At 50.4% G+C, this 64,189-nt stretch overlaps 1 protein-coding gene and 1 long non-coding RNA gene across 6 annotated transcripts; both read left to right on the forward strand.

The window, feature by feature from the left end:
• The first annotated feature begins 328 nt into the window (after positions 1 to 328).
• On the forward strand, positions 329 to 14,482 carry LOC118971560 (uncharacterized). 5 transcript variants are annotated; one of them, XR_012127236.1, is made up of 5 exons: positions 329 to 976; positions 1,474 to 1,564; positions 3,768 to 8,835; positions 9,187 to 9,252; positions 11,292 to 14,482. It is a non-coding gene; the product is annotated as an uncharacterized lncRNA (long non-coding RNA). The 5 variants fall into 5 exon arrangements; XR_012127238.1 differs by having other exon boundaries at positions 3,768 to 7,937; XR_012127237.1 differs by having other exon boundaries at positions 3,768 to 11,423; positions 11,812 to 14,482.
• Positions 14,483 to 15,209: 727 nt separating this feature from the next.
• On the forward strand, positions 15,210 to 54,719 carry ABHD17C (abhydrolase domain containing 17C, depalmitoylase). Its single transcript, XM_037013561.2, has 3 exons — positions 15,210 to 15,959; positions 49,878 to 50,057; positions 53,237 to 54,719. Exons 1-3 carry the CDS (start codon positions 15,355 to 15,357, stop codon positions 53,454 to 53,456), a joined length of 1,005 nt encoding a protein of 334 aa, XP_036869456.2. The 5' UTR covers positions 15,210 to 15,354; the 3' UTR covers positions 53,457 to 54,719.
• The last annotated feature ends 9,470 nt before the right edge of the window (positions 54,720 to 64,189 follow it).

Below are 64,189 nucleotides of genomic sequence, written 5' to 3' on the forward strand. Positions count from 1 at the left end.
CAGGTGAAATGGGAAGGGGATAAAGAGGTCCTGGCTTCAAACCATAGAACAGGTCACAGGGCTGGAAGGCCGGCATAGGGAACACTGCTCATAATAGTGTAATATCTTGGCAAGGGGATAGGCGGTAACTACACCCTCCGTGGCGAGCGTTTAATAATGTGCATCATTGATGAATCTCTCTCCCGAAACCTGTACTAACATAACATTGGGTATCAACTATATTCCAATAATTTTTTTTAAATCCTATCTTTTGCTTGCATTTTATACCTTCTAATACCAGCCTTTCTCTTGTACTTCTAATGCCACCCACCAATGACCTTTTCACGTGTGTGTCCCTCTACCCCATAGAGGCCCTATTCAGTACTGATGAGTGCGTCTCCTGTACATAAGGTAAGTGTCTTAATACATCTGAAAGTTGAAACACAGAAAGTTTCGCCCGATGACCGGGGATCCCCCAACCCTAGTCAAGCCACCTTCCGAAGATCAAACTTCGATCCGATCAGCCTCCAGGACCGGAGCTCCCTCCTGACGCCCGTTCTGCCCAGGGAGAGCTCTCACAGGCCGCTCCTGAGGCTGACTCTTGAATGCTTTTCTGTGCAGCCCTTCCCAGCTGCTCCTCCGAACCTCCTGAGGGGCTGTCAGACTTCAGAATCAGCATTCATGTTCTTCAGGCTAAGTAGCAAACATTCTTTCAGAAATTCCTGGGAGGGCAGGGTTTGAGTCACTAAGCCTCTGGACCTGCCTGCTTCAGCCTGTCTCAGCCTCCCTGGACACGTGGTTCCAGAACTGTGTGCAATACCCAGGTGTGGCTGGATTGAAGACGGGACGTCAACCCAATAAGAAGAGTCACGAGGGGCATGAAGGGCACACCTGTGTTGCGTAATGTGGCACCGTTTCCCCGGCAGGGCTCGGCAGTCTGGGATGAAGAACCAAGGAGGCAGCTGTTCATGTTTGCCTGGGGCTGCGGGCTGGCAAGGTAGGGGTCACAGAGGATGGGAGAGAGGAGAACCTCCTTTGAAACCCGTCCCATCCAATATGCCATCCACTTTGTCCCCTTTTCCTTGAAGACATTGGCATCTGAAGTGAATTTGTTCAGACTTTTCTCTCTGCAGTCTTGGAATTTATTGGTTTATTTATTTTTTTGGTATCATTAACCTACAATCACATGAGCAACATTATGGTTACTAGACTCCCCCTATCGTAAAGTCACCCCCACCCCCCACAGCCACCGTCCACCAGCACAGCAAGATGCCACGGAATCACCACTTGTCTTCTTGTGTTGCACAGCCCTCCCCGTGCTCCCCCACATTATGTCTGCTAATTGCAATGCCCCTGTTTCCCACCCTTGTCCCTCCCTTCCCACCCATCCTCCCCAGTCCCTTTCCCTTTGGTAACTGTTAGTCCATTCATGGGTTCTGTGATTCTGCTGCTGTTTTGTTCCTTCAGTTTTTTCTTTGTTCTTATGCTCCACAGATGAGTGAAATCATTTGGGACTTGTCTTTCTCCACCTGGCTTATTTCACTGAGCATAATACCCTCCAGCTCCATCCATGTTGTTGCAAATGGTAGGATTTGTTTTCTTCTTATGGCTGAATAATATTCCATTGTGTATATGTACCACATCTTCTTTATCCATTCGTCTACTGATGGACACTTAGGTTGCTTCCATTTCTTGGCTATTGTAAATAGTGCTGCGATAAACATAGGGGCGCATCTGTCTTTTTCAAACTGGGATGCTGCATTCTTAGGGTAAATTCCTAGAAGTGGGATTCCTGGGTCAAATGGTATTTCTATTTTTAGTTTTTTGAGAAACCTCCATACTGCTTTCCACAATGGTTGAACTAATTATTGATCCATTTTTAAAAATATTTCTCTTTATTCAATACAGCAAAGGGCAAGGCATTCTCACATTACTTTCCTAATAATGTATTGCTAAAGTTTGACAGATTAGAGATTCCTTTGATAGAGATTATGTAAGAGAACAACATAAACTTCATCTCATTAGATTCTAAAACGGGATCTCTAAGTCACCCATGACTGGGGCTCTGTAAACACGTGGGACTCAGGCTACAGGGCCAGGTGCCCTGAGGGAAGATCTTCATAGGTGTCTCTTCCTGGCTGGCAGGGCGCAGGGGTGGTGGCGAGGATCAGAAGGAATGTGTGAAACTCCCCCTTCCCAGCTGACCTTTTCAAAGGGGAAGCACGGTTGAAGTTACAGCAGGAGGAACTTGTTAGTCACAAAGAAGAAATGCCTGACCATCCAAGTCTCTAAATACCAGTGAAACAAAGCCAGACATGGACATCCTTTGAAATAGCAAGCCGACGTTAGCCCAGGGCAGGAATGGCCCTCAGGAGAGCTGGGGTGGGTGTTTATGTCGTGGAGGCCGTGTGACCAGATCAGACGGGCTTTAGACTGGATCTGAAAGAGGGAGACACTCACCGAGATGCACCTGTGAAACCGGTTCCTGTGGAGGACAGGTCTGACTTCCTTCTCATTCCGTGGGAGAGCCGTTCTGGAGGGGGCTTTGAATGATGCAGACAGCCTCTGCTGCCTGCATAATGCCCGTTTCACTGGTAGTAACGTGGATTTGACATCATGATACAGTGTAATAGATAGAAGGATAGGGCGATCTAGTGTGATAGGAACTCAAGATAGGAACATGGGGATGAAAAAGGGCCTACATTTTTTTAAGCAACCAGTTAGAGGGAAAACTGGATCAGCGCTACAGACCCACAGACCACAGTCATTTATCAAGGGCCTGGGGACATGGTGACAACTGAGCAGACATCATTCCTGCCCTCTCGGAGCCACCAGTCCAGCAGGATAGCAGGTGGAAAGTGCGGCCTGTTTCAGGGATGGAGAGAAGGTTCTCATGAGGTAGGGAGTGATCAGAGATACATTCAGAGGGCTGAGAAAGGACGCAGAGGCCATAGGAAGGAATTTAGATCTCGCCCTAATGTCAGGGGATATAATGGAAGGATTCGAAGCAGGGACGTGACAGGACCAAATTCTAGGGGGACAAGAATTGAGGCAAGCACTAGAAACTAAGACAACCATCTAGGCAAGAAAACATCAGAGCTTGGGTTTAAGGAGAGGATGCATTCAAGGGCAGCCAGGAATTAGAACTGGCAGGACCCAAATCCATTGGAAGTAGAGGGTGGAAAAGAAATCAAAGACAATACCAGAATTTCCAGCTCTGGCTTCTGGGCCCTGCCCTTCCCTGAGCTGGGAACATGGGAAGAGGTTCTGTCACAGTGGGATGGGGGCTGGGGAAGAAACAAAGCTCAGTTTAGGGGCACGTTGAGTAGCAGGGGCCTGTGGTTCGAGTGGAGATGTCCAGGGGCCATGTAGAAGAGCAGCGTTTGAAGATAAGGGGAGAGAGGTGGGCTGGTGTTACGATTTTGGAAGTTGAGATTGTCCAGAGAAAGACCCCAAATGAAACATGCACCTGCATGAGCCCGTGAGAGAGCGCGAGCCGCTGCACTGTGCACGCGTGTTTTGACACCATCCCCAGTGTCCTGGCTCTACAGTCTGTATCGAATGAGTAAATCCACAAAGGGCCAGCGCTCTGGATGTCTTAGTCTGCCACATTACAGACAGAATTGCCTTATTAGGGGGCAGATATCAAGATCTATATATCCAGGAACATTTCAACAAAAGATAATATAATCATTATAAATGGAGACCTACCTACTGATTTAGGCATTGACCTTAAAAGTGCATATGCCTCATCCCTGATTGTTCATATTTATTTTTCATCTATTCAGGTTGGGAAAATGTGTCCCAGACTTGCACACTCAGGTGGATTTGCAGAGGGCTGGAGGTACCATAGAGGAGCCACTCTCAGAATTGCCGATTGGTGACTGAGGTCACTTTCAATAAAGACAAACAGTGCTCAAAGCCAAGAAGTTCTCTTGACTTGTCAAAACTCTTAAGAATGCCTCTCATAGCCTCCTGGGCTTGAGCCGTACCTCAGAAATTACTGAGATGCAAATTATTTGATCTGCCTGTTTGCACAAGAGATCCTCGCCATGCTTCAGGGCCTGCCCGACACAATCATGGCGTAATTACAGGATCGCTCTGGGGACTTGCTGCAATTAAGCAAACTGCTTCTCAGTTATCATTTTATTATCCATATTTATGGCATTTGACATTTTCGTGGTGCTCTTTAATCACACTCTGTGTGGGTTGCCTTATCCTAAGTCAACATACGTGGGATACCGGCTGTTCTCGTATGTTCTCTGGCTCTTCCACATGGAGACACAAAGCGTGGACGACTGTCTGATGACCGCACCTGAGAGCCGCAGTCCCAGGTCACCACGGTGGGTCAGTGGAGGTCAACATTTGCACCAAAGCAAAGGCCGGCTGGTGAGATTGGGTAGGTCAACGGGATGCTGAGACCCTGCGCTAACTAACGGCAGAAACACACTGTCTTCAGTTCAAAGGCCGAAGGACTGGACTTGCCCAGCCAGAGCAGTGGAACCTCTGGGGCTGGGGTCCTGGCAGCCACCAGGACATCAAGCCAGGAGCTGCCGCAATGCTTCTGCCACCATTTCAGCTGAGGTGACTTTCTGCTCCTTTTCCCGGGTTGTTGAAGTGGTCTCTGCTCTCTAGAAGGCAGTTCTCCCTCCTGACTGGACAGTGGAGCTCCGGCTGGGGAAGGAAGGGCTGCCTGAAGCTGGGACCCTGAATATAAGACCCCTTTGCTCCCCTGCTGGGTCCCGCCACGGTTCGAGCACGGGCCCTGGCTGCCGAGGTCTGACGACATTTCCTTTCTGTCTCTGAATGGGAACTATCACCCCACGGAAGTACCGATGTCAATCACAACAGATCTTCACATCCTGTCTGCTTGCTGTGCATAGTTATGCGTGTAGATGTGTGATGTCCTTGCCCAGCCGTCCCCCACAGCTGTGGCAGAATCGATTTGAAAATGATCTGCCCCCGTCGTCCCACATCTGATTCACTGAGAACACAACCGCCCCCTCACAACCATCCGAGATTCCTTTCTTTGTAAATCATAAATCTTGTCCCTGTATTTGTAGATCCGGAAATTACCTGTCTACAAAGCTGGGTTTGTTAGAAATGTTTTTGCACCAAATATGAAACCAAAGAATGTTAAATTGCTTTTTTCTTCTTCTGATTTAATGGTGAACGTGGTGCTTATGTTTTGCTTTCTCTAATTAGATGAGTAATTTAAAGAAGAGCAACCTGTCCTGAGATGCCCTCCTAAAATTCAGTGTCTCTTCAAGCACAGGAGTTGTTTCGTGAACGTCATTACTCAGCGAAGGTCTTTTTCAACGAACGGCTTTCCGGAACCCCAGCTGGGTGCTTGCTGCGGCTCATCCTACGGTCACACGTTGTTGCCTACTCCAAGGCAGTGCTCCAGACCTCAGCTGTCCATGCTGGCCTGTCCAGTCCTCCCGCACCCACTTGCTCTCACAGATGACCACACATCCAGTTTACCAACTCGCTGCAAAGAGCTCCAACCTCCCTGCGTGGCCCCTCCCGCTCTGCCTGTCTCCAGCTTTCGCCTCTCCTCTGCAGCTGCCCTGGCAGGTGGGATGCTGGCTTCGGCCACACCCGGTCCTCTCTGGGTACTTGGTGTTCTCCGCCGTCTCCCTTCTCTTCTTGCTGCATTAGGCATTCCTTCCTGAAACTTCAGTTTCCTCTCATTTTCTCCTTCCCCTGCCTGTGGAAATCACCAGGTCTCCTCTATTTTATAAAAGAAATGCCCTCTCCTAAAAGCAAAATATAGCCATATCTTCCTTCTGCTATTCACCATTGAATCTCTTTAAACCCAACACCATGGCAGTGAGTTGAATGGGGTCACCAAAATTTGGTGACCCAAAACCTCGGCCCAGAACCTCGGAATGGGACCTCATTTGGAAATGCAGTCACTGAAGAATTAGTTCATTAGGAATCTCTAGATAAATCATCATGGGTTCATGGCGGACCCTAAATCCAATGACTGGCGTCTTTACAAGAGAAAGGGGTTGGATATTGGGAGAGACAGAATGACACACAGACACAGGGACGTCGTGTGAAGACAGAGGCAGGGCCTGGAGTCCCGAGGAATGCCTGGGACCACCAGAAGCTGGGAGACACTTCCGCAGGAGCCTTCTGGCGAAGCGTGCCTCTGACGCGAGACTTCTAGCCTGCGGAGCTGGGAGAGAATACTTGTCTGTTGTTTTAGGGTGCCCAGTCTGTGGCAGTCTGTATGGCAGCCCTAAGAAATCAACACTACCTATTTCTTCCTCTTCTTACCAGATGCTTGATCAAGGTGAGGAGCTAAAATTTTATTGAGCACCTACTATAGCGCAAGTTCCCCATAATATATCTCATTTAGTTTCCAGTCTCTCAGAGATAGGCTCCATTTATCCAAATTTATATAGATGAAGTAACTGGTTTAAAGTGACAAAGTGGAGATCGTGCAGCTAGCAAGCGGTAGGTGACGGTTCAGGGTCCACAGCCCAAACTCTCAGTCATGACTGGCCACTGCCTGATCCTATGTCCTTTCAACTTGGATCCGCTCGACTGAACAGTCTTCTTGAAAGACCACAGGGTTACCCCAGTAACCGGACCAAATGCCTCCACCTCCCGCCCTGTAATGTTTCGTGTGCTGACATTTTCCCTCTATGACTCTTCTTCTGGATTCGAAAGGTACCAGCTCCTGCTCACACCTGCGTTCTTCACGGACGTCTTCACCGGCTCCTCGGATTTCACAATCCAAAATGTGGCCATTTCCCAATGGGGGCGGCTTAGCTGTTTTCTGCCTTTGCACTGTCACCTACCCTCCTGGCTTCAGTCACCACTTCTACCTCCATGACTTCCCAAAATAAAGCAAAAATTCCTGTCTGTCGGGAGCAAGCTGCCCGTCGTATGTGTCCTCTCCTGGCCCAGTCACCTCACACCTCACCCCTTTCAAACAGGCTTCCTCCTCCGGGTTCGCTCTGACTCCGCGACCGTATCTTCCTGGTCACCAGGGCTCATGGTTGCACTCGACCTTCCCACGGAGTCAGCTTCTGGGGCCACCGATTGCGCATCTCCACCTCTGCAGTCCCGTGCTCTCCTCCCCGGTGCTGCTATCAGTGATCGGGTCAGACTCTTTACCTCTCATGTGGCTTGTTGCGACGACCACCCACCCACTCTGCCTTCCTTGTCCCTGTCTCTGAGCCGTCCTCCACACTACTGCGCTTAGTGCGCTTCTAACGTGTTATTTCTCTTGGTAGAAAATCCCAGAGGGCTCCTTGCTGCCTGGAAGAGGAGGTCAACGGGGCGACCCTCACATTTCCTGATTCCTCCATAATTTAGGCTCAACATGTACAATCTAATTTCATGTTACACCTTTTCACCCCTCCAAAGTATTCCCTAGAATGATGCTTCCCGACTTTGTGTCTCTACTGTTCCCCCAAATGTTTCAGATATGTCTTTCCCTTTACCGCTCCCATGAGATTCTAATAGCACTGGATGCATTTAATAGCACAGGGGTGTATTTGTCATGTGTCTGTGGTCTTTGGAGAGCCACATGTGGTTGTGATGTCTAAGATGGTTTTGCACCCGCAAGAGCCAGTTTTCACATCCTTGGACGTGACAATCACTCCAGGTCAAGAATTGGGAATGTACGGCCTGAAACGGACATGAACTTCGCAGTCAGAACCAGACTCGCACTTCTTCTCCGAGGTGTACAGCGGGTGTGGTGCTAGTGGAGTGGACCAACCCCTCTGGCCTTCCGAACACCCAGGCAGGCGGTGAGGCCTCCCTTACTGTGCCATCGCGGACCAGCTCCTCCCGTGCCCCGTCCTGCTTCCCTTTTCTCCCTCCCACAGGTGCTGATCCCAAGAGCCCCTGATAAACTGCACACATGCTCATCCCCATCAGAGTTCGCTTCTTGGGGAACACGACCCGTGGCAATGCCCTGCTTACTGCCTGGCACAGAGGTAGGGCAACACAAATGTGAGCTCTCTCCCTCTCGGTTCTGGCCGGCTTCGTGGGTTACCTCTCACCCCACCTGTCTCTACATGTTCCGGATACTTTGTCTTGCTCAAACTCACCTCCTTGGAGCCGTTCCTGATTGCCCGCTTTCCCAGGGGTGGAGCATGACTGCTTCCTGGATGTTCAACATCTGCCATCCACCCCTGTTAGCACTTTGGTTGCGGCATGGCGAAGAACAGGAACAGAATGGTTGCTCAGTGAATAAGCAAGTTCTGCCTGTCCGGCAGGGCATCCTCCTGCTGTTGGAAGCCGGGTCCACCCTCCTGGTGCCCATCCCAGATCAGAGAATGTGCATGGCTTCCAGGCTCCAGGCTCCAGCCCACGTTTTTTATGATGCCCCAGAAAACCCATTTACCTGGGCAGCACAAAGTTCCCATTTTGTTAGGGACCACGCCATGAAGGTTCCAAACGCTAGGAGTTCATCCTTAGTTGGTGGCCCACTACTTCAACGGATTTTGAAAAAATCAACAGGATAAAGAATAAGAAGATAGTATCAGACTTAATCACAAGACGGTAATTTATGGTCTTCAAGGAAGCAGCCTGGAGACTTTGGCAGTGACCCCGAACTGGAATCGGAATTCCCTGGGGAGTTTCTAATAGTGACGCCTGTGTCCTTCCACCAGAGATTGTGACTCACTGGACTGGGTGTGACCTGGGCCTTGGAAGCTTTAAAAGATACTCAGATAGTTTTAATGCACAGACATGTTTGGGAATCACTGGGGTTGTGGGGTATTTGATATGGATAAAGTGGGGGTAGTGAGTATAGACCACCCTTCTCAAAGGCTTGGCAGTGAAGGGAGAAAGGCGTATAGAAGCTCAAGTAGGTAGGAAGGCACCCGGAAGGTAAGGGTTGTTTAAAAAATGGGGAAACTTGGGAATCCTGCCAGGTAAAGGGAAGAATTCAGGGACCAGTAGAGACTGAAGCTGATAGAGCGAGAAGTTTCTAGAATAATCCTGGAGGCGACAGATCAATGGCACCAGTGCAGGGGTTTGTTTATCTTAGGAGGGGAAACAGTGTTCTTTGCACTGTTCTCTTTGCTTAGAATGACTCATCCCTTCAAAGCCTGGCTCTGAGCAGGCCCCACAATGGAAAGAATCATCCCATATTCTCAGAGTACTTTTAGGATTTCTCGTATCAGGAGAGTGATGTAGTGATTGCAAAAGTCATTTTTGTAAAGGTCTTTCTCCCTGCAGGCAGGACCATGCCTTCTGCAACTTTGTGACCCCTTTGTAAGCCCTGTGCGGTTCCTGGAAAATAAGGTATTTATTTATATTAATTACACTCAGCCTTTTTACAAAAGTGATTTAAGAAAGCTTACAAAACTTTATAAAGTTTAAGTTAGCATAAAAGTGGGGGTTTAAAATAAAGGAAAAAAAGCCAAAGAGACAACAAAATCTAATTTTTTTCCAACCATAATGGCAAATGATCACCTATACAGTAGCTTCAAAAAGGGTAGCATTTGGCCCTTTGCTTTCTGTCAGCCAATTGGCTGGTCAGCCAATGTGAAAGGATCGAATTCTGGACCGTAAAATTCACAGCATCCATCAGTTGGAGGTGTGTGAATGATGGAGGGACAATTCATTGCTCAGTTCCTCTTGGTATCAGTTTAAATGGAAACTTTTTCCAATGAGTTCTAATAAAGAGGATGTTATGTGCCTGATGAAAATGTTCTTGCTCCAGTTATCTAACAAGCTGCTCCAAAGCTGGGTGCCCATGGCAATCTGTTCTCTCCCACGGTTCTACGGGCTGTGGGCTTAGCTTGGAGTCCTCCCTGAGGTGGTGCTCAGCTGGTGGCTGAGGCTGACATGGCCTGAAGGCTTCTACACTGGTGTCTCATGTTTGACAGCTGGGCTGGGCTGGTCAGAGGGGCCGGGGGGCTGGGTGGGCATCTCCCTCTGCGTAGCCTCTCCAGCGGGATAGCTCAAGCCCCCTCCCAGCAGGGCGGCTTCCCTTCCCCAGAGCGGGCAGACCATGGAGCCAGGCAGGAGCTGTGAGCCTCCGAGGACCCAGCCTTCGAAGGCTCACAGAACCACTTCTACCACATTTTGCCAATCAGAGCAGCCACAGGCAACCCCAAATTCCAAGGGGTGGAAGAACAGATGCATCTCTGTGCTGAGAAGCCAGAGCTGGTGAACTGGGTTAAGAACAAGCAGATTATAACCTTCGGAATGAGGAGGCACAGGCCAACTTCAGGGGCAGGCAGGTGGCTCCTTCAGCATCCGTGAAGCAAAAACCCCTGGGTCCTTCTAACTGAAGAGGCGGTTTCAGTGTTCCCACACAAGGGAAGTAAAATCACCAGAATTACTACTTACAGATCCCAGACATATGGGCCAGAAGGTGGGCACAGTGAGCCCGGGGAAGGGCAGCCCTCCATCCCTGGAGGATGTTCCCGGTTATTTGCTTTGGTATTATAAACTCTTTTGTCGTAAACATACTAGTTTTTTAAAATCTATGTGCAAAACCAATTACTTCCTTAGGCTAAATTCCAACCTGAATATCTTGATTGGAAATTTGGTATGCTTTTAAGTTTTGATATATATTGTCTGGTTTCCTTCCAGAAAGTTAATGCCAATTAACACACCTGCCAGGAAGCTGCACATCAAAGTACTTACTTTTCTACAGCTCAACAAAGCCCTAGGTCTCTCTAATCCTTTTTTAAAAAAAATTTTTGGATCGATCTCATAAGGTTAAAGATACATTTAAAAAATTTTCTCTTTTATAACTAATGAGTCTAATCCTTTTTTTGTATACTTATTGGCCATTTTCATAAAATGCTTGCTTATACATATTTTGCCCATTTTCTCCATTGGGGTGTTTTGTCTTTTTTTTAAATGATGAATTCATAGCAAATATTTTTGCCTAGTTTTTCAACATTCTGAAGATTTAAAAAATGTGATTTTTTTTTGTTACGGAAACTCTCAAACATATACAAAAGTAGAGAATAATATATCTACCCCCCATAGAGCCATCAACTCATCACCCCGATTCAACAATTACCAACTAACCAATCTTGTTCCTGTCTATCTCCCTACTCCACTCCCAGCCCAGATTTATTTTTTTTTTGCAGCAAATCCGTTACAGCCCATCAGCTCCAAAGATTTCAGTTTATGTAGAAGACAGAAAATTTATGTTGTAAAATCACCCATCTTTTCTTTTGTGATTTCTGCCTTTGGAATTATGCTCAAAATAATGTGAACTTTCATTTATATTTTCCAGTTGTTATTTGGTTTCATTTAAAAAAAAACTTTGATACTTTGATCCATCAGAATGGAACTTTACCTCCTTTTCTTTTCTCAAGTATTTCACCAGGTACTGGATAAATCAACATACCGCCCCTGACTTGAATGTCACCTTTACCGTATGTGTCATGAACAGCTGGGCCATTTGCGCTTCTTTGTCTGGTCTGGTGCTGGCATTGCTGTTTTTTGGAGTAGGTATTTAATGTTTGTTATTGTAAATTCCCTGAAATAACGCTACAGATTAACCATTCATGTTTTAATGTGTAACTATCAGAATTTCTGAATGAACTTAAAAATTGAGGCCATATTTTCCCTTATCACCTTGAAATTAGATTTGCAACAGCCTATAAAACTCCGTTCCTTTCCACTTCCCACGTTAAAATATTACTTATTTCACCTAGTTGTCAAATCTTTGCACACTTAGAAAAAGCGACTAGAAATGACCATAAATCTAATTCCGATCACCTGACACACGTTTGGAGTTCCCATCACGCGCTAGGACATAATGTCCGGTGCTGATCGCACAGCAAAAGACAAGATGAGCGTTCCTTTCAAAAACAAGCTGTCCCTATCTTTCAGGAGCTTTCCAAGCCCAAACTCTGGGATCGACTTCAGAGCCTCTGGGACTCCTGTTAAGAATCCGTGAGTAGGGGATAGGATGAGACCGATAAGCAATGCAGGGTTGAAGACACAGTCACCGCGCCAGTGGACGGAGCAGGGAAAAAGCGCCTGTGTGGGAGGCTGCTGTTGACTTTCTGTCCACCCTTATCTCTCAGGGTGCTTGCTCGGCATTTCCTGCATCTCTGTGCTCTCCCCAGCTGGGCTCGGCGGCCTCATTTACAACACTTTTGATAAGAGCCCTCAGGCCGAGAAAGGTTCTAGGAAAAGGGATTCCGTCTCCAAAAGCTTTGAGTTGCCTGGCAGGCCCCTTACCCGAGTTTCCACCCGCACAGGTGCCCTGGCAGCGCCTCCAAGTGCCATTTCTGCAACCTTCAAACTTGTAAGATTTTATTTTCTTCACATTCCAGATATGTTGGTTTAATAGCTATCTCCTATTAAAAATCTATCCCATCTTTAGCTTTATCATAGCTTACTGCTTAACGAGCAGGATTTAGGGATAACTGGTCCGCTGTTGAGCAACCGAACAGTCTCTGTCCTTATTGAGAAAGCGGTTAAGAACAACACGCATCTGCTTTTGATTCCTGAATCAGATTCCTAATCCCCGCATTAGGCTACAGGAAGCAAAACGCCCAACTACAGGGACATAAAGGGACTTACTTTTCTCACATAACACCAAGCCACAAAGGCGACGGGGCAGCTCTCCCACACGCCGTGAAGGGCCCAGACTCATCTTTCTCCACCATCTCCAGCCATGAGATTCGCTCCCATGGTCGCAAGGTGGCTGCCTTAGCTCACATGACAATGCCTGCGACCCCCGTGCGAACGAAGGGGACCTTGCAGATGAGGCTGCCACTGTTCAGTCTTCTCAGAAGCTTCCCCCAAGTTCTCTGTGTAGAGACCACTGGCCGGAACTGCGTCGCGTGGCTGCCCTCTAAGCAGAGGAGGTGGGGGACTGTGCATCCTGACTGGGGGCACCGTCACCCAGAACCAAATCTGGGCTCTGTTAGTAGGAAAGTGGGGAGAATGTCAGTTCCTTAGCCAGAGGATGTGTGCAGCCTGCTCACGCAGTGACCCTGCTGTCAGCTTTGAGCCCCTCTGCTCTTGAAGGAGGCCTTTACTCCTACAGTCCTGCCCAAACCAGAGGGAACAGGCTCTGTCTCGATACAGTCACCAAACTACCCATTCATTCTTTAGTTTATCGATTTAGTCAATGCTTTACTGGACATCTTCTCTATGTCAGGCATGGGAGACATAGAGGTTCCCAAATAGACCTGCTCCTTGCCTTCACAGAACACCCACTTCTCAACTTAAAAAAAAAAAAGGAAAAGTTTAACAGGGCAGTGTATCTTAGATTTCTTTTTTTACCTTCCGTCTTAACCAGATTCAGTTTTTAAGCATGAGTGCCCTTCTCTCACGGTCAATTAAAAAAAACGGATCATTTCCTCTGCATTGCTGACACAGTTTTTCACTTATAAATTGAGGTGATCTTGAGCAACTCAATATAAGGCAGACGACCATGGAAGGCAAATTCAGCATGTAAAGGGCCAACATCAAATGGCAGAGACCAATGCATTTAGCTACTTGGAATACTGCTTAGCTTACCAGCTGTGCAGTTATTGCGAGTTACACATCATGCCTGAGCGTGTTGAGGCAGGAGCGGCTGTGTCTTAGCCACATTCCCTGGATCAACTCGGTAACTGACTCATGGTAGGCACCCAGTATGTCTGCTGACTCAAACTCAGAGTTAAACCTTTCTCTACTAGAAGGTAAGGAGCCACGCAGACATTCTTTAAGGTCCACGTGAACAGCGAGTAATCCTGACCTTCACATTTCACAGGGCAGAACTATTCATTCCATGCTGTGTGGTAAAGTTGATCTTTTTTTTCCAAGGCACACGAAAAAGGATTCTGAATCTTCTCCTGACGCTCTGATTAGACTGTAAGGTACTTGAGAGCAGGGGCCGTCTTTCTCACCTTTCTAGCTCTTGCAAAAAGATCCAACACCCAAGGTCATGGAAAACATTGCATAAATACACGTGGAACATGAGAAATACAGTAATGCCCGACCTCAGACTTTGTAGCAAGGTCACACTTTTTTAAAGAAGGAAACCCAGGCTTGTGAAGCTAAACATGTGCTTTTAGGTAAGACTTCACCAAGTGGGCACAACTTAAAAACAGACTAAGACGTATTTAGTGTCTGAACAGGTTTTGCTAACCAGGTTTTCTTTAACCAAGTTCCTGGATATTTCAAAAACATCTAAAAACTATGAGTGAAAAAGATTTTTTAACTAGGTCTTTTAAAAGTAGGTCCTGAAGGTTCCTGAAATCAGGGTGGGCGAATTCATTTAGACGAGGGTGCTCAAATATAAGCTCCAGCAAAAGTTAAAATTCTTCCCAGGTCGTCTGTGAGTTAAAACAGCAGCCATGCCGCCGGCCTCCCTGACTCTGGCTGCCCAGCTGGCAGTCCAGGAAGGGTAGGTCCTGTCAATGTCTGAAAGGGACCTGGGCTGCCAAATCAGGAGGGTGAAGGACGTCCGGACGACTCTGGGCACTGGCACGGGAGCCTGCTCTGTTTCAAGCCACTTGGGAGTCAGGTTTGAAAAAAAAACACTGAAAGGTGAATGTCAAGGTTACAGTGGACTTGCCCCAGTGTAAGAAATCTTTCATGATTATGACAACTTCAAAATCCTGGCACGGAAAATTCCGGAGAACTCAGCGCTGTAAAGCACACCTGGTTCCCCAGAAAACCCGGGCCTGCTGGTCTGGAAGGAGGCTGCTCAGCGTGGTGTGGCCCCGCATGTCCTGCAGACACAGGCACGTTCCGAAGGCCCAGTCGTGCGCCCGGGAAGGCAAACTGTTGCTACATCCGCGGAAACAGCCGCGGGTAACGGGGACGCACGGCCTGTCCCACGGCAGCGGCGACCCTGCGCTCCGGGCGCCTGGCAGCGGCAGCCCCGCGCGGCGCTGACCTCCGGGGCCAGCGGCCATTGCACGTCCGACCCGGCTCTGCCCCCATTCATTTTCTTGGGGCAGATTCCCGAGAGCCTCCCACCATGGCAGGCTTGGATGTGGGGACCGGAACCCGGGGGAGGGGCGCCGGCGGAAAGCCCCCCGACCCGCACCCGCACCGCGCCGGCCCCGGCCCGCGCGCCCTCGGGACCCCCTGCTCCCCGGCCGCGCTCCCCGGCCGGCCGCCCCGGGCCCAGGCAGGCGCGCAGCCCCGCCCCGGGGCCGCGCTCTCCCGGAAGTGGCGGCGCGCGGGCCGGGCCGGCGGGCGGGGCGGAGCCGGCTTTGTGTGGCGCGCGGGCCGGGCCGCCCGCGCCTCGCCGGGGCCGGGGCCGACTGAGCCTCCGGCTGGGAGCCCGGCGCCCCGCCTCCAGCCCGCCGGCCCGCCTCCTCCCCGCCAGGCCGCAGCCCGCGCCGCCGCCGCCGCCGCCGCCGCCGCCACCGCGCGCCCCGCTCCCCAGCCTGCCTGCCGGGCCGGCGGGCCGCAGCCGCCCCGATGCCCGGGCCCGGCCCCAGGATGAACGGCTTCTCGCTGGGCGAGCTGTGCTGGCTCTTCTGCTGCCCGCCCTGCCCGGGCCGCATCGCCGCCAAGCTGGCCTTCCTGCCGCCCGAGCCCACGTACACGGTGCTGGCGCCCGAGCAGCGCGGCGCCGGCGCGCCCGCCCCGGCCCCGGCCCCGGCCCCGGCCCAGTCGGCGGCGCCCGCTCCGGCCCCGGCCTCGGCCTCGGCCCAGCCGGCGGCGCCCGACGAGGGCGCGGGCCCGGGCGCGTGCAGCCTGCACCTGAGCGAGCGCGCCGACTGGCAGTACTCGCAGCGCGAGCTGGACGCCGTCGAGGTCTTCTTCTCGCGCACGGCCCGCGACAACCGGCTGGGCTGCATGTTCGTGCGCTGCGCGCCCGCCAGCCGCTACACGCTGCTCTTCTCGCACGGCAACGCCGTGGACCTGGGCCAGATGTGCAGCTTCTACATCGGCCTGGGCTCGCGCATCAACTGCAACATCTTCTCCTACGACTACTCGGGCTACGGCGTGAGCTCGGGCAAGCCCTCCGAGAAGAACCTGTACGCCGACATCGACGCCGCCTGGCAGGCGCTGCGCACCCGGTGAGCGGGGGTCGCCGGGCCGGGCCGGGGCTGCTGCTGCTGCGGGCGAGCCGGGCCCGTCCTCTCCGCCCCCTGGAGAGCGGGCTGGGCGGACGCCCGGGGGCGGCGGGGCCCGATGCCGGGCGCAGGAGGCAGCTGGGGGGAGGTCCTTGGCCGAGGTGACCTTGGGCTGGGCTCAGCAGCCTCGAGAGCCCGGGTCCCCGCCGCGTGCGTCCGCGGGCCAGCCGGGGCGACCTCCCCAGCCCTGCCCGGTGGGACGCGCCCCGCGGCGGGCCGGGTCTGGAAGGCCTTGCAAGGGCCGGAGGGTCGGTGGGGTAGCTGTGCCTCCGGCGGGGCAGAGGGGCAAGAAGCCGGACGCCGCTGCACAGAGCCTCAGGGACAGCCCGGGGCGATCTTCCCGGGCTTGGGGAACGTCTTGACCTTGAATTAGTATTCACGGAAGGACTGGGAAGTACCGAGGAGGGCCTTTGAGGTGCATGGATAACGGCTCAGTCCTAGTTAAACAAGCACCCAGAAGAGGGGGTTCACTCTCAGCTTAGACAAAGTCTGCTAAGTGAAGCCCTGTGGCCTGTGTGTGCCCAGCTCTCATTTTCCCGTCAGTGCCACCTCTAACCTACCCCGTAGCAGTGATGGTGACAAACGTGAGACCATGCCTGTAAGACATGTGCTTTCTTCAGACAGAGAGTCCCCAGAATAAGTACCGGTGGTGCTGTTACGGTTATGGACGCTCCAAGAGTTTTATCTAAAATGTGCTTGACTTATGCATGTCTCCAAAATGTAATGATTTTGTCTCCATTCCCATTCAGACTTATGCTTATAAATTACCCTTTGCTTTTCTGGGAAAATGGCTTGTCCAGCAGCAAAGTACTTAGGATTTAATATATGTTGCTTATTCATGTTCTCCTGAAGTCCTGAAGGACCACATTTGGAGTGTAGTTTTCCGAAAATGGCTTAGGCAGATGAGAATGTATCATATGCAGATACGTTGAGTCAGAATCCACAAGTAGTTAAAAGCCACCTGTTCCAGTAAAGGATTTAAAAACTCTATGTCACATACAATCAAAAGATTGCCAGAATTTGCAATTGGTAAAGAGTTAAAAATAAAGGTTGGTAGCATTAAATTTTTTCAAAGTGAAATATTAAAATCCTACCTTGACTATCAGGTTTCGTATTAACATTTCTGTTGAACCTTGTCCATCTGTGTGCGTATCTTGATTAGGATGAAAGCCTTTCATATATAAGGCTGACTCTTCGCCTTGAATAAACAGGTGTGTGCCTGTTACGGCATATGTGAGGCGTAGTTTCTTCCTGGAAACGTTGGTCATCTTTAATTAAGGGCATTGTTTTAGACAGATAATTCAGTTCGATTCAATTTTGAGTTATCTGTTGGTATATCTAAATTTTCACTATGGTTTATTTAATTTTATGCTAGAACTCATATCTAGATTGATTTATACATCTGTAAAACAGGTTAGAAATTAAAGGTCAAATGAGAATCCACATTTGAAGAAACCATACAAATCCCCCTGTCCTGAGCTTTTCAAACTTTTTGGATTGTGATCACACAGTAAGAAGCACATGTGTGCGTGCACACAGACACAGACACAGACACACACACACATACACACACACACACACACACACACACACACCTGTATCTATATCTGAAGCAAATGCATCACAAAACATTTTTCTATGGGAGATGCACATGGCAGACTTTTCCATTTTATTTCATTAAAAAAAAAGAAAAAGAAGAGAAAGAATGCTGGCTGGGAACCACTACATCCATTTCCCACCTCAGTCTTGCTTACCGCTCTGCCCACCTGCTCAGCAGGAGGAGAACCTCCCAGCGAATTGGCAGTGGGTCTCCTGACTGCTAGTTCGGTATTCTTTCCACTGCACGTGTGGTCCTGTTTACCAGATTTCTCAGGTGCATGTGTGCCTGCTGGCTATTCTTGTGATAAAGGAGTTACCTGGTTCTGAAGCTGGCCAGCCCCTTACCTGTGTGCCTTTAGCCTGCCCTCTGCTCTCTAGCTCTGCTGTAACCTCACCTGCAACAGGCCCTAGTATTTGCCCATTTACAGCTCCGTTCACAGCAGGAATGCATTCCACCCCATGCACCCATCCTTCTGTGTCCGGGTCACACCCCCTTTTCTGCCTCCAGGGGTTAACCACCCTGACCTCCAGGTTAATCACACTGCTTAAGACACTGATGGGAGGGCCTCCATGGTCCTGAGTGACCCCTTCACTGGGCTTGGGCTGCATCCCCCACAGCACCTGACCTAATGGGTGCCCTCCTTCAGAGGTGTGCAGCTGGCCTTTCGCTGTGCCCCTTTCCTGTGCTGGGAACACTCCGTCCTGACTAGCTCCGATTGGATTCACAGATCCCTTGGTGTCTGGGCACCTGGAACTCAGCACCTTTACCTGCACTTACTGCGTCCTGTTATTTAACTGTATTCCCGTTAAATTGAAAATTCTCTGAGGGCAGGGGCTCCATGCTTCTATGTTCTCAACAACAGACAAAGTGCCTTAAAGTAATAGGCACTCATTATGTACTTATTATGGGGTGCCCCATATATAAATGAGATGAATTCAGTTTTTCCTGAGCTGGAGCCTTATAAGGAGTTGGATCTTATTTTACCTCCAGTAGGTCCCACCTTAGACAGCGTAAAGGGGTTACAATATATTTATTGACCTGAGGTATGATCCACTTTATATCCATGGTATGGGGGTTCTTGCCCGATGGAAGCATCTGTATTGACCAGAAGAGTAATAATACCCTTCCTCTGTGTTTCTCTGCATCCTGTATCCATCCATCCGCCAGCTCCTAGTGGGCTGTCGCGAGCTACCACTGAAGGGGGACTTCAGACAAACACTGCCAAGTGTGGAGGCCCCACCTGCGTGGATGGGGAAGCTAGTGACGAGGCGTAAGTGAGCAGCCGTCTAGAATGGGGGGTTCAGGAAGAAAGGTGTTTATTGCTATTTGGCTAGTAGATGATTATTTTAAGCATTTGGAAAGGAACTGAAGAAGGGGTAGAAGAGAGGTGGGGTTTGAAGAAGCCAAGGAGAGTGTGGACTGAGCTTGGGAGAACCCAGTGGGTGTCTTGGTCTGTCGGGCTGCCATAACAAAGTGCCACAGACGGTGGCTTATGAACAAAGACATTTATTTCTCCCAGTTCTGGAGGTGGGAAGTCTGAGGTCAGGGGCCAGCGTGGTTGGGGTCCACCAGGAGCTCTCGTTCCCCCTGCAGACTGCTGGCTTCTCCCTGTGTCCTCGCATGGCGGAAGGGACAGGGAGCTTTCGTGGGCTGCTTTATAGGCACTGGTCTCATTCCTGAGGCTCCCCCCTCACACCTCATCACCCTCCAAAAGCCTCACCTCCTAGTCCATCACTTTGGGGGGTAGGTTTCAACGTAGAAGTTGGGAGGGGGCACAAATGTTCAGCCCCCACCTGGGCCTAGGAACTGGGAGAGGCAGCTGGGACCCCAGGTATGACGGAGAGGCGAAGGTGGGATGCGCTTTGCATTCGTGTCACCAACATTGTAAGTGTGTTGGGAATATAAGCAATTGAGAGCAGGCGTTGGGATCGCTTAGAAATGCATCCCAGGACAGGATGCTGTGAAAACTGGGCAGCCTTATAGGAGGGCGGTGGTGCAACCTGAGCTGGGGAGGCGCTAGTCCCAGGAAGGGCTGCCCCGGGTGAGGAGGGGGTGGGTGGGCGGAGCCGCCTCTGCACACATCGCCTGGGGCGGGGTGGGGGTCCCCTTGGTCGGGAGTGACGTGACGGTAGACACGCAGAAGTGGACCTTGTCATTCAAGAGGGAGCGAATTGAGCTGATGTGAAAGGCTGACCCCAAACAGGCACGTGAGCCAGAGAATGAGGTGTAAGAGGGGCGGAGAGCATTTTACCTCAAACATTTTCATCTAGAAAAACGGAGAGTGAGGGGAACTGGGGTGGCGTTTGTTACTGGTGCCCACCAGTGCCATCTGCAGACGTTCATGACAGATGTCTGGGGACATAGACGGAGAATCGTTGACCCAGTCAGAGAAGCACAAGCAGGGCCTGTGGCAGGGAGGAGAATTTTGGTGCCTCTGTGCAAAAGGCACGTTCCAAAGTTATGTCACTTGACCAGCAGGCCGTTAAGCATTAAACGCACATGTACAGATACTGTGTTTGTACCCAGCACTAGTGGGTTCCCCTTAGTACCATTCATCCCATACTGTCTCCATTTTGTCGTGAACGGATGGCATAGAGTTTAGAAGCATTGCACTGTGTCTGTGACTCGTAGGATCTGTGACTGGAGAATCCACAGGTCACAGGAAAGCCACGGTAGCGGGGTCCCTGAAGAGCACCTTCTGTCGGTGGTGGGTGGTGTTGACACGTAGGGCCCTCAGGAGGCGTTTCTCCAGAGTGGGGGCGCCGTGACCCTCCTGGGTGAAGGCCTGCGGTGGCCGTGTGCTCCGTGTCCTCAGAGGGAATACCACAGCGCCACCGGGAGGCATGCTTAGGGTTCCTACCTGAGCATAACTGATTAGGGATGGGAGAAACAGTGTGTTCTGAATAGCGTTCGACAGGAGGGGTGAGCACAGTGATATCTAGAAAGGAAATGGAATATCGTCTTGCATTCAAGGCAGCCAAAAAGAGACTTAGGCCGTTAGGAAGAACATACGCTGAAGGGCAGACCTGCTGGCACCGATGCAGGTGGATTGCACTGCGGGGTTCGCTTAGCGCGATTTCCTTTGGGGTCTGCTCTCCCTGCTTCGCAAGTTCTTGTGCTATGCCTGGCTTGTGGGCTGCCCTCACGGCACCGTCGCCCTGGGCTATGCCCTCCTGCACAACCAGATTCTGAGCTCTTACACCCAGCCCACCAGTTCTCACCCATGGTTCTGTTTTGGGGGGCCTTACGTTCCTCTGGTGATCCAGAGGCGGGCGATCCAGCAGACCATTCCGTGTTTCGGTCCTGATGGGGGACGCTCCTTAATGTGTTTTCTCTTCCAAGCGTATTTGTGTATTTTTTTTAGGATAGTTGTGGAGGCTCCGTCTGAAGGCTCTACCGGTGCCGTGGCATCGTGGTGGAAGGGGCCGTGCCCCCTTGCTGACGAAGCCCCTCTGCCCTGCTGGGCGATGCGCCCCGGGGACGCACCCGCCAGGCTGCCCGCCTCCCTCTGCCGCTCTTGCTCCTCCCGCTCCGGCCCAGTGGGGTGACTCACCCCCTGGCTTCCGTGCCGACGGCCCCACTCGGGCCCCAGCATCTGGCCTCAGGGACCTCGGTGCTCATTCGGTAGCAGGTCCACCTTCTCTGGTGGACTCCCGTCCTGCCTGTACCACTTATTAGCTGCTTGACCTCCCGCAAGTTCCCTAACGTTTTTGACCCCAGTTAAATAGTGGTGATGGTAATTAATAATAGCAACCAGGTCCTGTGCTCTAGCTCAGTGCCTTCCACTGGGAAGAGCACAAGAAAGGGGGTGTTTTGTTGTTTGGGTTCTGATAGAATGATTAGAGCTGTAATAGCCAAAATGCTCCGATCACACTCACTGCCAGATGCATCAGAAAGGGTGTTTAAGAAGCTGCTTCCTTCTCCACGCTCCGCGGATGTCGGTGATGCCAGGGCAGGCCTGGTTTGGTGGGTGAGGCTAGAGCCCCGGGGATGTTTTGGTTGTACCGTAGCCCCTACCCCCACCATCCGCAGGGAATTCGTTCCAAGACCCCAGTGAAACCCTGAAACCTCGGGTGGTACCGAACCTGATACCATGTTTTTCCTTCACATGTACACCTGTGACAGTTTAGTTCATAAGTTAGGCCCAGTAAGAGATAACAATGACTAATACTAAATAGATCGGTCACAGCAATAGACTGTCATAGCAGCTGTGTGCCCGTGGGCTCTGTCTGTCTCCAAATACCTTATCGTGCTGCCTGCGCTCTTGCTGTGATGCTGCGAGGTGATAACATGGGATGAGACGGAGCGAGGGGAGGGCGGAGGACTCCGGCCTGGGGCTAGACAGCTGCTGACCATCTGACCCTAAGTCGGGAGGGTCATCTGCTTCCGGACCATAGTTGGCCGTGGGTAACTGGAGCTGCGGCAGGTGAAACCGCGGATAAGGGGGGCTTCTCCGTTGGCACCCAAGGAAACTGAATCCCACACTTCCTTTTAAAATATGAATGCTCCCATGATACCTTACACCTCAGATTCCTGGTGAGTTTCAGGCTCTGTAACGGAGCTCATTGATAACTCCCACATTATCGATTCACTTCTCAGTGCCACGGGACCCTGGCACCACGGTGAAACCGGAAACCTTTGTTTCCAGGAAGTCTAGGTCATTCAGACTCAATGCTCAGACTGAGTCAACTGCTCCCTATCAGCTACTTGCTGAATCACGGGGAGGGGCTCTGCTCCGGATTACTTGTTAACTGAGCGCTGTTTAAACTAAAAGAAAGAGGAGCGCAAATGATCCCAGGGCTGATTTTCAGTTTGTTCCTTCAGCTTGCATTTCCAGATGGTTAAAATGGAATCTGGGTGGTTACACTGAGGAAAAACTCTAAAGAAAGCTTGTACTTGAGAGTATATCCACAAAAAGTGAGTTTCCAGATATTCATTATAACTGCTATTATATGTTAATTAGAACATATAAAGGCCACTTCGTCATGGTTGGTAATCAAGTGAGAATTCTAACTGATGCAAAACTATTCTCAGGCGTTGTCGGGGACAGAACCTGACGTGTGGTGATAATTCTGTGACTGCAGAGGTCTGCGATACCAGGGCTGGGTTTTTGTGTGGTGGTTGAACATAAATCATTTGATCTGTTGTCATGAATAATTCAAGGATATTTCAGATTCTCTGTTTTTGATGCTGTCATCCACATAATGTAACATTCATATCATGTTAATTTTAACATACACGTTAGGAAAGGACCATTCGCTCGCTCATCACTTCCAAACCTATGTTATATTATACAATTTGGCTGGATTAAATAATTCTTAAAATGAGCATGCTGTCATATATTTAATTGGAATAAATTGGTTTTTCCTACCTAGAAGTTTAAGAAAACCCTAGAAAGATAGATCAAGAATACGTTAAGCTAAAATATAATAACGGGAGGGATTATGATAGGCAGCTTGGGCTGACCTCTACCTGCAGAGTGTCTCCCGCTGTCTGTCTCCATCCCTGCAGCCCTGGGGGATCTTGAGGCCTGGGACACCCCTCCCCAGCGGGGGACTGTACACAGCTCTTCACCATTCTGACCCGTACCGCCCCACGCTGCCTGCCGAGTACCCTTTGGTGCCTTCCTCTCCCCGACACCTCCTGGCAGCCGCATCTCTATTTCCTCCTTGCAGAGCTTCCGTGTCTGTCTCCTGGCCGCCCTGGAGCTTCGGCCCTTGGTCCCCTGTGTCCCTGCAGCAGGCCGCCCGTGTACCCCCGCCATCTGGCCGGTGCCCGACCTGGCCACATCTGTGAGGTCGCTGTCCACTGGTCCACCTCCCGCACCTGGCGCGGCGTCACTGAGTGTGTGCTGAATAAATGCGCGAGGAGTTGGTGATAAGAGAGCTCCCAGACTGCAGTGGGAGGATTACCTGGTGCCCTTGTTAAAATGGTTTCTGGGCCCCTTTCTCAGAGGCTCTTATGTAGGAGCTTGGAGGCAGACCCATTTTAAACCATTTTACACCAGCAGGCCTGGTGTGATGGGCGGGTGGCCTGTATTTAAGGAACATGGGATATGTAAGTCCCTTGAGGGAGGGCCCTGCGCACCCCTGGTGACTGTGGTGTGTAGCGCGGACCCCTCCTTAGAATTTACATGATTCTCCTTCCCCTGGTGCCCCGAACCTTGTCCCTCTAACATCCATTTAAGTTCTGCTCTGTTCTATCGTATTGTATCATACTAGGAGTTTTCAGATTTTATTCTGAAGTGAATATGAATATAACTTTATATTTATCATAAATATAAATATGTAATAAATGTAGCTTTTTCCCTGTAAGCTGTTGGCCTCCAGGCCTTGGTTGTATATGCGTCGATGCTTCCTACGCCTGGACCACAGTTGCTTTACCATCCCATCTCCCGCTGGCATCCCTCACTTCCTGGATAGTGAGGACGCGGGGTGCCTGGTCCGCAGCCCCACCTTTAGGTGTCAGCCTTGCTCCTCAGCCGTGCACCGCCCACGGCCCTTCTCTGGTCTCACTGTGCCCCTGGTTGTCTCCTGGGAGGCTCCACTTGAAGGATTTTGAGCTATGCGATTTCCCTTTCTGACTCACACCTCCCATCCTGTTGGATTCACCTATTTAACGAATGTGTTAAGGGCCTGCTTCCAGGCCTGGCATTCTAACGAAACAAGCAGACAGAATCCCTGTCTTTGTGAACACGTGGGCACATGCCAGTGAAAGGCAGCAGCCCCAATGAGCTTCACCGTAACGGTATTTGGCTAGAATACAGTAAGCACTGTAGAAAGAGGAGGGTGTGGGCAGGGTGAGGTGACGGTAACACCGCAGGGCGGGATGGGATGTGGGCTGCAGGGTTCAGAAGGCGCTGAGAACTCGCCTCATCCAGAGAACGACCTCAGGCCCGGAGCAGTGAGGGGTGAGCTGTGTGGCCAGGCGGGAAGGGCCAAGGACAGAGGCCCTGCCGTGGAGCACGCATGGTGGATCCACAGAACAGGAGTGGGGCGAGTGGGGTGCAGAGGTGGGGAGATGGGTGGAGGAGGACAGAGAGTAACTGGGCCGGGTGGGGGCCCCGTGTGGGGCCTCTCAGACCACTGCCTGGACTTCGGCCTTCGCAGCATGAAGTGAGGGCTTTGGGTAGAGAAGTGACATGATCTGACTTAGGTTAGGAAAGGATCCCGCTGCGCGTTGTGTTCATGATACATGGGGGCAGAGGGGCGGGTGGCAGCATGCCAGGGGCAGAGGGAAGAAGACCCCTGCACGCCGCCGCCTGCAGTATTTTAGGTGAGAGATGGTGGTGGCTCGGGCCAGAGACATAGCAGCAGAGGGGTGAGAGGCTGTCAGATTTTGGATGTTATTTTACGGGTAGAACCGACAGTATTTGATGACACGAGTGGGCAAGGGGACTGTCGAGATGACTCTGACAATTTTGACTTGAGCCAAACAGTTGCTACTAACTTGGGGAGAGGGGAGGGCGGGGGAGGCTGAGAGGGGCCCAGGCCAGGAGTCCGGCTGCAGACTTGCTGAGGCTGAGGTCCTGTCGCACATCTAAGTGGACATGCAGAACAGGCCAACTGGGCCGCGTCCGGAGCAGAGGAGCAAGGTCTGGGCTCGAGACGGGCCTGGGACTTGCTCCTTCAAAGAAGGAGAGCCACTAGCAGGAGCCGGCCCGAGGGACCGGGCGCTGCGCCTGCAGCCCTGCCTGCACCCGTGGGGGTCTCCCCAGGCCTGTTCACTCTGTCTGTCTGGCTTCACCAGGCCCCCGGCAGAACCCGGCTGATGGGGGCTCCTTGTGGCGGGGATGCTGGTGTCTCCCTTGGGAGGGCACTCGGATGGCGGCTTCAGCCTCTCTCCAAGCTTGGAGGGCGCGTGCAGACCTCTGTGCTCCCCAGGCACCAGGGCTGCGGGCTGGCTGAGGAGCCGCATGGTGCCCTGCGTGGCTCGCCTGTCCCTGCACCAGTCACCCCAGGGCCCCTCATCCCCGTACACTTCCCAGCACCCAGAGACTATTTCCTAAACACCTGGGGACGCCTTGGTGTGCACCGGCGTCCCCCAAAGGATAGGACATGAGCGCCGTGATTATCACTCCGGGGCCAAGTGTGGTGACGGCTGTGATTTTAGGTTGTGCAGTTCTCCTGCCTGTCTGCTCCTAGCGCTTCTGTCTGCACTGGAAAGGGTACAGGAGTTTCTTGGGGACTTTGGCAGTGGCTGTAGCTTCTGAATTCCAGGGTTGTCACCTGCGGGTTGTCCTCTCGTCTTCATGTCCACCGAAGAGCTGCAGAGTCAGTGAACACTCGGACAGGTGGCCTCAGTCCCTTAGGAGGTGACTCTGCCATCAGTACCCCTTTCCTGGAAACATCTGTGTAGCGTGACCATCCATGCCCCGTACACTCGTGACAAGCAAATGCTCTGGCTCTCTGCCAGACGCTGTTTTGAATCTGCCCCACACCCACTGGCAGGCTCCCCTGCTAGGTCTTGTGGACCAGGCAGATGTCTTGTGTGCACCCCTAGAACTCCGCTTGGACCTCCCTTCTAGCCCTCGCCACCTGGTTAGGAGAGCTTTGGTGGTCTGACTCCCCGCCCCCCCTGTGGAGCACAGGGCCAGGGTCTGGGTCTCCCTAGCTCTGAGCCAGGGCAGTGCCCCTGGCCTGGAAGTCCCTGTGAGTCACCCGAATGAACGGGCAGAATCACTAGGAGCTGCTGTTTGTACTGAGAGCTCGCAGGGTCTAACTCACCTTGGGTTCTGGGGACAGAGGCCCCAGGTGGCAGCGGCCGCCCTGCCTCTGCAGGTCTCTCCAGGGCTGGGGTGCATGTGTGTCTTCCCCGGGACACGGCCCACCTTCCAAGCCTCCAAATGCGTGGCCTTCCTTATGGAAGACAGAGCTGTTTTCTCAAGAGACACCTCCCCAAGCAGGGCACCGGGAGCCCCTCGAGGGGAAGGGGGCTGGGTGTGGTGTCATGTCGTTTAGGGGCGTAATGTCCGCAAACCATCTCCTGTGAGTGTGATGCCCACGCCTTCTACTCAAGGGCTGATGGCCTCTTGTCCTCACATGTTCTTATAAGACTTGGAAAGGATGTTGTGGTTTTGCCGTCAAGGAATATTTGTATATTTCATGTCAGCTGATCATTAAGAGGATGAAGAATTGGGGAAAAACTTGAATCTGGAATTCCACAGACCACCTCTCTTGCGCCTTCATTTCCTCATGTCCTTGAGACCTACAGACCAGCGGTGATTCTTCCCGTTGCCATATTCGCTATTTTCTAAAAGTTTATTATTTTATGCAAGGTAAATATTAAAACAAGCTCTCTGTGTCTATTACCCACCTTCCATAGGTATCGGCATTCTGCCATTCTTGTAGCACCTACAGCCACCCACGCCTGACGCCACTCTATTCATTACTTTTATACAGGGTCTGTTTTTTTTTTTAAGGAAAAATTTGCATCATGGAAATGCACAGATGTTAGCTGTCCAGTTTCCCAAACATGACCTCTTGCCATCTGCATTGGCACCCGGGCACGGTGGTGAGCCAGCCACGGACCCAGGCTTACCGTGGTGTGCTCTGGAAAGTGCCATGCCATTATTGCAAAGTGGAATCAATCAAAGGGAGACGTTAAATGGATTTGACACCAAACAGTTATCAAAGGAGAAGCACTGGGGTCTTGGCCACATCAGTGTTATAAAGACCGGAGAGTCGGAAGCTCCTGAGGTGTGTCCCATTTATCTAGAATTAGTGGGTCACGGTAAAAAGATCTGGTCTGGAACTAGGAGAATGGCTTCTAATGAGCCATCAAGATGCGCAGCTGTGTGGCCTGGATACTCAAGTAACGTTTCTGAGCTTTATTTTCTCCCTCTATGAAAAGACAGTTTGCATTAGATGCCGGTTCTGGGTTCGCCACCGTTTATTGAGCGTCTCCCCTGTGCTAAGTACGTCACATTACGTGACTGTAATCGTCCCCATATCTGGGAGGCAGGGGCTGTTACCACTATTTTAGAGATTCGCGAACTGAGGATCAGGAAAGGTGAATGACTTGCCTTGGGTCACACAGGTTCAAAGGTGAGGCAGCATTTGGACCCGGGCAGCCTGGCCCTGGAGCCCATGTTCTAAGATCAGACAACCTGTGCATCAGTATCTCCCAGGGCACCCGGCTGAGCTCCTTGGAAGATGCTCAAGACCGTACACCAGGAAGCAGAAGGAACATGCCAGAACGTATATTCCTGCACATTACTTATTATTTCCCAATGTTTATTTTTTGTTTTAAATGTCCATAAGATTTTTATCTACTGTTTTGAAACACCTGTATACCTAAACCTGTATCTCTGCACACACACACATCAGGGTCACACGCTCCCGTTTTTCTGAGAAAGGAGGTGTGGTGAGCCCAGCAGGGCTCTGGATCAATACTGCTGCTTTGTGTATTTTGGATTTCTCAAAAGTACAGGATCTGAGCATGGTGAGAAATTAAAATCTTTAGAAATTTCAGTCCTCCAAAAAATTGAGTGCCTGGTACATGTCAGGTGCTGGGCTTAGGTGCTTTGCACACGTTTCATCGGTACCAGATTTCGTATGGTACAAAAAACACCTTCAGTTTGTGGTTAAAAGATGACATTGCATCCCCTTGAGACTCACCCCCGTGGGATTCTGCACTTTTGTCTGACAGTATTGTGAGGATGACAGGTGTCTCCTGAACCCTCAGAAGTCAATGGGAAGAAAGAAAAGAAATGACTCTTTTCCTGGGAGATGACCACTCAGGTTCCTTCCAACACTTGGACTGGGTCGTTCTGACTACTTAGCCTTTTGAAGTGTGCGCTCTGGTAAGATGATGCCTTAAGGATTAGAAAACAGAACTTGGCAATTTAGGCGGCTGCACGGTGCAGAGGTTAAGAGCAAGAACAACACAGCCGGACTGCCTGGGCTTGAGTACCTGTGGTGCTGCTTCTGGGCCTCAGTCTCCTCTCCTGTAGAGTAGGGAAATAGTAGTGGGGTATATACAGTAGCATTTGTTATGTGTAATAAATGAGCAAATGTTTGCAAAATGCGTCTATGTAATGTTGATAAAATGAATCTTTTAAAAAACTGAAAAGAAGCAAAGATGAGAAAGGTGTGGTAGGTAGCTTTCAAGACTGAAAAATAGCAGCCACTGTATCTCTAAAGGGTTTTGTAATTTCCAAGGTACTTTCTCATACACTGTGTCTTTGTTCCTAAGAATAGTTCTGTGAGAAAGCTGGAACAGTTAACCATTATTTCCACTTGATACATTAGAAGTTTAGGGAGTGAATGATTTACACATTAGCCCACGTGGCTGCTGTGTACTGAGTGTAAGTCCTCGGTGTATTCTTTTGACTATTACGTTTTCCCATGGCTGTCTCTTAATTTGTTGCCATTAGTAGTCACTTCTGTAGTTTGCTTTCTAATGACTTTGTCAATCTGTAAATAAAGAAGTGTGTACAAATGGTCCAGCCATGCAGTCTTTCCGTATTTGATTGTTCATTTAGTGAAATTGAGTTTTCTCTTTGTCTGTTTATTGTCATTCCCGAATTGGTTTTAAAGAGCCATCATGACCTATTTTAAGTAATTTGAAACAGCGTTTTATTCCTGAGCATTTAAAGTCGGACTGTTTTTTTCCTACGGAATTACAGGAGTTCTCTTTTTAGATGGGGGGTAGGAAGCCTTAAAAACCCACCTGATGTGTGTGCGAGCTTCTGCAGTGAGCCTGGCCATGGGGGCAGCTGCAGACAGCTCCGCTATCCCCTCGTCCAGGAGCTTGAACTGTCGCTGCACGTGGCTTTGTACACGTGTCATTCATACCGGATCTCGTACAGTACAGAAAACATCTACAGTGTGCAGTTAAAAGATGATATTGTACAGGCGTGCCCACTCCAGAGATACAGGATCTTTATCATAACCAGCTGCATAGGAGCCTCGTGCCTGGCAGTTCTCCGCGCGGCTAAGCTCTCGGCGTGCCTCTGTCTCTGCCACCACGGGTGGCAGGTAGGACCTTGTCGGAAACCTCTGCCTGGGCGCTCTTCCCAGGCTCCAGGGCCCTGCAATGTCTTGGAAGTGCGAGGGCCTGTTTGATCCTAAAATGAGAGGCCTCTGGCGGTAGAGGACCGATGGCCAGGGCACCCAGATTTCTTGGCAGAATGGATCCTTGGTGTAAGACAGCACTCTTACGGAAACTGAAGACAAGTCCTTCCCCTCTCCTCCCAGCCCATTGACGTTTTGTCTTCTTGAATTATAGCCAAGGATACCAGGGGGCGTGGTCACTTCTCTGGTGAGCTGTCCACTGTGGTTATCAGTGGGTTTTAAGGTGTCAGTCTGTCCATCGCTAGGGAAACCGCTGGGGTAAATACCGTCAGAGGATCCTTGGAGGGGACACCGGAGTTGAAGTAATCTAGTGGATTGTCTAAGTGCATTCATGCTGCAGGAAGACACTTCTGTTCACCCACAGCAAAATAAGGAAAATACAGACAGTGGAAGTTTCTAGAAGCTGGATATTTTCAACAGGTTCAATATTTCTGAGATGTTTGCCTCTCCTGCTTTTTGTTGTTAAAATCATCTTTTAAAATATTTTACTGTGCGACCTAAAGCCATTCCCCCGTCTTATGAGAGAAGGTGAAGGAAGGGGTGGTTCGGCCAGTGCTCAACATCTGCAGGTCTAGGGCTACTCAGTTGTCTGGCTTGTACTTGATCCAGGAATTTCTTTATTCTTTGTTCTAAAAGGAAATTCCTAGGTACAGAAGTGGATGGATCATAATCTTAGGTTCTTGGTGCGCTTTTGTGCCCTGCTATTAATTAATTTGCTGAGCTTTTGTGTTTGCTTTAATAAGCAGCAAGAATCCCAAACCTTAACCCCGGGTAAAAGCTGGGGAAACGACAGTCCTACACCTGTAACCGCCTGTCCTGCCCTCCCCCGCTTGCCACCCCCCCACCCGGGTCCGCAGGTGGCCAACCGCCTGGACCCCGAATTTGTCTTTGCCAGTAATTCCCTTTATTTATTACTGAAAACCATTCCGACTCAGATAAATGTTTGAGTGCATAACCGAGTATCAATCTGAGCACCAACATTGAATCCTTCTAGGAGGAACCACGTTTTCCTTTGTTCAGCTCACCTCTGTCTTTTTCTCTTCTCTCCTTGGTCCTGATTCTTGGCTGTCATTCCACTTGAAATCTGTCAGATTTCTGGAAACCACCGATAAGCTTCCTAAGGGGCAAAGGTGGGCATCCCATCCATGTCTGAATTCCTACAGACTCGAACACCAGGTAAAGCCTCAGTGAATGTCGGCTGGGCTGAATTAAATTCTCCTATTTCACCGTCTCCTTTGCAGGCTGCCTATCCCGTTCTGACCCGCTTTGTGAGGTGGGCTTCCTCTCTGGATGCATTCTTGTTTGGTGAGTTTTCTGAGACAGGCCTGGAGGTAACAGTCCCTCGGCTGTGCTTAGACCGGAGGGGGGTGTGCAGCTGCCCCCTGACGCCGAGTCTCCCCCCGTAATGCAGCCTGGCAGCGTGCTGCCCTCATCCATGTCATTTCCGAAATCATCGGGTCACGCAGAACCAATAAACTTATATGTTATGAGGAAGATTTCATTCCCTGAGAGATTTCTTTAAAAATTCCCTAATTCTATCCCAGTTTTCAGATATTCTTTAAAATGACATTTATTCCTAGCTTTTCGTGCATGTTGTTTAAGTGTTGCTTTTACAAACGAACTCTGTCAGCCAGAGAGGCCTGTGAGCGTTTGATGGAGGCAAAGAAAAAACAAAGCTTTGATACATCTACTTTCATCTTTGTCTCAACCATAGTTAAGTACAAGATTTGTGCTTTTTATTAATTTTAGCACTTTCGTTTTTTCCATTTTCCACTTATTTGATAAAATAAGAACACAATGCATTTAAACGGTGGTTTTAAAGCTCTCATTTGGCAGCTGACTCCTTCTTCAGAGCAATCAGGGTGAGTCCAGGCAGGACACCCCCCACCCGCTGCCCCGTCCCCTTCCCTTGGTGCCCGAGGAGCTGGAGCTGCTCTAGGACAGAGCCCTGGCGTGGCTGCAGGGATGCGTGCAGACGGGCAGCAGCTGGTCTCACAGGATGTCCCTGGTGGCTTCCTCGTCATAGATGCTGAAGTCCACGGGGTGTCGGAAGGTGGCTTAAGTGGCTAGGAAGGCAGGGTGCTCCCAGCCCCGTGTAAGGAAAACTTTCGGCCCACATCAAGCCCCCCCCTCACACTAAAGTGTGCTTTCTTCACATGAACTGTTGCCAAACTCTAGCTTGTGGTTTAATTTTTTTTTAAATCAGCTTTAAAGAGTTTAAATTTCTTGTTTTTAAGCCCTGCACGTTGCCACCAGTGTCTCCTTGCCTGACCTTATTAACATTCAGCCTTGGGTTTTAGATCAGGTTGTGAATATGCTGACTGTCAGTCAGGGTCTGGTGACTTGGGGGACTGCGGCATCCTTCCGACGCCGTGGCAGCATTTTGCATCGGCAGGAGACATAGTTGATTGGTGAAGGGCAGAATTCAGGGAGGGGAATAGAATAATTTCCTGAATTGGGCTGAATAATGCCTGCCTTTCATCTCCTCATGGGGTTATGACTAGTGAGATAGAGGGTAGGAAATACCCTCGGTTTCTACAATAGGGTGTCACTGGGTACTCACGGAGAATGTGCCCCAAGAAACACAGTGAGAGTCGTCACTAGACACCAAGTCACGGCATTGTGCTAGTGGGGAAACTTAAAATGAGTGACATGAGGTGAATAGTACTATAATGACAGAATTCAGCATTTTTACTCACATAGTTTAGGCAGATAATAATATATCAAACAAGCGATTATGACAAAAAACAGTCGTCACTCCTCTTGCTGCCCAGAAGCAACATTAGACAGTATTTATTGACTTTCTGCTAATAAACATGAGGATTTAATTAATGCAGTTCTGCTGGCTTCCTTTAGCTATTTTCAGTGGTGATAGTTATTTTTCATTCTCGTCAGCAGTGTTTGCGACTTTAAGTGACACACTTAGACTTCATGTCCCGTCCCACCCGCTGCAGCCGGTAGCCGCGCTCTACCCCGCCCCCCACTCGTGGCCCGTCAGCTCCGAATCTCTGTCAGCTCAGCTTTTATTACTGTGTCCAGGTTGTCTGTTCGCGCTTCCCTCTCACGATGGCGTCCACTTCACAGACCCCTGGAGGTCCCTCTGCTTGTCGGCTTCTGCGTCTCTTTGTCTAGTTGGTGTGACATCCTGGGAGGTCACTTCAGCTTCCTTTTCTAGCCTCTTGGTTAAATTTTCCATTTCAGCCATCATTTTCCGTCTCCGAGCTCGTTTTTTAATCCCTTGCCTTCCTTTCTCTATAGCACCTCATTCTTGTTTTATGGATATGTTTTCTCAGGTTCACGAATCTTTTTCTTTTTTATATGTAAGTGTCCTTTTCCCCCCCTAAGTCTGAATACTGGTCCCTAACTTGTCTGTTCCTGAGGGGCACATCTGGGTCTGTGGTGCTGCTAACTTTCTTCATGTCTTGGTAGTTGAGGTTAGTGATCAAGAGCTTCGTCTCTGAGATTCAGATTGAATCCTGGCTTTACCTTATGATAGTTATTATTAAATAGCTATTAATAGTTATCACTAGTTAGTAATATTAATTAATAATACAAATAATAATCATTACAACACTTTAATAGTAATAGTGTTGGTAGCTACCTGCTAGGCGTGTTGAGGATTAAGTGAGCCAGTACCTGCAGAGTTTTTAGAATTGTGCCAAGGATAAAATAGGTCCCAGGGAAGGCTGCTGTCGTCATCATCTCTGGTTGACTGTTCGCACTGAGGAAGGAAGGGCTGGGTGACCAGGCCGGGTCTCCTCCCTGTGGTTTGAGCGGCGCGGCTCCTTCCCGGACAGGGAGGTCAGCCTCAGTGCGTTACCTGGCTGGCTTTGTTCTGGGCGGAGGGGGGCTTCCAGTGCCAGAACGAAGGGGCTTTGCCTTCAGCCCTGTGCGGGTGCGGGGAGCAGGTCTGTGTCATCCCCAGGGCTGACTCTCTTTGGCTTCCCTGGTTTTAGTTGCATGCTGACTCTGAGCTCAGAGCTTCCCTGGGATGCTCCCACCGTCCCTGCCACGGCTCTGTAGTGAATTCTGGGCAACTCTCTCTGCTGTGTTTCCGCCGCCAACACATTCCCATTCACCTTCCCACCCCCTGGAAGTGCGTTCGAGTCTTTTGTCTTCTGATTCTACCCGTCTCCCTATTCTCTCTGCTGTGATGGATTCGTTCCTTTCCGAACAAGTACACGTCTTTCTCGGTGGCATTCGTATTGATTGGAAAGCAACCGAGTGGGCTTGGGTCCTCATTCTGAACTAGAAGCCAAACGAATCTTTAAATTATTCTATTAGATTATTTAAGTTAAATCTTTTAATCTTTTAAATATTTACATTATTTAAAAATACATAAGCCGGCATTTTTCACTGTGTGCTGGGAAGGCTGTTCCAGACGCTTTTGATTCGGCTGCCCCATCGCACGACCCGGAGGGCACCACTCACTGGGCTTGCCGGGGGAGTTTACCCTGGGTCACATCGGTGATTCCAAAACGACAGCTTATCAGTGTTCCAGACCTAGTCAGGCCTGACCTGCACATGCAAAAGACTGGCCAGAGACCCTTCGGTCGTTTTCGGTGGGAAATGCCTGTAAAGCAGGTGTTTTCATTGTTAGAGACACGCCGTCCCTGTGTAGGCGGTCCGCTCCCGTCTCCCAGGCCCCCGAGCCGGGCTTTCCCACCACAGCTGCACGTGTTCGAAGCAGGTGACTTTGGAGAGGCCTCCACTTTGAGCCGAGGGAAGAGTACGTGTGCCCAAAGGGCCAGCCCTGCTCATGTGCCCAGTCAGAGTCAACGTGAGCAGGGCGCACCCGGTGGGGCACGTGGGGGCCACTCACCTACCAAGGACTCGTCCTGAGCTGAGGAGGAAGAGTAGCCGGATGCTGCCAGGGAAGGTGCCCCGATGCCATGATTCAGAAGGTGGCGTAAGGGCCGGGGAGGCTGGTAAACATTCGCCAGCCGCTCTGAGTCCCCACATTGGCTCTTGCCCAACAGTTGCCATGTGGAGTTTCCCAACCCAGGTAGATGCTTTGAGTAAGTTTAAGGTTCCCTGAGCCGAGGGTGCTGCCGAGATGGAGTCGAAGGCTTGTTTACCTGGGCCTCTCGGGTTCCAGCCCCTCAGGAGGTGGGAGAGATGGCAGTGCAGAGTCTGGGACATCCACGCTGTGGTGCGAGGCTGCAGAACTTCAGAGTGGCCTGGTCGGTATTATTTTAAGCGCTAAAACTTAAAACAATTTGTGATGAAATATTTCTGAAATATTTTACGTTCTTCTTTTCCATCCGAAACAGAAAAGGTACCCAAAGGCGTACCCAGGCTCACCTTTGTGGGGCTTATGACTGTGAACAACAGTATGGCGATTTTTGATTGTTTGGCTTATATCTTATCTAGAACGATCTATAAAATATACAGGGAGGTAAATTTTGATAAGGGAAAAAGAAAAACCTGGCTTGAAACATAGAATAAAGCCAGAAATGAGATTTAAAACCGCTTTGAACAGTAACCTGATGCTTTCAGTACAATGTCCCTACTGGGGCTGGCCCCAAACTGCGCATCTGGGGTCGGGGGTCGTAGATGCCCTTACATTAAGCTCTCTGAAGCACTTTCTTGTTTAAACATTTTTTCTCTTTGTTTTGAGTGGGTTTCAAGGGGGAAGAATAGGGAAACATGTCTTTTGTGTTTATTACACGTGCCACTGTAGGTCTTTTAAGCCCCACACCCAGTAGTACTGCTCGCTAGCTTAGTGACATAACCGCTGTTAGTATGTTTTTATACCCGAGTTTCTTGGAGAATGACCAGGGCCAGGTAGTCAAAGGACCACAGGGGTGAGGCAGAAAGGTAGAGGGGATGCACCTGGCCAGCAGCATCTTCGGAGGGCGGCACCCGCGGGATAGAAGGTTCTCGTCGAGTACAGGATCCAAACAGGAACAAGACCCACCCACCCAGTCTAGCCCTGAGCTCTTCACCTGCACACAGAGAATATCATCTGCGGTTCATAGGAATTAACAGACCCTTGGAACCCAGCCTCTTCCTCCGCCGCCCTCTGAGAACAGCGGGCCCTGCAGACCCCGCGGGGGAGCCCGGGTCCCTGGTCTGGGCACCAGCAGGCGGCCATTGCATAGGCCTCTGGTATGGAGTCCCACGTCTGGGTTAGTGCTGTGATCGATTCGGCTTTTCTGATGGTTAGGATGACGACTTGATTACTGTGTTGCCTTCAGTACCAGTGACCTCCTCCCCTTGAAGCCAGCCTGTCCCTGTGGTTCTCCTTAAGCCCACGCGGCCGTAACACCAGCAGGTACACAGAAAAGGTTTTTCTGTATCTGTTGCCAGGGCCGTTGGTCCTCTCGCGGTTGATTGTGGGCAGAGCAGGTGTCATGGCTGTCGTTAGCTTTGATTCCTCAAATTGGTCCCCTTTTTTAGAGTTTATCGCCTTTCTGTACGTCCAGCGAGTTTCCTGATGGCTGATTTCTCCAGTGTGTCCAGAGTTGCCGGCTGTTAGGAGTTGAAATAGGTTGTGTGTGGCTCTGCGCAATCCTCATGGCCCCAGACAGGGAAAGAAACGCTTAAAGTGCAATGTCAGAACACCCCTGAGTTGTTTGAAGGTGGTCTCGGGGACATGATGCGTCCTTCCTAGGCAGACTCGCCGTTCCTGTTTCTGCATGTGCTGGAGCAGCTCAGCTTCAGCCCCCTCCTCTCCCTGGAGGTGCGGCCCACCAGCTCAGTGCACTCAGGTGGTGGCTGGGGGCAGCTGGCCGGTGGAGGGCATGCCACGGGGTCCCGTTATGGGAGGGATTCGAGCTGAGAAGTGCAAATCTGGTTGTTGGGCAGGCCCCTCCTGACCGCGTGGTGCCCTTGTGGAGGAACATCCCCTGACCCTGAGCCAGCTTAACGTCCTGGAAGGTCTGAGTAGCCGCAGTTCTTCTGATGCCTCTTGGCGCTTTATCGATGCCCTAACGCGGCGGTCTTTTAAAACTTAGAGCATGGCCATTCTCCAGAAATAGAGGCAGCTTTCCTGAGGTAACCAGCAGGGTCTCAGGTGAGAGAAAGAGGAGGAAATGAGTGAAAACGGGGTCCAAGGTTTTCTCGGGTTTGCAGGCAGGGCCTCGGAGCATTCCCCAGGCCTGGAGAACCAGAGACCAGCCTGCAGCCCGTGTGCTGCTCCCTGGCTTGAGCCCTGGGATCCCCTGTTAGTCCTGGAGCTTGGACAGGAAAGATGTGAGTGCGGAGGCATGGGAGGGCGCGTGACCTCCTTGAGTACGTGGGAGAGGCCTGCACGCTTGACCGCCTGGCCACCAAGGAGCAGCCCGCTGCCACCGCCCTCCCTGGCAGTTGGAGGAGAGATGGGGACATAGGGCTCAGGGCAGAGGGTGTAGCTTTGGAGGCAGGCACCCCATGTGGGTTCAGAGCCAGGCTGTGCCACCTGTCAGCTTCGGGGCCTCAGGGATGACTGACCACCAGGCAGTCACTTAGAAGGCGCCCCCAGTAGCATCTTGCAAGTTGATGTTAGCCGTGGGGGTAAGGTGTGGAGAGCGCCTGTCTGGCCACAGCTGACCCTGCTCTGTGCCAGGTGCCTTCTAATGAACAAGACCGAGCCCCCTGACATTCAGGAGCTCTCTGTGAGGCCCCGCAGGGCCTGACACCGGGGAGCCCTGGGCCACCTCTTGGTTGGCCTGATCGAGGGTGATTTCTGAGCTGGTGGGGCCGAGCCTAGGGAGAAGGGAGGGCTGGAGAGGACAGATCCTAAGGCCTCATCCATTCCCCTTGCTTGACAGTCCAGCAGTCCACACGCAGCCTGGGTGCTTGATGCCTGCGTACATTTTAATGCCATGAGTGTTAGGATGAGTGATCTGTGGGCCCAGGGTCCTTGACCTTACTTTCTGGGTACATAGAAGTGTAAAAGTCCACAAACCAGGTAAATGACTAAACTTGAGGGCCTCCCACTTTGAGGGTAAAACTGAGTTTGTCTGGGAGATAAGGTGGCATCTCCTGGCTGATCAAATTAAATGTTTTAGAGCACAGGTCTCCTCCAAGAGTTCCCAGGCGACACTGGAGCATCTGCTGTGTGAAACAAGCCGCGGGGCCTGAGGGGCTCAGGCGTTCTTACTTAGAATAAAAGCGGCCTTTAGACTAACAGCCCCACAAGGGCGAGACCCACAGCTCCCTTGGTCACCTTGTACCCTGAGCTCAGGCACCACGTGCATAGAGAGGGGGAGGCCCTCAGAAACCATCCGAGGAGTAAGTCCTTCCTCCTCTGCCTCGGAGTCCTGGGGGGCCCCGCACTGGGGGACTGTGTGGGTGTGAGCGGGCTCGGCGGAGTATTTATTACGGAGCGCTCAGTTCAAACACTCACTTTATGGCCGTGTATAACCTTGTTCATAAATTTTGTTTTGTGCCAGAGAAGTGGCAAGTATGAAATCGCACTAAAATCTTAATGTTCCCATAGACATTTTGGCCATACTGTTCATTTTTTTGTGAATCTGAAGAATTTTAATGTGTTGTAGAAGAAGATGGAAACAGGCTTCTTTTCCAAGATAAAAATGCATACAAAGAGAGACACGGGATTTAAAGCATTTGTTAACACTTTATAGAATATTTTATGTCATTTTGATTTCTTTCAGGTTTTTGATGAAACAAAACAAGAAATTCTCGACATAACTTTGAAATCGGGTAGTAAATGCTCCCCTGTTCCAAATTCTTGCTTCGATGGGAACTCGCAAACCACGGCAAATTGTCCATTGGGGGGAAAGATGTAGTGGGGATAAGAACGTCGGCACATCCCAGGGCTAAGGAAGGGGTTTAAAAGTTTCGTATGCTAGAGTCCCTGTGGCATCTCTGGTGGCACTCGAGGGACTGGGGCTATTTGCCATCAGGGGGCTTTGGAGGAGCCCAGTACCCACTGGGGAGGCCGGGTTGGGTGGAGTGGACACTGGAATGGCCACAGAAGCTGGTGTAGGGTGGCGATAAGCCTCTCTGGGAGCAGTGGACTCTGTTACACCGAGAACCAAGGAAGGGAAGACAGAGCCGGCAGGCGGTTCCCAGGAGCGCAGCCCGAGTTTGGGGGCCATAACTGTCTGACCCCACCACACCCTGCCGTCTCCCTTCATGTGTTTGTAGTATCGTCTCCTGCACTGAAGTCCTCTGTCCCACGTGGTCCTTGGGGCCAAGCCTGCTCTGTACGCCCTGAACTCCCGCCAGACGGATGGGGAGTGAGGTTGCCCTCCACCTCCCCCGGGCTCCCCGATGTGGGTGACAGCTGTGTGTAGACGGTGGTCCGAAGCTCCTGCCCCGACAGGGCGGTTTCATTTCAGAGCGAAAGCCTGGGTCTGCATCTGCCCATTGGAAACGTTACTGGCCTGCAACCCGTATGACGTCCCTCAGTTTCTGGAATGACCTACAACACACACAGTATCTAATGTCCTGCCAGAGAAAACCATGACCACAAGGGGGAAAATGTGGGGCTGAAACATGGGCTTGAAGGATGAGCAGCTCGCGGACGCCTCATTTCAGAGCACCGCGACCGCGGCGCGGCATGCTGCGTGCAGCGGGGACCGAGCCTGCTGTTCATACTGCCGCGTGTCTGGTCGTTGAGTTCGAGTCCGGAGCCTGGGTTCCGGGGGTACCCTAGCGGGTCACAGTGAGTGCACGGGGCGGATCGCGGCGTTCCCATCACGAGACACACCGCTCTTAGTGGCCACGCACAGCCGTCCAGTTCACGATGAGTAAGGGCATAGCTTTTCCTTCCTTATGTTTATCCACTACACAGCATTTTAATTAAAATAAAATGTTGAAATTACCTCCAGACCTTACTTTAGACTAACTTGAAAAGGAAATGAGGACTCGTGCGTAGGGCTTCTGAGTCACCCGGCTGCTTTCTGCTGTTTGGTGGCCACGGAGGCTGGATTTGGGATGTACAACCCAGACCGCCCGTCCTTGACAGGCGGGGGGTGACAGTCCAGAATGCAGCCGACCCCTGTAACAGCTGCCCTTGGGTGCTCAGGTACCAAAATGGAATCAGGTACCATTTTACTCAAATGAAAGGTGTGTCTCCCCATTTTCCTGCTCTCTGGCTTTGTTCTGTGATGTTCTGGGGGAAATCATCTCCAAGAGAGAGGAAGGCTGGTAGGATTGCTGGGCCAACGGGTGGCTTTCCTTTGTCTTGCCTTACAAAGAAACCCAAATAAACAAAAGAAACCCAAATGAGGTGGAGAAGGGAGGTCACGATGAAGTTTAAAGAAGCAGGGTGGTCACACAGATCCTGGCTTCCTGGGTGCTTCCCTGGAGCTCAGCCCTCCCCTCTGAGATGGGTCGGGAGTAGAATAGCCTACTAGGCTTGTAAAATAATGCAGTATTAGTGGTATGCGTATCTTCGTAGCCTGTTTTCTTTATGTTACTGCTCAATTTTAATGCCACTAGAGATGTAGAGATTTTTACAATTAAAAGAACAAATTTTACTCTTTATTGCTGATTTATTTACTACTTACTGTTTTTTACTTGCATAGTAAAATCTCACGTAGAATTTAGGAAAGCCAGAATTTTCCTTTTGTACTCTCTAGTAAGGAAACAATTAGTATAAGTCAGATTTAAGAGAAATGTTCATTTTTTCCCTTGTTTTTACTGTGATAAAATGTACATGACTTTGAATTTCCCATTTTAGCCTTTTTTAAGTGCACAGGCCTGTGGCATTGAGTGCCTTCACACTGTTGTCCGGCCCTCAACACACCCGTCTCTAGCGCTGTCAGCATCCCAAGCAGACCTCTGCTCCCCTCAAACAGATGTTCGCTTTTAAGGCACCACTAACATCCGAGGTGTTGGGGTGGTGCCGAGGACACCCCAATCCTAATTGCTTGACCTTGGAGTTACAGTGGGGTGAGGACTTCATAGCAGCCTTGTTTGGATAGGACCTTATTTACACACGAGGGAACCAAAGCCCAGAGCAGGGCTGGCGGGCGGGCCTCATGCCCACCGTGGCAGAGGTAATGTGCCCTCAGCCCTGCCCGATTCGGGGGCTGTGCTGCCCCACCCACGTGGCTGTGGCCCGGCTGATAGCCTTTCCTCCAGTGTCCATGTTCTGAAGGATAACATGCTTATTGCCACTGTCTTGGTAACTGCACGTCTGAGCTAAGTTAGTGACCCCACAAAGCTTCAGTTTTTTTATCTGTGAAATAAGAGTGCCCCATCTGAAGGACCTCAAAGGGGCTTTCCATTCCTGTCCTGTGGTTTGAGATGTCACTGTAATTGATGCTCTGAACTCTTATGCTTTTAAGATGTATGTGGGGGAAGATGGGAGGTTCTGGAAGCAGAATGAGCCCAAGAGGGCATAGGACAGGCACAAAAAGGGGATCAGACCCAAAAGGAACAGACTAAAGACGCCATCAGGGAGGATCAGGGGGCTTCCTCAGGGATCCTGCTGCAGGAGGGGGTTGATCGAGCAGAATTCATCCTGTGTGTGTGTGCAAAACACATTAAGGGAGTAACTGGTGAGGCTGGGCAAGAGCCTGAGCCACCGAGAGCTTCTGGCTTCAGCCCGTGTGCGCCCACAGTGTCAGGCGTGTTAAACCCCCATCTTGCTGCGTCTGCATTTGGATAAGGAAGGGCCCCTCGAAGTGGGGAGGGGTCTGTGTGCGGCGTTTCACTCCTCACCTCGCTTAGTTCTCAACGCAGGCCTGGGAGGCAAGACTTACCCCCCTTTAGGGCTCAGGAAGAGGGGCTGCAGAGGGACCGACAGCAGGCAAGGCAGAGCCAGGGGGCACACCTTGATTAGATGTCCAAGCCTACTCTTCCTTCCGACCTCACCGGGCAGATCTCCACCCTCCGTCCCGCCCAGACCCCCATCAGCGGAGCACAGACTGAGTTGCTGACAGACTGACTAGTTTAAGCCCAGCGTGGAGAGAGAGCAGTCTAAGCTGCACCCAGGTCGAGACTCCGGGGGCCCCGGGACTGGGTGCGGGGCCTCCGTGTGCACTCAGGACTCGGGGCTGCCCGCTCTGCCTCAGCTCGCTTCCTGTGCGGGTGCCGAGGTGGCCGGCCACCTCCTCCACCTCCAGGCTCCACAGAACTGGGCGCGGGCGTCCTGGAGCGACTCGGGTCCACCAGTCTGGGCTCCGGCTGTGCCTCTCCCTGAAAATCACTCTGGCCAAGGGGACCCGGGACTCTCAGTGGCCAGACCTGGGCGTGTGTTCACACTGACAGCTCCAGAGCGGGGAGGTGGAGAGGTGCTCTGAAAAGAGACAGCAGGTCACAGTGCTGTCTGTCCTCAGTCTGTGACCGCCCAGATTTCCTGGGTGGGCATCTCAGCAGCAGTGCAGGCACTGACCAGACGTGGTGTTGCGTTCTGGGACCTTCGGTCATGTGCGGATCAGGCCAGGCCGGCAGACCCGCTGACCACCTAGTGTCTTGGCTGCTGCAGCTGTTGAAGAGCTCTCCTTACAGTGGGATAAAATAATTAGAAGTCCGATTCTTGCATTTCTGGTTCTGAGAAATAACTTTCAGCCTTGGCGGGCAGGTGGGTAATGAAATCAGATCTTTGAAGTTTTTCCCTGTCACAGAGATTTCATGAGACCTGTTTACTTTGGCCTTTATTTCTTGGATGTGGAGTAGAGAAATCATTTAAGACTTTACTCCAGTCAAAGGTCTGACTTTATCTGTACTTGGACAGACATGACTTTTATTAAATGGCTTTCTTTATCAGATGCCTGTGCTAGATGCTTTACATAAACCACCTCACGGAATCCTAAAAAAACTGTAGGGTAGGTGGTATTCTAACCATTTCAGAGGTATTTGTGCAGCTGTAGTGGGGAGGCCACATTTTCTGGCTTTCCCAACATGTTAGATAATTACAGAATGCCAAAAGAGTCTCAATTATCATTAGAACAATTTCATGCACAATTATATTTAGACAAGTTCCAGCAAATTATTCCGTTTGAATTGTAACAGATCTAAAGAGAGCTGATTTTATATTCATTATGACTGTAACTTTTCCTCTGAAAGATGGTTCTTTAAAATTTCACATTAAGTCATGCCAGCGCTGGCTTATTTTTGCTTTGACACAGAGAAAGAATATGGTAGGGGGTAGAGAGCGGTCTTGAGTGCCATAAAGGATTAAGTTGTTTTGAAGGTGGGTTTCCACCGGACACAGGCATCCCTTCCCTTCACCACCGTTTGGAAAGAAACTTCAAACATCAAGGATGGAATGATGGTGCCCTGCAGAGATTAGATAACATATATCTTGACATGTTTTGAAATACTGGAATAAGTTTAAGAAAGGCTACTTCGACATGCATGTCACCATCCCAGGCTGCCTTGGAAGTCGTGTTTTCCTGGAGTGACAACATTGTCTTCAGCGTGTTACCGTCATAGTGGTCTGTTTAAGAAGAGGACGCATGACCTCTCTGTTTGTGGGCTTAAGTTTTGATCTGTCCATCTCCATGGGACCTGGGCCCTTCCGTCCGTCCCAGAGCCTCTGCCTTTAGCTGATTCCTGGAGCGCCTGGCCTGGCCTAGGCTGTCCTCTGTGCCCTGGAGGAGGAGACAGGGCACTCCGGGGCTGGTCCATGTAGCAGAGACAGCAAACAGTGTCAGAGAGACTTTTCTTACAGTGAACCCTGAGATCCGTTTGCTCTGCCTTCCACGGTCACCTCCTTCCCCACTTCCCTGATGGCGCTGTGCCGATTTTCCCAGCCTGTAGCCATAGAATCATCTTCAGGTCTCCTCCTCCCCACCACGACCTGCTACTGACATGTGATCTGAGCAGCTTGAGGCTTCTCATCCCATCATCCCACTGTTTTCTTCCTCCATTGCCACGGCTCGCGGCCCGTCTGCATCTCCTCGGGGTCCGGCCCCCAGGCCCTTCCATGTTTGGCTTCGCCTTCTTGTGACATTCCTCTGCCCCCAGGTGAGCCTCGCCCTGCGGCAGCCAGGCCAGGCTCCCCTCGTGTTCCTGGGGCGCTCTCCCCCTGCAGCCGTGTCCAGTCCCGTCTTCAGGTTTTCGGCTCTCACCTCCTTGGCAATGGGCTTCAAACTCTGCGTGCCGACTCCAGGCCCCCTGGGGCACTTTGATAAACTTCCTGACCTTAGTATTCATTTTGCCTAAATTTATCTTTAGTTTCAGTGTTATTTCTAGGTTTGTATCTATTTGGCACATTTTATTTTATAGCCAGTGTTGAGAGACTACCTCGAACATGCTCAGAATGTTCAAACTCCCAGAGGTCACATCATCTTGTTTATAAATGTCCCTTTTAACAAACTTTCCATGGTCAGAATAAAAGAAACCAGTACACAGCTCCATACCACTAACCTTTAAAGTTTTCAGTTTTCTCAAACAGCATTAACACAACACGTGCTTACTTTAAAATGTGTTTCCTTTGCTTTCACCCTTGGAATTGACAACCCACAGAAATGTTTGTGAAATATCAGAGTAACATTAAAAAGGAAAAAGCCTTAACCAATAGAGGTGTGTTTTTAAAAGGGAAAAATAAGTATGTTTCAGGTGATGGATGCTTTTTTATTTCCTTGTAATTAAACTACGAGGCACACATTTGTTCAGCTTTGGCCACGGAAAGTGCAGGATTGATTGGTTTACTATTTATGTGCCAGAGGCAAAGGTGCTCCGCGGGGTGGTTGTGTTTTTCGGCAGGTTGTTCACACACCTGCTTTCCCCTCGCAGTCAACCCTTTTATTCTGAGGCTTTGCCCCAAAGTTTATTAGGGCTTTTCAGTACACTCAGACCTCATCCTTCCATTTACATCCACATGTTATGTATTTACATTTGTCCTATGTGTGGAGACATTTCCACTAGGAATTCTAGCTCTAAAATATTAACTTCAAGGTTGGTGGGACGATACGGAGCACGCTGCCCCTGGAGGGACAGGACACGGCAGCACCCTTGATGGGGCAAAGCCAGGCCCCTGACTAAACGGGAAGCAGTGTGTCTCGGGGAGCATCAGCTTGTTGCCTTGTATACAGAAGAGAAAGCTTTATATTAAAACAAAAACAGACAGGTTTGCCTTACCGGTGAAGCGACCTGTTCCCGTGCTCCTAGATGCTGCCTCTCAGGGGGGCGGGGGGCTTCCTCCGTCAGCGCTTCCTGGTCCCCCGTGCTGCGGGCAGGCCCATGTCTGGGTGCTCCAGGGGACATTCCTGTCTGCCGAGCCGGAGCTCACCCCCAGTCTGTCCCGGTCCGCCTGAGCTCTGCACAGCCATGGCTGCAGGAGGTGGTAGACCCTGGAGAGGTGGGGAGCAAGGGGCGCGTTTCTGAGGGGTCGGTGTGCACATGGCCTTGCCTAGTACAGTGATTCTGCAGCGCCATGCGCTTCCCCTGGCAAAAACCGGGAGGCTGTGATTCCTGTGCTGTCTCAAGCCATCCATAGCGCCTGAAAATGTTGGTGCTTGTTAATACCGCGGTTGCCCCCCACGGGCTTGCTCCCTTTTGCCAGTTTGCAGACAAGAGAGTCTGTCCCCATTCAGATCCCAAGGAGATGTTGAACTGGAGTGATGACTGCGGGTTATGAAATTTAGTTTTAATTTGCTGGGAAACAGCCCCTGGCTAGAATCACGTTCCATTCAAAGCAAGAAATGCCTCCAAGCTGTTGACCCCTGGATGTGGGATCGCTAACTTTCCCCAACACAGCGTCACTGCTGTGTTGCTTAGAGCTCGTTAGCGGCACAGGGCAGGCCACCGGGCAGCCACTCACCTGCACCCCGGGCTGGCACATGCACGGGGCCCTGGCTCAGGAGTGCCAGTGCTGCATGTAGGCAGGGTGGCCAGGAGTGCGTGAGGGGGGTAGGACTAGAGCAGACCTGAAGGACGCCAGAGTTTCCTGGGTGGTGAGGACGTGTGGACATGCCAGGCAGTGTTTACGAGGCAGCGAGGCATCCGGCTGCAGGAGCTGCCCGTTCACTGGGAGAAAAAAGCAAAGGTGGGAGCCTCCTGCGGAGGTTAATCTGAGGATGCTCCTCCCAAGGAGAGTGATTTGCTGAAGGCTTTGATTCTCAAGTAACTCAAGTTCTTTCTCTCTGCTTCTTGCCTTCCTCTCCTTCCTAGGAAGCTCTGTCTGATGGGAATGCCCAGAGGGATAGATGGAGTGGAGTGGGGGTGACATGAGTCTGGCAGCTTATTAGATAGAATGGGGAGAAGGCAGGCCTGGGGGGCCGGAGGAGAGGCCCAGAGTGGGAGCCCCCTCCACCTGCTGCTGCCATGGGGGCCTCTTCTCTGGAGCTACAGCCTGACTTCTGAGACAGGCGAGAGCATGTCCCAGGCCCAGTGGGTTCTGCGCCCTCCAGCAGACCCAATCAGAAGGCCCGGCTGTGCTTGCTGCTGCCAGTCTGGGTGGGCGGGGAGAGGCCCCGCCATCTCCTGGGCACCCCCTCTGGCCCAAGCCCTTGATTGGGAGACTTGGCGGTGTGTGTGGCTTTGAGAGGAAGGCTGGGCTTGGGCGGGTGGGGGATGGGAATCCAGCCCCAGAAGGTCAGCCTTGGTCTGGAAGAGCAGCACGCCCTCCAGCATGCCTGGGAGGCCGTCAGGTCTGGGTAAGGAGAGTCGTTAGCAGGGCTCATTCCTGGCTTCCTGACTTGAAGTCGCCCACCCAGTGCCTTGTGTATTTATATTTCAAAGCCTGTTCAAAAACGGGAATGTCAGCTGTTGGCGGAATGCTTACAGGGGAGACCCTGCAAAAAGGTCTAGCACTATGGCTTTATTTTTTATTTTTTTAACAAGTCACTACCTGATAATTAAAGGAAATTCAAAATGAAAATCTGAAAGAAGAAAAATTACCCAGTCTCAGCAGTTGAAGATACCCATTATTCTCATTTTAATATATCACATTCAAGTCTCTTTTCCACGCAGATTTCATTTGAAGGAATGTAATTGTGACCTTTTATTTGTGGACTGCCTTTTACTGAACGTTTTAACTTGAGTTTTTCCCACATTAACTGTTTATGAGACTTAATTTTTAATGGGCTCATGTTTCCTTATGAGATTTAATTTTAGCACAAAATCTGCCCAGAGTTGTTACAGTTTTATAAGGACTGTTTCCATGTGTGAAGTATCTGGTGAACTTTTAAAAAATATTTTTTGTTGTGAACCATCACAGGCAGATGGGAATGCTCAGCCTAACGGATTGTCTGCAGTGTGTCAGTTGTGACAACACATGGGCTGAACTGGCCCCCAGGACCCCATGCTTCTTCCCAGCCACGACCCTTAACCCCTAAGCCGAGCTGTAGGGCTCTGCATGCTTCCCCCCTTTTCTTTACAGGTTTGCTACTCAACCAGGTGTCCGTAAACAATAAAGTTTAATTCTGGTGAGTTTAAATTATTTGCAAATCGTATTACATAGTGTATATTCTGTGTGTCTGCCCCTCTTACCTAACAGCATCCCTTTAAGATCATCAGTGATGTATGGTTTTATGCAACCCATTCATTTATCCACCTGCTGCTTATGTACGTTAGGGTTGTTTCCCACCGTGTAGACATTCGCCCTGGAACTGCCTTGGATATATTTCTTGGTGCGTATAAGCGTTTATTTGTACGCTGACTACCTGGGAGTAGGATTGCTAGGTCACTGGGTATGTGTTAATTTTCTTTCGCTTTTACTTAACATTGTCAAACTTGTCCCAAATTGGTTCTATCGACCTAGACCCCCATAAGCAGTGAGTGGGAGTCCCTGTTGTTCACATCTTTGCCAACACTTGATACTGTCAGCTTTTATGGTTTTGCTGGGACCGCACTGTGGATTTACTGTCTTTTTAGTCCCTATTTTAGTCCCTTTGGACTAATGAGGTTGAGCGGCCCTCCTTTCCCCTCTCTCCCGGCCTTTCAGGCTCCTTCTGTCATGAAATGCCCGTTTTGTGAAATGCTGCTTTTCCGTTTCCCCTGATGTGTGGCAGTTCCTTATATATTCTGGGTGGGAGCCCTTTGTGGGTTGTGTGCGTGGCAAGTATCTGTGCCCACTTGACATCTCGTGTTTTCACTTTCTTCCGAGTGTGTTCTGATGACCAGAAACTCTTGATTTTGATGTAATGCCGTCTGTCAGTTTTTTCCATTTTGGGCTGGTGTTTGTTTTACCCGGTGAAGTTTCCCATTGAAAACTTTGAGCTGCAACACGGTGCTTGTCCTTAAGGACTCGAGTCTGCATTGAAGGTGGGCTTTGTGAAGGCTGGTGGTGGGTACATCCTGGCACCTGCGGGTCAGGTGCCGGGAATGGAAGGTCTGTGGGTGATGGTGCCCCTGCTTCTCTGGGGGGCATCCAGGGGGGTTGCGAGCCCCAGGGGTGGACAGACTCCGGGCACTCCCAAGAGTAAAGGCAGGAAACCAGCATGCACCTCATGCCCTGGCAGGCTGCGCCCTCAGGTCTGCCCATTTCTCCTCCATGTGTTCTGTGCAGCCCTGAAGTCCGTTGAGTCTCACGTAGAGGCATTGCCAGGATTCTGAAGCAGTTGGCATGACCCTGCTGATGAGAAGTGGGTCTGACACCTGCATGTCACCCGGATAGGTCACCGTGTGACCCTCCTCTTCTGCAGATCGGCTCAGAGGTGCTCAGGGCTGGTCTGGTGCCATGTCAGCCTGGAGGGCTTTTACTTTATTTTACTTATTTTTGAGTTTTAGTGTTAAACTAGCTCGGTGCCCCTGCCAGCCGTCCTGCGTGCCACCGAAGGGGAACCTTCTCTCTGTCCCTGTCCCCTGGCCCCAGGGTGCCTCCCATGGCCCCTCGTCTCCAGGACCAGCCCCCAGCCTTGGCCGCATGCTTGGGCCCTGCCTCTCACTGGCGCCGGCCCCGCCAGACTGTGTTCTCTGCCCCACCGCCGCTCCTAGAGGAGGTCCTTGTCCTGTGCCCCTCGTGGCACTGCCCAGACGTCAGCTTTTCATGAAGCGCATCCCGCGCCTGCCACCAGGGATAGGCATTCCCTCCCCGCATCCCATCTCAGGGTCCCCCTTTCCCTGTGGTTCGGGGTGTGTGACGGGGAGGAGGCCGAGCAGAGGGCCTGCCCCACCCCCAGCTGCAGGTCGACCTCCTTTCGCCCAGGCGGTCATCAGGCAGCGTCGTGCAGCCCTGAGAACCCGTCGGTGTTTTGCACCCAAGGGTAGGATCGTTGGGTCATAGGTTCAGCTTTACCGGGTGATTCTCCACCTTACGTCCCAAGTGCTTTCGCTGGCTTACACTCCCACAGGCAGGGAGCAAGTCCCACTTTTCCCCATGCCAGCTGTCCCTGGACATCATCTGACTTGAGTTTTGCCCCTCTTTTGGGTGTAGAACAGTCGCGGATTTCATGTGCACGTTCGAGCACCACAGGTGGGCAGCCTTTTCCATGTTTGTTAGGCACCGTGTTTCCTCTAATGTGACGTTCTTCATGTCTTTGGGTTATTTTTCTTTCTCATTTCTAGGCACTCTGTATATTAGGAATGTCCTCCTACGCAGGGTAGGAAGGGCTCTTCCCCGGGCATCTTCTCCTTGCTCCCAGCACTGTCTGCGTGGGCCAGGGGTGGGCCTCACCGACAGACTCGGCCACTTCGCTCTGACGAGAGGCGGGGCATATACCCTTCTTTTGAATGTCACCTACAGGTGGCCCATGTCACTTCTGGCATGCCATTAGCTGGAATTTAGTTCTCTGTGTGCGCCCGGCTGCATGGGCACATAGCCACATACCCAGCTGAGAACTGGAAGAGAATGGATCAGGAGACCGTCAGGGGTAGAAAGACTTGGAAGGGTTTAGCCCCAAGAACAGGCTAAAGAGGATGTATTCATCTTCATGTTAATCATCTTTTTCTGATACGTGTGAATGTCTTTCATATTTTACCAACGCCTCATTTGAAGGGCTCTCACTAACAGTGTTTCAATTTGCCAATTTGCTTTTGTTTTTACTTCAGAAATGCACATGATCATCAAAGAAGCTCTGAAGAGAGGAATATAGGAAATTCGGTGATTCTGTAAATACAGAAATGAAATTTATACTGCCTCTATTTGGTTACTGTTGCCGGAAAAAACGTGCTCATTATTTTTGCAAAATGTTGTGGAAAACAGAATCTCAGTCACTTAATGCTGAGATATGCCCCTAATGGTCAGTTTTGTGAAGTTTACATTCATTTTAAGCTAAACTGTACACATTAGATGATGTGCTTTTGAACTGGCCCACGTTGCAGATGCAGCGGTTCTGGTCCCTCTGTCTGTCCCACGCCCGGTAGCTGACAGCAGGCCTCCTCTGATCTGTGCAGGTACGGGGTGAGTCCTGAGAACATCATCTTGTACGGCCAGAGCATTGGGACGGTGCCCACAGTGGACCTGGCCTCGAGGTACGAGTGTGCTGCCGTGATCCTGCACTCGCCTCTCATGTCCGGCTTGCGTGTGGCTTTTCCCGACACCCGGAAAACGTACTGCTTTGATGCTTTCCCCAGGTAAGCTCACACTTGGTGTGACAGGTACTGAGGCGCCCGGGGACCCACATTCAGGTGCACTGTTAACCGTGGGCCACTGATACATACTGACAGAGTCACCCTGTGCATGTGGCACCGAGGTGGACGTGGGGGTGACAGTGACGCGTACGGCAGCGAGGGACTGTCCCCTGCGCCTGCTCCTTGGTGAAGGTCCACCAGACGCTGCGTGAGGGGCCTGCCCACACAGATGCCCGGGACCAGCTGACTCGCTGTACACACAAGGCAGAAAAAGAAACACCCGCGTGCCCTGCAGAGCTCACAGTTCAGTGCCCGTTCACACACCCCGGTAGACGTGCACTGTGGGGTCGGGGTGAGCTGGCGTGGGCCTGTGAGGTGGCGATCAGCAGTGGGCAGCGTGCCCTAAAAGCCGCGAGCAGACAAGTATCAAGATCTCACTTACTTGTTCAGTTAGACAGCACAGGTAAGGTGACCTGCTTGCCGGCCAGCACCACGCTTTGGGGACAGGCCGCGGGGACAGGGCACGCAAACAGACACAGGCCCTGCTGTCCCATGTTTGCTGGAGGGCCTCTGCCCACCGGGGGGCCTGCACCCCACCTTGGGGGACCGAGAGCCCATGCTGGGTGCTCCCTGCCGGCCGTCTTAGAGGCCCTTTCTTGTTCCCACTCATAGACAGAAGAGAACGGTAACTGCTAAGTGCAAACGCAACCAACACATTGGTTTCTTGAATGCCTCTATTGGAAAGTTTCAGTTTTTAAAAAGAATCTAACTTTAATAAAAACTGTGCCCCCTAAACTTTTCCCATTTGGAGCTAAAGCTGTCTGAGAACGTCAACAACAGCATGCCTGTGCCATTTTGTAGAAAGAGCCTCAGAAGAAGGAGTGCACAGTTTTAGGGTTTTGATTGACCCATGCTTTGCTGTCAGTCTGGGGTGGGGAAAGAACATCGCTCGGGTACATAAACATCTCTTGCACAGAATGGCCCATTTCACGAGAAAAATTCCTCGTTAACACCTTGGGTGAACCTCAGTCGTGTGCAGTTTTATACCAGGCGTCCGCGGGATTCAGCCTTGTGGGAAAGTTGAGCGAGCTGTGGACACCCAGCTGCGTGACTGAGAATGCCAAGCAGGGCTGATGTGCGTCTCCACTGTGGCCTTATTTCTGCTGAATTGGAAATGAGAGGCCAGTTTGTTCAAAGGGAGAGATTCAGCATGTTTGTGGGAAGCCGATGCTAGGAGTCGCCCTGGCAACGAATGAGTGGGTTTTTTCCTGACTCTGAGATTAGCATATACTTTAAAATCCTGCCATGACGACTAATTGTGGCTTATTAATTAATAGTAAAACAACAGCTGAGCCTCAGTGGGTGTGTCTGATACACCAGGCACGGGGAGACAGACCACGGCAGCCGTAGCAGCCGGGCACCTTGCAGTGGGGTTTCACAGACAAGGAAACCAAGGCGAGAACCCTAAGCAGTGGGCCTCGCTCAGGGGCTGCGCGGAGGCAGCCACGAAGGGCCACTCGTCCTGTCTGTCCCATAAAGCGTGCATGCGGTGGGTTCAAACCAGTACAGCCACGCCGGCACTCACACCATCTCACGGAATGGCCACACTTCCTTTTAGTATTAGAAACAGACAGAAAAGGAATCCTGCTCACGCACTGGCTGCGCTCCTGTGGGCAGGGGGGCCGGACGTGGGTGTGGAGCTTCAGGTGTGCGCTCCAGGCGGCGGGCGCCCCCCAACCCTGCGGCGTGGAGCCCGGCCTGGCCTCACTGCCTGCAAACAGCTTTGTGATCCAACCAAACCGAACTCTCGGGTTCTCAGGAGAAGTCACTTTAAATTTAAATATTTAAGCACAGGGGAAAGTAGGTTTCTGAACAGGTTCACTAGTCTGCAAGTTGAGTGCGGCCACGTGGCCGATTTGGCAGCGGCTTTGCTGCCTCCCTGGGTCGTCCTGAAGGGCTTGGCAGCTCCCCGGGCGCTAATCGGGCTGCAGGACCTTGCCTGCAGGGCTGCGGAGTGCGTGGCTGATGGCCGAGCCCTTGGCCATCTCCCCTTCCCCGGGCCTGCTTCCGGTGACCTCTCTGGACGTCTTGCCCTCCGAGGTCTCATTTTGCCTCTTTCGCAGGTGGAGTGCAGAGCCTCTGGCCATGGCACGTGTTTAATGAATGTCAGCTATTATTTTTAACCAAAGTTCCTGATGGAGAGGGACAACGTGTATCCCTTTTGTAACTCTGACCAGGATCAGAACACAGAGATGCGCCTCTCTGGGTTTGTTTGTGGGTTAAATGACCCCTAACTTCGACTCGGCAGGTCACCCCACACCCGGCCTGACAAGGCTTATTAAGGCCCTTTAATTCCTCTTTGGAAAACGCTTTCCGAATCTGCCCCACATTCTTTTGAAGAGCCTCAAATATTCACCCTTTGATTTTTGTAAACAGTCAGTCATCATTGGGAATCAACTCTAGGCCTTACATTAAGTTTTCCAGCCAACTAATAGTTTTCATCAAAACATGAGGCATTAGCGTCTGTGAAATGAAGTCAGGAGGATCCTGCTAATCAGTTCTAAAGATAGCACTCAAGGCAGGCTCTGAAAACTTGAGTGGCCGTGGATTAAGTGTTCAGCTTTCAAAGGACACATTCATCCTGATGTGTTAAGGTCTAGCTTTTTTTTTTATTTTAATTTTCTCTCAAAAATATGAATATATCAGAAATATTAAGCTCATGGAGTGTTAGTCTGATGGCTTTCAGGAGTTCTGTTTTTAATAAAACACTTCAACAAAAACACCGTGGCTAAATCAGCGTGGTATTCTCAGTTGGATCCCAGAACAGGAAACGGACATCAGTGAAAAGCTAATGAAACCCAAATAAAGTCTGGGGCTTCATTAATAGTGTCCCGACGTGTCCCGACGTGGTTTCCTGGTTTTGACAAATGTGTGTGTTGGCCAGATGGAAAATGACCTAGGGGTGTATAGCAACGCTGTATTATCTTTGCACTTTTCCCATAAATCTACAATTATTCCAAAATGAAGAGCTTATTGTTTTTTTAAATGAATAACTGGAAAAATGAGGGACCCCCGCCCAGCGTCACCTTCGTTGCCTGGGACCATGGTTCCCCAACATGAAGCGGAATGCGTTATCTGTGACACGAGTAAAGGAGTCCGGTCTCTCCCCTTTCTTTCCGCAGCATTGACAAGATATCCAAGGTCACCTCCCCCGTGCTGGTCATCCACGGCACCGAGGATGAGGTCATCGACTTCTCCCACGGCCTGGCAATGTACGAGCGCTGTCCCCGAGCCGTGGAGCCCCTCTGGGTGGAAGGGGCCGGGCATAATGACATCGAGCTTTACGCACAGTACCTAGAAAGACTCAAACAGTTCATATCCCACGAACTTCCCAATTCTTGAAGAAGACAACTCGATTTTACCTCACGTACTGTGAACACAAGAGTCCTCTGTTCTGCACGCGCTCCGCCTGGACGGCTGTTACGGTGTGCCCGCGGGGGAGCGTCCAGCCTTCAGGGTGTCCTGATCGGAAGGCTGAGGACACGGTCCTTTCTATCTAGATGTTGTTCTCCTAATGCACACAGCGCGTCATCCTGAGCTGTTGTGGTTTCCGGCTTCATTACTTTGCAGGAATGGGAACGAGGGCTGAACGTGGGGACAGCTTCCTCGTGTGTGTGAAGGATGCTCACCTGTGTCTCCACCGTCCCCATCATTCACGGCCCATGTGTGCAGGACTCAGGCCTCTGTCCACCGTGTTCTCAGTATTTGACGTGCCCCGCTCTCAGCCCCTGGATTCGGCGGCTCCATCCATTTGGGAAGCGGGTGACAGTGTGACTGGAAAATTCTCTTGGGGAAAACTCCCTTGTTAATTTTTGTTAACATACAGGTCTTTCCTGCTCTTTCTCCCAAACAAATCAACTGAAGGGTGATTTACTGAAACTATCATGAACAGCTTCATCAACTGGAACCATAGAAATATAACTGGAATATTCTTAAACTAAAGGAAACTGGGTGTTTTTTTTTAAGTGTAAATTTATTACTAGTCAACAGAGTTTTAATATTTTGATCATCTGGGTGGTCTAACAAAGAGCCTAGCCAGCTTCGGTAAAGCCCTCCTTACAGGCTTTTTTAAAGTACTGTACATATTTGCGATTACATTGTGCATAGATTCTTGATGGATAGTTTTCTTTTGTCAGGCTACAACAGTGAGCTGCAGATCCCTCGTTTGTGATGTAAATGATCGAATACATTTTGTTAATAACGTTTTTATTCCTATGTTTTGCTATTAAAACATTTTATAACGTTTCCAAGACAAAAAAAATTTACAAGTTTATGCTTTGAAGAATTTATGTAATTAAAATTTCGCTAAACTAATCTTTTTAGTTTAGGAGTTATTTGGGTTTTGACACTGGAGCTGTGCCCAGCGAGCATCAGAGAGGTAAGATGCCTGAAACTGCTACACTGCTCGTGTCGCTTGGGAGCCTGGGTTTTGGGGATTCTTTGGTTTTATTTTAAAACTTGTTTTCAAATTTAAAAGCCTTAAATGTACTGTAAGCCTCAGATCGTTGTGCAGCTGGACCGCCGTGGACGGCCGGTTTGTGTACTGTTGCTCGGATGTGGCGCTGCGGTTGGTCGTGGAATAAAGGATGCATGGGTCAGAGCGGGCAGCTTGGTGTGCAGTTTTTTCCCTTCTTCTCGCATCAAAGGAAACAGAGAATAAGAGAATAGCACTTGGTCTTGACGTAGAAGAAACCCTTGCAGGCTTCACTGCCTTCCTCGAGGTGTCCGCGTTTGCTCCCTAAGAGCCTTTAGATTCCTTTTGGAAGGAGCCGGGACACAGGACCTGTAGCAGTAAAGTGCACATGGAATCCAAATAGGCTGTGCAGGGGGTTCTGGCTGCGAAGCACAAGTGGTGAGGCGCTCGCGCTGTGACCCGGCCTGTGGGGAGAACAGTCCTGTCTCTTTGGAGCCTCTGAGTCAAGCGTGTCCCGTAGAGGCCCTTCAGCCCTTTGACCGCTGAGCAGGGAAAGAGTCACTGCAGTGCTCCGCTCCGAGAGTGCCCTCTGAGCATGCAGGGGGCATCTGGGCACGCTCCGCCTCTGCACGCCGCAGGCTCCTTCCTGCCCTGAGATGGGCACCTGTGCGGGAGCCTTGGGAGGTGGGGGCCAGCTCCCCCCTGGAGTCGCTGCTGAAGCCCAAGGGGATTGTGTGCTAGAAGCCCAGGGGACCCAGAAGGGACAAGCAGAACCGACATCCTGCCCCGTGGGGCTCGGGAGGCGCTAAGCCAGGTTCCCAAAGACCCGATTCCTGGTCCTGAGTGTCTGCTGCTCGTGTCTTCTGTAATCACCCACCTTATATTTATTCTGTAATCACACCTTATTTTTCCCCCTGAGTTTTTAGTGAACTTCCTTCCGTCAGTCAGGCGCCAGTGATGTCCATGGGGAACCAGAGTAAGGTCGCCGGTGACTGAAGCCAAGGTGGCAGAGCTATTCAAGTCCAGTTGTTCTGTGACTTGGTGTGGGTGGTTTATATCCGCTGAAGCGCTCGTGTTTTCCGACTCCCGAGTACTGTCCCCAAACCGAGGAGAGGCTTCCATCTCCCCTTTGCCAGAGTTTGACGCGGGCACAGCCTTCCTCTGAGGGTGGCGTGTGTGGTGACAGTGGGAATCCCAGGAGAGGCCCCCATCCACAGCGGAAACAGATGCAAAACACCCTTAGGGATGAGCCTGAAGGCCCTGGGCGCCTCTGCTCTCTGCTCTAAGATGGACATGGGGTGTGGACACACTCTCCCAGTGGGAAACAGCTAAGCTAACGCTACTGAGCAAAACGGAAGAGGGTCCCTGAGCAGATGCTTGAACTGGTAAGAAAACAGACTGTGTGGGCCAGGGGTCAAGTCAGATGAGAGCGAAGTGGAAAGAGGAGCCGGTTTTCTGCTGCGAGGAGTGTGGTGGGCCAGGCCAACCCGAGCGCTGGATTCCCAGTCCGGTGGTGGTTACGGGGCAGCAAACAAAAAAAACCGGAGCGCCCTTCATGGTGGGGCCCAAGCGGGTAAAGTCGTATGATCTCAGTAGGCACAGAACAAGTTGGGTGGGATTCAGTGTCCCATTCGTGATTAAGAGTCAAATGAAACTTACCAAACTAGGATAGAAGGAAACTTACAGAGATGATCTCAGAATATAGGAACAAAGACAAGCTTCACACCGAGCAGCAGGGTCACTCCACCTTAGCCGGAGAACCGGCTCCAGTTCTCACTTCTGCTCAGAATCACACAGAAGACCTGCAAGTGCAGTAAGATCACAAGGAAGAGAAAAGAGGAGAGAGGGGAAAAGGGGGCGGGACGGAGGGAAAAGAGGGTGTGATGGGAGAAAAGGGGTGAGTGCGGGGCAGAACCACGCTCTTGTGGTTGCACAACTCACTAAACTTGACAGAAATAGTCCGTATTTGCACTTAAAGGGGGTAGATTTTGTGATACACAGATTATGACTTAATAAAGCTTTTTTATTAAAAAACTTGATAAAAAGGATGGGAAATGAATAAAACTGTTATTTTCAGAGTATGATTGTGTATCGCACCTGAAAGTATCTACAGATTCTCTGATGTAATAAGAATTTAGCTAGGTTGCTGGACATAAAATCAATATGTAAAAGTCAATCACATGTTGATGAATCAGTAAAAATATTGGAAATTCAATGAAAAAGAAAGATATCAGTTACAGTAATACTGAATTAGGTGCTTGGGAGTAATCTAATGCGCCACGTGCAAGACATGGATTAAACTTTTGAAAGACATTAAAGAAAGCCTGAATTAATGAGAGCTATACCATGTTTATGGATAAGAACACTCATTTTTTTAGAAATTGAAGTATCGTTGATATACAGTCTTGTACTGGCCTCCAATGTATTACACAGTGACTCAATAGTTACCCATATTAGTAAATCCCCACCCCATCTAGTGCTGTCACTATCTGTCAGCGTAGAAAGATGTCACAGAATCACTGGCTATACTGACATACCATTGACTGAGAAAGCTCATTATTTTTAACATATCCTTCCAAAACACATCTGTAGGCTTGATATGGTTCCAGTAAATACCCACCAGGGTTTTTTGTGGAACCTGACAAGGTGATCCTAAAAATGTGTATGGAGAACAAAGGGCCAAGAATAGCTAGGGTACCTAAAAATGAAAAAGGTGGAGAAATGTCCTTTACCAGATACAGAGATTTCTAGGTAAGGAATCTCAAAAGACTACTGAGGCTCAGTGCTTTTAGATCCTAGAGTCTAGAAAGCCTTCCCTGACCCTCAGCTCTAGGCTAAAGGCCGCTTAGCTTTCTTCTTCAGGGTCTTACGCTCCTCTGAACATAGATGTTAATAGTGCTTTAAATCACAAAGGAATGTGTTTCTAGATTTGATTTATTAAAAATATAAAACCTTCAAGGTAAAGAAAAAAAATAATCTAGTGACAGACTCAGGGAACATGATAAAGCACAAGACAGATCATGGAAAAATATAGTTAATAAATGATGAGGCCCTCCATTTATCAAGGAGCACAGGACCTGAAGAGACTTTGTGTGAGATTATTCTCAGTAATAATCACATATAGATTCAGTCAAGTTACTTGAAAATGAATATATCAAATGTGAGTTTAAATAATGAAATGCCATTTTGCTTGATAGAGTTGGTATAAATATTTATTTGAAGAGGTTGTTCAATATTTGAAGAGGTTATTTGAAATATTTATTTTGAAGAGATTACTGCCCATAATGATCACTTACAGATTTACTCAAATAATCTAATGACTATATCCAATAAACAGATTTAAACAATAAAATGCCATTTTAAAATAGAAGCTAGTATAAGTATTTAAAGCATAATACCCTTCCATCTTAAAGGGGTGGATAGATGGGCACTCTAAAATCATGCTTATTTTACACACCAAACTGGTGCAAGGGCTCGAAAGAATACTTTGAACCAAAAGCCTGATGCAGCAATTTGGCTTCTAGGAATTTCTCCTTAGGAAATGATTAAGAAAGTGAGATGGGCTTATGTGAGGTCATCAGTGCTACACTGTTAGCAGGAGTGGGATTTGCGAACAAGTTCTCCTAACAGAGGTTCAGTGACTATCACACTCATACAGTATGTGTGTCACTGTGCAGCCATCATAGAGCTGTGGACTCCCTGGTGATGTGACAAAATTTGCAAGGCACATTGTTATATGACAAAGAGAGTTACCAGGTAGTTCCTGTGCTGCTATCCCTCCACGCCCTGGCCCGCCACACTAACCTGGACACGGAGCTGACATGCCCCCAAATGTTGCAGGCATGCTCTGTGGTCACGCTTTGAGTGCATTGTCCACAGGTCTTTAGACAGAGGAAAGCCCAAACCCATCTTCAGGGTCCATGTGAAGTGGTATCAGTAAGATCTTGTGTTAGTGTAATGTCTCCTGAAACCCCATTGACCGGCACTGCCTCCCACCCCAGGAAAAATGCAGCTCTTACTAGAGAGACCAAGTCATTCTGGGTGGATCTCATCCCCTTACTAAGCTTTATATGATGACAGTCATATAGTGTCCCATGCCATGCAGTCTAGCTCTGACCCTCACCCCTGAGGCCTTGCCCCCGCCTCCCTGCAGGATTTCCAGGGATCAGACACCCACGCTTACTGAAGGCTGCACAGAGCTGCCCGGCCTGGTGGCTTCCACCCAGAGGGCCTGGGGCCCAGCTCCGGACCAAGGGGGCCTGGCCTGGCCCTGGCCCTGTTCCTTCCCAGCCCGCGGAAAGTAGATGTAACATGAAATTTGCCACTTACCCAGTTTTTGGTGTCTGTCTGCAATGCCAGGAAGGACATACACACCAGTGTACAAGCATCACCATCCGGCTCCACAATTTTTCTATCATCGCACACCCAAACTCTACCCATTAAAAAGTAACCCCTCTGATGGGGGGAGTCTAATAAACATAATGTTGCTCATGTAATTGTAGATTAATGATAAAAAATAAAAAAAAGGAACCCCTCATCCCCCCTCTCCAGGCCCTGCGAGCCACCATTCCACTCTGCCTCTAAGAATTCGAGTGCCTAAGTACCTCACCTAAGTGGGATCAGACGGTATTTGTCTTTGTGTGGCTGGTTTATTTCACTTAGCATCCTGTCGTCAAGGCCCATCCATGCTGTGACATTCCAGTCCTCTCCAAGGCTGAGTGAGTCTCTATTGTGCGTATCTGCGTATTGTCTGTCCGCTCAGCCATCGGTGGACATTGGAGTGGCCCCCACCTTTTGGCTGCAGTGAGCAGTGCTGCTGTAAACACAGGGGACAAATACCTGGTAGAGACCTGCTTTCAATTCTCTTGGGTCTGCACCCAGATAGTAGAATTGCTGGGTCACATGGTGATTCTATTTTACTTTTGGAGGCAACACCGTACTTGACATTGCAATTCTAAACGGGGGTCCTGGGGTCTGTAGCCCCTTGAAATTGCATGCCATACTTCGGATGTCTTTACCCATGGGCAGTTTTCTGGGGAGAAAGTCCACAGTTTTAGCTGGTTTCCAAAAGTGTTGGTGATTCTGAAAGGTTAAGAACACTGGTCTGCAGGTCCTTTTAAAAGCAGTATTTTTGGATTCTGAGAACCATGGGTGCAGATTGTGGGATCCAGAGCTTGGATTTGTCCTGCAGCTGAGCTCAGCTGAGCTCTGGTTTGTCAGCCCTGGGCATCGGGCACGGCCCGGGACCTGGCCTGCACAGGCGTTAACCAGCTGGAAGGGAGAGACAGCGGGAAGCCCCGGCAGGGGGACGGCAGGCTGGCTGCCAGCTCTTGTGCCACGGGAACCGTGTGACCTTGGGCTGTTCCCTTAAGGGCTCTGGGACTGCTCTGTATCTCTGACGTGGTAGTAATGCCTACCGCACCGCCATGGGGGCATCACATGAAATTCTGTAGGCAAAAATGCTTTTTTATTGCCCATAAGGATCACTTACAGATTCATTCAGAGAGAAAAGGGACCTGCTCCTTAAATGGATGGCCTGGCCGAGGTCTGGATTTCGAATGAAACAGGAAATACTTTGTGAACTCCACGTTAAGACAGTCTAGCCTGTGCGTGCCCCTCGCCACACTGTCAGTCGTTACTGTGCGGCTGAACCGTTTGCCACTGGCCGCCCCCAGCCCAGCCTGCTCACACCTGGCCCTGGCTGGCTCCTCTGGGTGTGGTGGAAATGGGCCCCGGGGCGCCCAGGCGCAGGTGCCGTCTCCACTCCGAATTCCCCCCAGAGCTCCCGTCTCTGGGCTCCCAGGTGAGGCCCAGGTAGCCCCTGAGCCCACCCGGAACTCTCTGAGGTGGGTCCCGGAGTGAGACAGGACCCCTGGGCTGGAAGACAGCCAGGTGGGTAGAGGGTGGGTGTCCTCCACGAGGGGGGAAGACCAGCTCAGCAGGCCTGGGCAGCGGTTAGCAGTGCTTGGAAAGGGGCTCAGGAGAGCTGTATGGAAGATGCCCTCAGGATGTGCCTGTAATTTAAAAATTTTATCCAAAACTGTGCATAAAGCATATTTTTATAGCATAAGGGGGAAAAATGAACTCCTGCTATTGAACCGAAGAAATAGAAATTACCAAGACCTCAACTTTACCAAATCCACTTTCTCCCCACTGTCCCCGAGTCTCCTGCCCCTGCCTCCACACCCCTCTCCCCCGTGGCCGGGCCCTGGACTGCTGTTTATTTGCTGCGAGTGCACGTGTGCATGATCTGCTGGTGGGAGGCGTTCGCGTGGTCTTCCAGAGCTTTTCTAGTAAAGATATTTTCGTCCATCTCATTCTGTGAGAGAGGTCTTTGCTCCATAACTGTGGTGACGTGTTGGAATTACCTGACTTTTTGAAACACCAGTGCCTGGGTCCCCCCACTCAGAGATTCTGATTCCACGGGTCCGGGTGCAGCCTGAGTGGCTGGGCTTTCTGAAGCTCCCCAGGGGTTACAGCCTTGGACTCTGAAGGTCCGTGGCAGGCCCCTGGACTCTGTAAGGAGCCTCCAAGTAAGACTGGCCAGGACCCCCCGGGGTGCCTCTGAACCATGCATCTGTGTGTTCAGGGTCACTTCTTGGTACCAAGCCGTCTGCAAAGGAAGAGAGAGGGCCAGCACCGGGGAACGTTCCAGGCCTCCGTACTTGGCATCCTCCGGCGGGAATTTTGGCCTGTTGTAAACCGTGGGTGTGAAATGGGACATCCCAGCTTACACCTGAGAGTAAGCAACCTCCGCAGAACGGGAGCCGTTCGTTTGTTCTCCCCAGAAAAGTGTCTGCACACGCCTCTTGCCCCCTTTCCTCATAGATTTATATCTTTTTTCTTGTTCATGGTATTATTTATATAATCTGGACACTAATTCTTTATTTCATAGGCTGCACATCATCATTTGTGGATAGTCTTAATTTTACTTACGGTTTTTTTTTTCTGTATTACTTCTTTAATGAGGACACTCAAAATACGTTAATTTTTTTCCCTCAATATCTCAAGAAGAAATTAATAAACACATCAGCTCCAATAGCACCAATATCTCGTGGGCTGAGTGTCTCGCTCCGTATACATCAGGCATGCTTACTGCATCCCTGATCTCGTAAAGCTTCCATTCCAGCGGTGGTGGGCCAACAGCCACTCATGCAATAAGCGTGGAAGGCGCAGAGTGGTACCAGGCGGATGAGGGCAAACCACGCAGGGAAGTCAGCCTGCCATCCCGCCCCAGAGGAAGCCCTGGACCCCCAACCCTCCTAAGGATGGTCAGACATACAAACAGGCGTTTGCATTCCTAGAAATGATATGAATGGTTTGTTTCCCTCTTAACTGAGCAGCATCTTAGGTTCTCTGCACGCAGAACAAGGCCCGTAAGCTGCTGACTACCTGGGGCCCCAGCCATTGCTTACCTACCTCGCCCGCAGGAGGAACCCAGGGCTGTTAACTGGTTTCCCTGGGCCTTGTTTCTGCGGTGAAAATAAAACCTGTAAGGGAATTGTAACAAATGGTTTTAGATCAAGGGCCAGAAAATTTTTCTATAAAGGGTCCAATAGTAAATGTTCTTGCCTTTGTGGGCCACGTGGCCTCCTGTCTCACTTCTGCCACCGCCGTTCTACAGCCGCATCCTGGGTAAACCTGATTCATAAAAGCAGGTGGAGGGCCAGATGTGGCCCTGGGACTATAGTTTCCAATCCCTGCCTTACAATTCTTCTTTTAATAGCGGTTATTGTTTTACATTTCACTCCAAAAATGAGATATGCTTATGGGGGAAAAGTTAAAACAGTGCAGCATATGTGTAGTAAAAAGGTGGAGGGTCTTGCTAGCTCCCTCGTTTCACTAGCCCCACTCCTTGAAGTGACCCCTTGGCAGACTGGTCCCCAGTTAGGAAGGGATTTTGGCATTCAGCCCTGCCAGTGCCGGCAAGTTCTCAGAGTAATTTAAGGAAAGATGCCTGATGTCACCTTAAACATGACCTCTGTCCCTTCCAGTGCAGGACTCGGGGGTGTTTCCTTAAGAGTAAGACCCCTTGGTACATAATTAGTGGCCAATTGGAGAAACAAAATATGGTGGCCATTCTTTTGATCAGATGTCATGTATCAAGCCGACTGATGTACAGAATTCATTCATTCAATAAATGCTTATTTATGACCGCAGACAGTCTCTGGGTTCTCGGGGTGCAGTAGTGAACAGACGAGGCCCCTCTCCTCTTGGGACTTACATTCCAAGAAGGGAAACAGACAACAGACAGGTGACCAAACAAAAATCCTAATATTAAGGAAGCAGGAACTCCCTGAGAAAAAGCCATTAGGAGAGTCAAGTCTCCAGGCGTCTGAGGGATCACAGCCAGCAGGTACAGCAAGCTTCCAGGGTGCCCCTCGGCCGGGCTCCCTCTGCCAGCTGCGTGTCACGGGAATTCTGGTTAATCTCTCTATGCCTCAGTTTCCTCACCCATAAAATAATAATGTGAGCATTATGTAAGTCTAGAATGTACTGAGCTCTCAATAAATACCCACTGGTATCATCTGGAGAAATAGAAATTTTATTCTCTACTGAAAGAATTCTCCACACTGACACACTAGTAGAAAGCCCCTCGGAGTGTATGTGTAAATGACATCATTCATTCAGTAGGTGCTGAATCTACGAAGCCCTGTACTGCACAGAGCAGTGGCTTTGGCTTCGTGTGTAGTAGTAACCCTTGAAGGTTTTTTTTTCTTTAGTAAGAATTTTCTTTGTAAAAATGTGTTACCTTGAGAAACACAGAGAGTGTTTTCATTTCTCTTCCATGCATTTACCGTGAGTGGCCCCACCCCAGAGTGTAGCTGACTTTCCTTCTGAAGAGCAGCAAAACGGTTTGTCTTTAAAGAACCAGAATGATATGACATCACCCTGCACTTAAACGGACATAAAGAGGAACATGATGTGAAGGAGAGAAGTTATTTATCATTATATGAAGGAGAATTTCTAGTCACTCTTCCCTCTCACACACTGACATCACATACCCATTGTTCTGAAACTTGCTTGCCTCCCGTATCTTCTAATTACATCTGTTTGTTGACGTGGCCCGTACCTTGATCAGAAAATTTCATGTGCCAAATCATGATCTGCTACAGACGTAGAGCCACAAGCCTGGGATTCCTGGGGAAATATCTGGCCTAGGAGTGAGTGTTATGTTTTTTCTACAGGTTTACAGTATATAGGTGTGGCTGTGAGTAGCCATTTTATAAATTCATTGACTGAATTCTTAGACTAACTAGTGTCGTATTGTATTAAGTACTTTTTTAGCCAACAAATAATTGAGCACAGATGCCATCATGCTGGGCTGGAATTCCTGAAGCATGGTCCCTGGCCAACGAGGGTCGGTCAGTGCCACCCGGGAGCTGGGTGAAGGCGCAGCCTCTCGGCACCCCTCCTCATCCTGAATCAGAAACTCTGGGGCCCAGGGGCAGGACCCAGAAGCCTGTTTGAACAACCCCTAAGGGCGTGATTTGACTCATGTTAAAGTTTGAAAATCTCTGAGCTGGATTATTTGGCATTTAAATAAAAAAGGGACCCTACATGGAATAGTTCCTATACTCCCTGTTCCAGATAAGACCTGTTCTTTAGCCATAATAACAAGGAACCAGGATAACAGGTTTAAAGCTGTCCGAGCCCTGCA

Source organism: Manis javanica, chromosome 18 (assembly GCF_040802235.1).
Source record: "Manis javanica isolate MJ-LG chromosome 18, MJ_LKY, whole genome shotgun sequence".
NCBI lineage: Eukaryota > Metazoa > Chordata > Mammalia > Pholidota > Manidae > Manis > Manis javanica.

Coding starts and splice junctions, on each gene's coding strand:
- ABHD17C (XM_037013561.2), top strand. CDS start 15,355: ATGCCCGGGCCCGGCCCCAGGATGAACGGCTTCTCGCTGGGCGAGCTG. Junction 15,960..49,877: donor TGGCAGGCGCTGCGCACCCG/GTGAGCGGGGGT, acceptor TGATCTGTGCAG/GTACGGGGTGAGTCCTGAGA. Junction 50,058..53,236: donor TGCTTTGATGCTTTCCCCAG/GTAAGCTCACAC, acceptor TTCTTTCCGCAG/CATTGACAAGATATCCAAGG.